At 46.0% G+C, this 67,697-nt stretch overlaps 6 protein-coding genes across 8 annotated transcripts in view; 4 read left to right on the forward strand and 2 right to left on the reverse strand.

Moving 5' to 3' along the window:
- DDX6 (DEAD-box helicase 6) overlaps positions 1-10,906 on the forward strand; it is an 18,118-nt gene extending 7,212 nt beyond the window's left edge. The window contains exons 8-14 of the mRNA XM_059488212.1: positions 473-591; positions 1,073-1,201; positions 1,527-1,643; positions 3,152-3,215; positions 4,090-4,191; positions 4,920-5,103; positions 6,570-10,906. Coding sequence (XP_059344195.1) covers positions 473-591; positions 1,073-1,201; positions 1,527-1,643; positions 3,152-3,215; positions 4,090-4,191; positions 4,920-5,095 — 707 coding nt within the window. The 3' untranslated portion in view covers positions 5,096-5,103; positions 6,570-10,906. The remainder of the gene's footprint in view (positions 1-472; positions 592-1,072; positions 1,202-1,526; positions 1,644-3,151; positions 3,216-4,089; positions 4,192-4,919; positions 5,104-6,569) is intronic.
- Positions 10,907-12,366: 1,460 nt separating this feature from the next.
- On the forward strand, positions 12,367-22,581 carry VPS11 (VPS11 core subunit of CORVET and HOPS complexes). Its single transcript, XM_059488243.1, has 16 exons — positions 12,367-12,535; positions 12,872-13,020; positions 13,212-13,347; positions 14,396-14,559; positions 14,660-14,907; positions 15,308-15,509; positions 15,784-15,935; positions 16,889-17,075; positions 17,492-17,635; positions 18,116-18,304; positions 19,218-19,379; positions 19,853-19,992; positions 20,303-20,505; positions 21,093-21,264; positions 21,379-21,601; positions 22,305-22,581. Exons 1-16 carry the CDS (start codon positions 12,382-12,384, stop codon positions 22,467-22,469), a joined length of 2,790 nt encoding a protein of 929 aa, XP_059344226.1. The 5' UTR covers positions 12,367-12,381; the 3' UTR covers positions 22,470-22,581.
- Positions 22,582-22,739: 158 nt separating this feature from the next.
- On the forward strand, positions 22,740-32,498 carry HMBS (hydroxymethylbilane synthase). The gene is made up of 13 exons (XM_059488387.1): positions 22,740-22,910; positions 24,459-24,531; positions 25,184-25,233; positions 25,327-25,382; positions 26,499-26,576; positions 26,881-26,958; positions 28,421-28,496; positions 29,189-29,302; positions 29,829-29,867; positions 30,732-30,851; positions 31,081-31,134; positions 31,739-31,825; positions 32,040-32,498. Exons 1-13 carry the CDS (start codon positions 22,764-22,766, stop codon positions 32,211-32,213), a joined length of 1,146 nt encoding a protein of 381 aa, XP_059344370.1. The 5' UTR covers positions 22,740-22,763; the 3' UTR covers positions 32,214-32,498.
- An 810-nt stretch (positions 32,499-33,308) lies between these two features.
- On the reverse strand, positions 33,309-33,800 carry LOC132083630 (histone H2A). The gene has a single exon (XM_059488425.1). It carries the CDS (start codon positions 33,708-33,710, stop codon positions 33,309-33,311), a length of 402 nt encoding a protein of 133 aa, XP_059344408.1. The 5' UTR covers positions 33,711-33,800.
- A 1,875-nt stretch (positions 33,801-35,675) lies between these two features.
- DPAGT1 (dolichyl-phosphate N-acetylglucosaminephosphotransferase 1) lies at positions 35,676-41,134 on the reverse strand. 2 transcript variants are annotated; one of them, XM_059488422.1, is made up of 9 exons: positions 40,642-41,128; positions 40,444-40,564; positions 40,145-40,358; positions 39,484-39,630; positions 39,267-39,351; positions 38,628-38,816; positions 37,911-37,998; positions 37,419-37,574; positions 35,676-36,241 (listed from the first exon to the last, which is right to left on the reverse strand). In XM_059488422.1, the coding sequence occupies exons 1-9, from the start codon at positions 40,794-40,796 to the stop codon at positions 36,176-36,178; spliced, it is 1,221 nt and encodes a 406-aa protein (XP_059344405.1). In that variant the 5' UTR covers positions 40,797-41,128; the 3' UTR covers positions 35,676-36,175. The 2 variants fall into 2 exon arrangements, with proteins under 2 accessions (XP_059344405.1, XP_059344407.1); XM_059488424.1 differs by lacking the exon at positions 37,419-37,574 and having other exon boundaries at positions 40,642-41,134.
- A 1,329-nt stretch (positions 41,135-42,463) lies between these two features.
- C2CD2L (C2CD2 like) lies at positions 42,464-60,393 on the forward strand. Of its 2 annotated transcripts, none has more exons than XM_059488420.1 (14): positions 42,464-42,709; positions 43,960-44,055; positions 44,429-44,548; positions 46,428-46,538; positions 47,382-47,498; positions 48,127-48,244; positions 48,408-48,531; positions 49,036-49,100; positions 49,693-49,820; positions 50,123-50,294; positions 51,643-51,741; positions 52,388-52,521; positions 53,044-53,326; positions 54,751-60,393. In XM_059488420.1, exons 1-14 carry the CDS (start codon positions 42,464-42,466, stop codon positions 54,969-54,971), a joined length of 2,034 nt encoding a protein of 677 aa, XP_059344403.1. In that variant the 3' UTR covers positions 54,972-60,393. The 2 variants fall into 2 exon arrangements, with proteins under 2 accessions (XP_059344403.1, XP_059344404.1); XM_059488421.1 differs by having other exon boundaries at positions 47,385-47,498.
- The last annotated feature ends 7,304 nt before the right edge of the window (positions 60,394-67,697 follow it).

Below are 67,697 nucleotides of genomic sequence, written 5' to 3' on the forward strand. Positions count from 1 at the left end.
TCTCAGTTAGTGTCCTTTTGGTGCACAGCAGTGATTCAAACTTGCTTAGAGACATTGTAAGGTCTCCTGCATTTCTGAGTATTTTTGAGAAACTGTTTTGACAGTAGGAATTTTTTGCATGTAAATCTTCTAAGAAAACAGCCTAGGAAGATTTGCCTTTCCTGTCTTTGCTGATGCTGAAGAATAGAGTAAGTCTATTCTGCAACAAAGGAATGCATTTTCTTTGGTTTCTGTTTGAGTCAGCTGTGCTTACCACGTATATAAATGTATATAAAATTGACTTATGAACATCTAATAGCATAAGCATAAGCTTCTGAGTGAAAATATAGTAGTTTGAAAGCTCTTGGATGGCTCTGGTAGGAGCCTTGGTAACTGGTTTTTTTTCCTTCCCCCAAATGTATATCTACCAAAAGGCTAAAATCTTACGCCATTATTTTAACTTGCTGTTTATTACTTCTGTTGTTACAGGCAGATAAGTTGCTGTCTCAAGATTTTGTTCAAATAATGGAAGACATAATCCTCACACTACCTAAAAACAGACAGATTTTGCTCTACTCAGCCACTTTTCCTTTGAGTGTGCAGAAGTTCATGGTGAGTGGAGATGTGTCCCTGTAGGTACGATGATGGTGGTGACATTGTGCAGGAAGGGTGTGAATGAGTGGTGCATAGCTGTTAGTGTTTGGTATTTTAAATACATCTAAACTTCACAGGTTTATCTAAATCAGCCTAGGCCTAAGTCTAGGACAGAAGTTTGAAAGCAGTTTTTGACCTGCAGTTGAATTATTGGGAAGCTAGGTGTATGCCTATAAGGTGCTATTTTCCACTTTGTATATTAGTTACATCATCTGTGTGGATTTGCTTGTGGAGGGTGCTCCTGTTTGGCCTGCTTAGTCACCTTGGATATATAAGTAATTGTGAAAATTTACCCACCCTGTTTTCAGCGTAGCTGAAGAGTGAGTGGCTAAGTAGTACATCCTTGCCTTGGAGGAAGTTATGTGTGGTGTAGAGTGGGAACTGGATACATTGTTTTGCACGTAGATCTGCCTGCTTTATGAATATCTTTATTTTTCAGAATTCCCATTTGCAGAAACCGTATGAGATAAATCTGATGGAGGAGCTGACCTTGAAGGGAGTTACTCAGTACTATGCCTATGTCACTGAGCGTCAGAAAGTGCACTGCCTCAATACACTCTTTTCCAGGGTAAGGAGCAGGGCTGTGTTGGGAACATACCAGAAGCTTTTTCTCTCTTGGGATCATGAATAAGGCTGAGTATTTTAAAAGCAGCCTAATGAAAGTTCTTTGTCAAAATGTGCTATGTATCTAAGGCTAAAAATGCATGCTTCTTGTCCAGCATCTCTGTGTTACAGAACTTTCTTAATTGTTTCCCTTCCTATACAGAAATATATCTGATGTAAATTACCAGCAGCATACTTGCTGTGCTTTCTTTCTACACGGATTTAGACGTGTCTGGGATCCTCTGTTAGTAAAATGCTGCATTTATTGAGAATACTGTTTATATGTTCAGCTCCAGATTAACCAGTCGATCATTTTCTGCAACTCCTCTCAACGGGTTGAATTGCTAGCCAAGAAGATCTCCCAGCTGGGCTATTCCTGCTTTTATATCCATGCTAAAATGAGGCAGGTGAGTATGAAGTCTTTTCCACCCCACCTCAGGCTTTACTGAACAGCTGAACTAAGTCTCATGCTTGCTTTAAATTTGCATGTTCTTCATAAACTGAGACATGTATTGCTTTGCTATAGCTTTGGTTTTAGATACTGTCAACCTTCCCCCATCCCAGCTCTCTTTCTGCACTATTCAGTGTATGTGTCCAGTTGGTATTTTACTACTTCATGTTGGGGTAATTAGTCCCAGTGTAAGCGCAAACTGCAGCCAGAAGGCACAGTTTTTAGTGCTGCTGCCTTGCTTTGGCAGCATGGGGAGCCAGGATAGAGCACACAGTGTAACTAACTCAGATGAAAACGGGCCTGAATTAAATTACAAAAACCACAGTACGTAGCCCATTGAGTGCCCTCTGTGGCTTTGCAAACAGTAATCTTGCACTGTGACTGCAGGGGAATCTGAGAAGTTGAGGCGATGGATTGAATCAAACCTCTTGGTGAAAGCTGTGGCTAGTGTATGGTAACCATACATTTGTGGCTGTGGTGTTGCTGGTAAAAAATTCCATTGCAGCTCTGCTGGTGCGGAGGTTTCTGTTAATTGTACAGTAGCTCCTGTACAATACTTCCTCTAGCTTCACGCTATTAAAAGATGTCAGAAGGCTGAAGTGATGCATGTAGAACAGGCTTACTTTGAAATATTTTTTTAAAATTTTATATGTAAACTAGGATAACTTGCTGCTCATGCAACTGACAGGTAGTGCCAATGTTTGCTGGGGCAGATGCAGAGCAATAATTGGGCAGAAACAGAAGTGGTGGTGTTATTGAGAACAGAGAGATATGGAAGTGGGTTTCTTGATGTTTGATTTTTGTATGCTTTTGATCAGTCAGTAGATGATCTTTTTGGATGAGTGCAGCTAAGTTTCCAGAATGCTTCAGCTTGTTCATTCCCTCTCTAAATTTCACTCAACAGTGATAGTACTTAATCTTAGTGTAGCCCAAAGTGAGGTGTTTGTGAGGGGAGAGTCTTCACAGATAACTGACTCATCCCACCCCTAATTCTGTTAAAGGAAAGTTACTACCAGGAAAAGGAAAGTTACTACCAGCTTCAGTTTTTGAGGGAGTGAGTCAAACATTTGAAATTTGGCAAGGGGGAGCTGGAGAAAGAGAACAGTCAAAATATCAGTTTAACTTCCTTGATGTGATTCCAGGTGATTTTTTCTTTAGATAGTCCTTTTCTTAGATGGTTTTGATGCCACCATAGGAGGTTTTAAAACACAGTAAGTTAATTGCCTTTGTTGAGAAATGGGATCAAAACTCTGTAGAGTTAGTTCTTTAGAATATATGGTAAGAAGTGCTACAAAATTTGTACTGGCATCTTGTTTCAACTCAGCTGTTCTCTAATGACAAGGGGAAGAAATGTATGCGATTTAAGTTGGGTGTTAGTTACTGGAATATACCTAAAAGTAACAGCTGATTGGTTTGTGGGTTTTGGTTTTTTGTTTCTCTTTGTTTATATGTATGTATTTCCAGGAGCACCGCAATCGTGTATTCCATGATTTCCGAAATGGCTTGTGCCGCAATCTCGTTTGCACTGGTGAGAGTTCCTAAACATTTTCCTGTTTCTAAAGTTTATGATAGAAAGTGCATTATCCCAGTATTGTAGATCAGTTAGCTGTAATAAACCAAAACAAGATGTTTTAGTGAGATGTCTCTTTGTCAAGCCTGCATGTTAGCAGGGTGCAGCACTCCTTTAGGCATGAGGAATTTTGTCTTTTGTGCAGGTGCAGCCAACAAATAATTTTACTGCAATAGCGTTTTTATTTTCACGTGTGAGGGTTCCCTGAGTTGTTGGGTCGTAAACTGTATGATACATCAGTACAGCTGTGACTATGGTCATATGACGTTTTGGTGATTCTTTTAAGTGTTTATAGCTCACTTTTTCTAAATTCTTCTGTAGTTTTGACTGGCCTGTGTATGATCTGAGTTCTTTGTTGTATGGCCTATTTATGGCAATATCGGCAGTGTCTGCTATCACTACATGTGTCTGGGCCATCTTAACAAAAATCGCTAGAAGCAGAATAGAAGTAGTTGAGGTGATGGAATGTAGTTCAGGTCTCAAGTTTGTTGTGACACTGGCAGTGCACATTTCTGTGTGAAGAGATGCTTGAGAAGAACTGCTCTGAAATAGTGTAATGTGGAAAAAATAGCTTTGTGGTTATTTTTTCTGTGTAGATGTGCAGATCTGGTGGTTTTGGTTTTTCTTCTTACATTATTCATGTTTACAAGGTATACAGAGCAAGAGGAAGCTGTAACACGATTGTATGTAAACTGCCTTTGATACAAGGAAAGCTTATATTTGGAAACTAGTGCAAAGCAATGTTAATCACTGTTAATCTTTACACCCTAAACGCTGTCAGCATTTGAGCTCATTGAAATTAACTTCCTTTGTGATCTGGATTGTCTTTCAGATCTGTTTACCCGAGGTATTGATATCCAGGCTGTGAATGTGGTGATAAATTTTGATTTCCCAAAGCTGGCAGAAACTTATCTTCATCGCATTGGCAGATCAGGTGAGAGGAAAAACCTGTTTTAGGTACAACGTTGCTGATGACTGTGATGCTTTTTAGCCTTGAATTGGCTTTTGGTTTTTTTATTACTATATTTGAGAATTACCTTAGGTAGCTTTGATTTTTCTGACAAAATTATTTTTGGGTATCATTTCAGATGGCTGTCCTCTCTGAGGATATTATCTGAATAAAGGGCTTTTCTCTTGAAACTGGCCTGAACAATCTAATGGGGGAAAAAAAGAGGCATATCTTGCTTTTATCTCAGGAGACTTACTATTGCCCCTGTTTGCAGTTGGGGAAAATTCTATACTAAAATCTCAGTTTCAGAGTGTCTCAAGCCTAGAGATGTATGTGTCTTTCTTCTACATGTGTTTTGAGATATGTTTCTACTGTCTGGGAATCAGCAGAATAGGCCCTGGAGAAAGGCAAAAAACAAAGGAACTTGGTGTAGTTGAACTTTATAGTTGAGGCTTGTTCAAGAGCTCTGGAAGACTTTTTGGTGGTGATTATCCTGGAGCTTTGGTCAGAGCATTTTGAACCTCCTGAGTTTTACTCCTACAGCACTACAAAACTCCTTACCAAAAACTGATGAGAAAGGTGTAGACACCTGTGGCTGGATTGTTTTTAACATCACAGAATGATACTAACTTCACTGTCTGCAGATTTTTTTTCTGTCAGCCCCTGTGTTAACTCTGTTCAGTTTAGGCGTATGTTTTTGTTTTTTTGTCAAGGTCGCTTTGGTCATCTTGGCCTGGCCATCAACTTAATCACCTATGATGACCGATTCAACCTGAAAAGTATTGAGGAACAGTTGGGAACTGAAATTAAACCCATACCAAGCAACATCGACAAGAGCTTGTATGTGGCAGAATACCACAGTGAACCTGTAGAAGATGAGAAACAGTAAACATGCAGGTATGTAAATGCCTTGCTGAATAGTGATGTGTTGAATGAAGGGATGTTGTTGATGTGTCAGTGTCACCTCAGGGGAAGAGGGAAACTGATGTGATGAAAAAGCTCTGAATGTGAAAACGTGGGTTTGAAATAGAATGTCAGTGCAAGGAATTCCATGGATGTGCTGAAGGTGGGAGGGGAGGGATGAGTATTTTTCAGTTGTTCTAATTGAAATGCTAACCATGTGCTAAGGAGATCAAAAATGGGGAAAAGAGGGAGTGGGGAATGGTTGATGGAGTACTAGTAGTCTAATGAACTCTTTCTGTATTGGTAAGCTGAAATGAGAAATTGATGAGGGGCAGAGAGGAAAGTAGTCCTCAAAAAGGTGAGGAGATAAAATGGATAGCTGTGAGAGCAGAGCATCAACCAAAGAGTAAGCGCCTCACCAGCCAGAAGGACCAGGTTCAAGCAGGGAGTGAAGCTGTAATTCATCTTTGCTGCCACTTGAGGTCGTCTACGTAGTTTCAACAGAAAATGAGGTTTCACTGTTGGAGACTCATCTAAGTGCTCCCTCTCTGATCAGTGTCTCAGGACAAGCTGCTGAGTGAAGTACTTTTATAGGAAGATGACTTGCCCTGGACTGCAGTCAAGCTAAATTGGCTGCAGGATGATGATCTGACCTGAGTTAAGATGTCATGCAAGATCCATCACCATACAGTTTGGGCTGAAAATCATTCTTGTGTGTACTCTTCTCAGAGGTCAGGAATTAGAAAGACAATACCAGTGAAGCTGCTGAAATTCTTTTCAGATGACCAAAGATAAAAAAGTGGCTATAGAAGCAGACTGCTTGACAGCGTTAAAATGAACCTATGGTTCCTTCTTTGAAGTCATCCAAGGATAGCCCTAGATAGTCATACTAAGCTGACTTGAAAGCTTCTGCTTTGATGATTGAACCTTCTCCATGTCTATAAATAAATAGAATACAAAACAGGTAATGAATGTGGAACAGGCTCTTGGATGGTAACAGTTAACGAATGTGGACAGCTTCCTAAGGGGAATGCTGGGACCTTGCCCACGAGCAGTTTGCTGCTTCCTAAAATACAAAAAACCAGGAGGTAGTCATGTTCCACAGGTACAGAAGGGCTTTAGCATCACCTCTTTCTACAAAGCTGAAACTGGTATTGAGCTGTTCAATATGCCCTTTGCCTTTTGAGAGCTGTTGCATAGTTATTGTATGTGATTCATCACTTTGTGTTCTGGTTTTGTATAGAACCGATTTAACTGAGGGTGTTGTGGTTGTTTGTTTTATTGGGTTTTTTCTGCCTTTTTTCTGTTTTTTGATTGTTTGTTTGTGAGGTTTCTTTGGTTGGTTGTTTTGGATTTTTTTCTTTTTTTTTTTTTTGGTTGGTGGGTTTTGGAGGGGTTGTTTTGTTAGTTTGGTTTGATTTTGGTGGTTTTGTTGTTGTTTTGTTTAATTTTTTTTTTAGGCTTTGATTACACATGCCAGAAGGTGAAGCCCTATGATCCAGATCTGTGACACATCGTTTCTTTGGGGATACCCTTCTCTTTGTGGGTTTTTCTTCATCTTTTTATTTCGGAACTATGAAGACTAAAAGAACTCGGCCTTTTTTTCTCTTTACATTTGGCAGCAAGGAAGAAAGAAGATAAAAGGAGGAATGTCTTTTTGTTTTTCCACTTGTTTGCACTGTGTGCTGATTGAACATTAGTTGCACTAACTGCTGGTTTTAAATTTTGTTTTCTTTGGGCGGGAGGGTCAGCAAGGGAAGAAGAGAAACCCTGAAAAGAGAAGAATCTTGATGAACACGAGCTTGTCTGCTATTTCAAATTCTTTAACCATTGACTGAGTGCATTTCAACTTCTCCCTGGTTACTCATCTGTTTTTTAAGCTAAAGAGCTTCTTACTTATTCGTGCAAAGTGCCTTATGCTATGAGACCATTCAGAATATCACCTTTCCAACACAGCCCAAGGAATCAACATCTGTTTTTGGTTTCAGGTCAAAGTTCCACTCTCTTCCCCTTCTCCTCCTTCCCATGTAGTCAAGCCCAGGGCTGGGAGGTGAAATGTATTGGTTACTGGTAATACTCCTTTTTTTTTTTCCAACTTTTAAAATTTTTTTTAATTTTTTTTTTTATTGGAGGAGTTGATATGCATCTACAGTTCACCCAAACTGTAAATATCTGTATTTAAAATGAAACCAACCTAAAATCTGGGCTGATTAGGTGCAGCATCATAGCTCCAGAAGGAAAGAGTAGCCTGTGATCCTTTGCAGGAGCCATAAGAAAAGCCCTGTGCTCTAGCAGAACACTAAAGACTGGTTTCCATGAGTCTTCATTAGTAGTTACAGCACTTGATAGGTAGACTTGTTTCAGAGCCATGGCCCTCTTTCTTCTGGTGCAGTGTGTCCCATAGAAAATCAGATGTGTATATTGTACAAACTTTGTAAATATGATTTTTTTTTTTCTGTTTGGGTTCATATATAACTTTTTCTTCTATGATGAAGGTTGCTGAGGTTAAAGGGATTAGAATGATTATGGGAGCAGCTAAAGATGAGAGGGGCTCAGTTTTCTGCAACACTAAACAATGAGATGTTCTCTGTCCTCTGTGAACTGCAGGCTACCACAAGTGTCCCTTGTCAGGGTGGATTTACTCTGGTGCTAGCAACAGTCCTGTACTGCTCTTATGGAAGAGATCACTTGTGGGGCACCAAGACTTCCAAATCCGTAGCTCAGCCTTTTGGGAGATGCTCTTTGATTTTCCCCTTTAGAAACTTCAGGAACTTGACAAGCTCTGAAGGAGTCCATGACCCGTGTTCCACCGTGGTGTGAGGGAAATCCAGTGGGTGTCGCTGAGCAGTATACACGTAAGGTGTGGATTTGGGTTTGAGAGACCATAAAAAAAACAGTTTGCGTGCATAAACTGATAGTTCTGGAGCTTTGTGGAATTGATTCACTTCCTGCATTTTCTGCCCAGAGTGGCCTCTGTGCAGAACTGTGAGCAGGTAAGGGCAAACCCCTGTTAATGTCAGAAGCTGCAGGAAGCTGCTTGCCAACTGCTCTTGTTTGCCATGAGTTGCTGTCTGTCATTTTACATTGTATATTGCTGAAAAGTGCTTTCTGGTCAAATAGTGTTGCTTTAAATTGTGCCCCTCCCAACATGCTTGATGTTTGGCCTGATCTACAGGCAAAAGGAGTGAGACAAATCAAAAAATTACTCTTTTTAAAATCCCTTTTAGCCTGTTAACCACCACTGTCAGGAGGCACCTGGGTGAATGCAATCCCTTTTGCTCAGTCATTTATTGCATATACACATGCTGCACTCACACCATGCTTGCTTACTTCTGAGGCAGGATTTAATTGTCTTAATTTCTCCCCATTTTGACCCTTTTTTTAAATTGGAGTAAAATAGTTTGGAATTGCAAGGTGGACTAGCCATTCCTTTCCCTGATGATCATAAATAGAAGCCAGGTGCCTCCTGACAACAACTTTACAAGATTGAAAGGTTTTTGTGTTCGGGTTGTTTTTCTTCTTTTTGTCAGCAGTGACTCCTTAATTGTAGCAAATGCTGCACTAGAATACAAACTCAAGAGCTTGGTCTCTGTGAGCCACATAGCTTATATCTGACTGGCAGGTACTAAATGTAAACAGTTTTGGGGTGCTTTTTGGGGGTGGGGGGTGGGAGCTTCTGGGTGGTAACTTTGACCAAAAGTAAAATCTTGCTCCTGTACTGCAGCCAGCTTATGATTTTCCAGACAGAAGAGGGATCATTTTAATGCAACAAAGACATGAAAATGTAAATAAATTTTGTATCTCACCAGGGCATGCACATGTAACAAGAGCAGGATAGCGATGTCAAGTCGGGTGTGTGTGCTCTGCATGGATTTGTGGTAGGTTAGCCTGGTGCCATGCATTGATGGTCCCTCTTGAAGCACAGAACTTTTGAAAGTATTACTTTAAAATTGGCCTCTCATTGAGGAATGGCACTTACCTAAACTATCGGGGGCACCATTTTTAGGTGGCTTCTTGTCAAGGAAGAAGCAGCCTACTTTTGGTGCTAGTAGGCTATCTCAAACAGATGCGATCTTGCAAATGGAAAGATGCTCCAGAAGACTAGGATAATCCTAGTTTTGATTTTTTTGTTTTTGTTTTGTTTTGTTGGTTTGTGTTTTTTTGGTTTTTTTTTTTGTTTTTTTTTTTTTTTTTGTTTTTTTTTTTTTTTTGTTTTTTGTTTTTCCTTCCCCTTTTTGTTTGTTTGGGGCTTTTGTTTGTTTTAGATTATTTTGGTTTGGGATTTTCTTGGTTGTTTAGTTCCCTACCAAAGAGTAAGGAGTGTGTATAAATCTTGGCTTCCTGAGATTTCTTGTGAGCTCCAGAACCTTCAGTGATGAGCCCTAGGTCAAATACTTCCTCTGACAAAATTGATGAGAATGAGGACCTGATGTGTTCTGCATTCCTTTTGTGTTGGAAGTCTGAAAGTGTCACTCTGAGTCTCTGAAATGGAGTTTCACAACTGGATGAGATGGCTGTGAAGAAGGAATCTTCAGCCCCTTGAGAGAACCTATAGGCCTGTCTCTGGGTGTCCACTGTCAGGTGGGCACTGTAACTGCTGGAGGCCTTTTCCCAAAGGGAGGGGGGTGGGTTGGTCTCAAATACATGTTTCAATTTCCAGAATGAGATGGGAGCATCTTTCCTTGCCCTCTGTGACTGTTTTTGTGGGTAAGAACAGGGAAGCTCAACATGAATTCATGTTGTGTTATATGGTGGTATCAAATCATCTCATTCTGATCTTCTGTTTATTTTTATTTGGGATGGGGGGGGGGAGGGTGTCTGCTCCAAGGATTTAAAAATGCTTCAAACACTTTCTTCTTTACAAATGACTGATAGGACACAAATCTGAGCAGATGGCTGTCTTGCCTCAGTTTCTGTAAGAGGTTACAGAGCTGTCATGCCACATCTCTTGAGCTGCTGTTGTGGTGGTTCTTGCCCTGATGCTGAACTTCATAATGCTGCTGTGGCTGCTGGTCATTACTTCCTGAGAACAAAGTGAATTTTGTTCCCAGAGACTCCAGCAGTTCAGCTACCATGGTAGAGGTTGGGCAACTGTAGTCCCTTCAGGGAGTTTTCTGCTTGCTGTGAACTTCTGGTTTTCGAATCACAGTTTATCTTTGTAATCAACCAGGTCTCTGGACCAAAGAGCATGCATCTGAACATCACAAGAAGGCTTTGGCAGATTATCCTGTAGGCTTTGCTCAGTTCATCACTGCATTGCTAAAATGCCTCTGCGTGGAAGCATTGTTAAATTCTGCTGTAGACAAGTTAGGGAGGAGTGGAGGGGGGGTGGGGGGATGGGAGTAGGGATGTCTTTATTAAGATACAGCCTTGCTGTATTTTAACCAGTAATTTTGGGGAAGGGGTGTCAGGAGAAGAAAATAGTCACTGTTCCCCTTATTGAAAGAAACTGGAACTTTTATTTCAAGAAAAAAAAATATTTGCAATTCAAGTGGAGTGTCATAATCCAGTAGACCCTAGACAAGGGGTTGCTATTCTAACTGTAAACCAGCAAACAATATGGTCTAGTCCTTCAAAACAGTCAAGGGAGGGAGGGGAAAATTGGCTTTCTGTTAAATTGGCAATTGGCAAACTCTCCAGTGGAGCTCAGATTTTGTTGAGACTGTGTTTTCTCTGGCTTTGTATGTGTTGCAGCACTGACTTGTGAAGAGCTTCATGAGTTGTGAGTGCAAAAAAGATGAATGGAAAAATCCTGATTTTGTTAATTAAACTCAATAAAAGCTCCCTGGAACTCCCATTTGTTCTGTTTTTTTCATTTAACTCTGCTGAGTGAAAAACATGCTGGTGTCCTTATAGAGACTCATGGTCTGCATTGGATGCAACAACCTTTGGAGAGAAGCCTCAAGAAAAGGAGGCTCACAATAAAATGAGCTATGTCCATGAGAGGACATCCTTTTTCTGCACAGACGTTCCACATGGCAGCTGTTTTTTCCAGGGTTGAATGCTCCACAGTCTTGTCTCCTCAAGACTAGAAGACTCCACATGGCATCTGGTTGCAGTGCCAAGTTAGCTGCTTCTTTGACAATGAGAATTTCTGCAAGGGACCAGAGGACCACTGCAGATCCTGCTGGGGCTGTGTCCTCATGTCTTTCATTGAGTCATCCTGACTTCTGCCTTGCTGGCTGTTTGTGTTGCAGAAGACATTGTGTGTGCTATGGTTCTGGTGGTTGGAAAGAGTCTTTTAAAGATGCTTTAAAAATCACCAGCAAAGGAGTTGGCAAAAGCAGGTTTAATGTAAAAGTGAAAGCAGGGCAAAGTTCAGTGGCAAGGTTCACTCTGCTGTAGCCTAGATTGTTAAAGCACGCAGGGTAAAAGCAGGCTACACCCAATCTAAAACCAAATCACCCCAAATTTATCTGCATGGATGCTGGGGGAGAAGGGCCAGAAAAGTAAGGATAGGAATGGATAAGTGGAGTCACAGGGTTGAATCAACCCCCACCCTGCTCAGCTAGGCCCTGGACTTCACCAGTGGTTTATGCATAAAGGTTTACCAGCAAACCTAACAGCACTTAATTGATAGCTTAAGTTAAACAATTTAACAAATGAGTCCTACGGAATTTACCATAATGGTAACTAAGTATTTCAGATTGCAAACAAGGTCCCACTTTGAGCAGTGCTTGGGGCGCTGGAGCAGTAAATATGCACAGTTGCAATGAAATGAAATACTGTGTAAGTACATAAATGCTGAATGTGTTGTGATTTGCTGGGATTACGTTACACATGTATTCAACTAGTTTACACATGTATTCAAAGGTATAGCTTTATTTTTAATATATGTGCTGTATTGCTTTTGTTAAGCCAAGAAGTTTGATCTGTTATAACACAGATAATTAATCATATTGCTGAGCTCACAGCAAATATCCAGATTTCATTAGTTTTTGTCCACATTTAAAGGTCAAGCCTTTTTGTATATACTATTAATTGTATATACAGTTATTTTGTATATACTATTATTTATTTCCCGTTGGAGAGAGGCAAATTATAAAGATTATATATTCTATACTGTAATGCAAAAATATTACTGTAAAATGACTCGTTTAAGGTTTCTGACACCGTTCTGACTTTTAAATTCCTGGGGTTTTTTTCCAGTATGTCCGTCCAAAATTCGGTCTTTAAATGTCTTGGCACGGCAGCTGCCCCGCCCGCGCGTGCGCCACCCGAGGGGCGGAGACTCAGGTCACGTGAGGGGCGGGGCGCGGGGCCGGCCCCAACATGGCTACCTACCTGCAGTGGCGCCGGTTCGTCTTTTTTGACAGAGAGACGGTGAGGGAGCCCTCGGGGCCGGATGGAGCCGGTGCGAAGCCTTTCGCGCTGCCCCCGGGCATCGCGGTCTGCGACTCGGGCCGGGGAAGCCTCGTGTTCGGAGATATCCTGTGCGGGGCCGGGGCTGTGGCCTGCGCGGCGCTCGGTCTCGCCGAGGCTGCGTGGCAGGCGAGTCCTGGGCGCTGTCTACCGCGGGCCGGAGGGTGCTCCGGCCTTGGGAATGCGGCAGCTTTCCGCTGTCGGCTTTGTTTAAACAAAAACCCCAAAGCGCCGCTGGATGTGTTGGTGCTCCGGGGTTGCTCTGCAGAAGTATTTGCTGTAACTCTACCAGGAGTCCGCAAAAGGCATGCAGATTCTTGTACGATTGGAGGTGTGGGGCTTTTTTTTTTTTTTTTTTTTTTTTTTTTTGGTCCCCTTATGTGCCTTAACTGTGATCTAAATATGGAAGGTCAGATTTGGTTTTTGCCTCGCTCCCTTCAACTCAGCAGTTTCCAAGCTTACAAGCTAAGGGTGACACATCTGTACCAGCTGAAGCAGCACAGTATCCTGGTTTCTATTGGTGAGGATGAGGAGGGTATAAATCCTTTGGTAAGTTAAATGATGAAGAGAGGAAATCGCATTTGTAATACCGTTCTTTCTTAAAGACTATTGTGATCATCTCAGTAGCCCTTTCTTACCCTGAGTAGCTTCTTCATTCTGGGTCCTATAACGTTTTGATGCCAGGTCATGGCCTACTAATACCCCATGTTTTGCTTATGCCAGATCATCGTTGTTTGTAGGTGAAAGTCTGGAACCTGGAGAAACGAGATGGTGGTAACCCTCTTTGCACACGAATTTTTCCAGCAATACCAGGTAACAAGCCCACGGTTGTATCCTGCCTAACTGTCCACGAGAATCTTAATTTCATGGCTATCGGTAAGTAAAGCTGAACTATAATAGCTTAGGGAAAATATTACAGTCCTTACTGAGAGGTAGTGAGCATGAATAGAAGATACAAAAACCACCATAGAAGATCCTGATGATCTTTTTTCTCACTCCATTGTTACATTATCCTCACAGAGATACTGTGTATCTTGTGCTACCCTAGAGCTCAAGAGCTAAATGCGTAAATTTAGCCTAAGTGTATATTTTAAAATAATAACTTTGATACTTAGAAGCATGTGTTTTTAGTTGATGTCCTCTTTTCCCTGCCAGTTGGTAAGGCTACGTATTTATTGAACTTAGTACTAAATTTAGCTTCTGTTGGTACAGGAAAAAATGCAAGTCTTGTGATACCTAATGTTACAGAGATACTTTTTCAAGCTTGTTATACAAACCTTTTTTCAAAGAGAAAAAGCAAATTTCCCTTTTTGGATTTGACTGTTCCTTGCTAAGGTTTCTTGCTTAACTCTTCTGACAGAATAACAGCAGTAATGTTGTGAGATTACAAGTGCTCTCAGCTGACTTGGTCCCTACAGTGAAATCAAAAAAGCTTTCCCTGTGTGTGCGGTGGCTTTCAAGCCTGGAACAACTTACAAGACTGGGGCTGTTGGCAAGCGATGAAAACTGTGTGTTTTACTCTAGAAAAATCTCCCTCTGGTCTTTTTTACAGTGTGTAGGATATTTTGAATAAGCAAGGAACTTGAAATTATAGTTGTAGTTGCAGTATGGGAAGGCCATTTGTAAAACAAAATACAGACAAACAAAATTAATCTGCATGTGAAGTTTGTGTGTGGAAAGCAAGTTAACCCTTGCTGATCAGTGCTATCCTATGTGCAGTTGTGTGGCAGCTCTGAACTGTAACTGGAGCAGTGGGAAGTGATTTGGCAAAGACTGACTTGACATGAGAACCTGTGGCAATTCCATTGCTTTATACCATGCTAGTGAGCATGGTATTGTTGCTGACTGGAGCTTCCCTAACTTATGCTGGATAAAATTTCAGGTGTGTTGTATAAGTAATAGTTTAGTCTGTCTGCTTCACCAGGTTTTGCAGATGGGAGTGTTGTACTTACTAAAGGAGACATCACTCGAGATCGGCATAGTAAGACCCAGATCCTACATGAAGGCAGTTACCCCGTTACCGGCCTCGCTTTTCGACAGTCTGGCAAAACAACACATCTATTTGTGGTGACCACAGAGAATATCCAGGTGAGAAGCTAGTTGAAAAAATGTTATTCTGACTGGCAAATTCTCTTGGTTTCAGAGTCTAGTTCAGAGTGATCTCCAAACCCTCGAGTTTCCTCTGTAGTCTTATATGCTTTCAGTGAAAGACTATCCTCACCTGGAGCTGGACACTCATGGTTGTGGATTGCGCTGTTCATCTCTCAGTGACCCCTCCCAGGATCTCCAGTTCATTGTGGCAGGAAATGAATGTGTGTACCTTTACCAACCAGACGAACGTGGCCCCTGCTTTGCCTTCGAGGGACAAAAGCTGATTGTTCACTGGTATCGGGGGTACCTCATCATTGTCTCCAAGGACCGAAAGACTTCCCCAAAGTAGGGCTCCTTGAAACAGATAAGTTCTTTTTGCTCATGCAGCTTCATGCTTTTTCTCCTTCTCCTTCTTCCCTGTGAAGCTTTGCTCTTGGGGGCAGATTGCCACTCTGTTGGATGTTGAGGTTCATCCCGACCCATATATTGATTAATTTCCATTATGAGAGTAGCACAGTTAAATGTGCTGAATGAGGGGAATTTTTTCCAGTCCTATGAATTTCTCAGTGTAACAGGATGATGGAATTTGTGTATAAATACATGGTGGTTTCCCTCAGGATCCACTTAGTTTAATTGCCCGAATGAACTCTGTTTATCTTGCTTTCTATACATCCCTAGTTTGAAAAGGTATCAAGATTTCAGGTTATGTTCTTCTTGTTTTCTAAAAGTTTATTCCGCTCTCCAGGTCAGAATTTGCTGGGAACGAGGCACAGAATTCAGACAAACAAGTCCTGAATATCTATGACTTGTGCAACAAATTCATTGCATACAGCTCAATCTTTGATGACATAGTGGATGTCTTGGCAGAGTGGGGATCTCTCTATGTACTGACCAGAGATGGGAAGATCCATGTACTTCAGGAGAAGGATACACAAACCAAACTCGAGGCATGTAAATTTGTTTTCTTGTTAGTCTCTGCCTTATGTCTGTAAGATTGTACTGGCTCTGTAGACTGAAAAATTGAACCATTCAGGTAAGTGAATTACATAACAAGTGACCGAATAGCTTTTCAGTATAGCCAGTGTTATAAGACAATTGGTATGTAAAGGCCCAAGCGCACGAATGCACTAAGATGAAGAAACAACTTGTTTTCCACGTGTGTTTGAACTTGTTTGGTGGGGTGGTATTTCTCTTGTACTGCTCTTACCATGTATTTAACAGATGCTGTTCAGAAAGAACTTATTTGAAATGGCCATTAACCTGGCCAAGAGCCACCACTTGGACAGCGATGGTTTGTCAGAGATTTTCCGTCAGTATGGTGATCATCTCTATAACAAGGGAAACCATGATGGAGCCATTCAGCAGTATATTCGGTAGGTGGGGGTCCTATGGAGCTGTGATGTTGTAGTACAGGTAGCAGCATCATAGGCCTTGATTTCTGTTTCAGCACAGGAATTAAAACAGTCCAAAACAAAAAAAAGTATGACTTGAGGTGAAAATTCTACCCATACAGAGAAGGATGTCAGTGAGACTAAAAGTCTTTGAACAAGTTGCTTGAAAATCTCTTTGTACAACTTAGGATAAAGTTCTTCCCTTTGATCATATTTTAACATGAATAATGTAAGCCTACTGGGATGGAGTGGGGCCTAGTGGGGCCTATCATTATAAAAAAGGGATCACTGTGCAAGATAGATGATGGAATTTGACCATGTTTGGCAGTCTTCTTGGAAAGTACTCAAAGAGTTAATTGTCAGTTTTAAAACATCTTGGGTTTTTTAAAACTAGAACTCAGAGCAGTCTTGTTTTGGGGCTTACTGAAAACTTAATGTTCAGTTTTTAAAATGCCACAAAGTGGTAAATTATTGTGGAGCTGATGCTCCGGGGTCCCTGACATCCAGTGAGAGTCAGCACATCTTTTTACCTTGACCTTGCTTTAACTGTCACAGTAACTGTGACTGAACTGCTCTATGTTTAGAGCATGAGCATTTAAAGCTGACTTTGAGTTATGTGACTGAAATGAAGGAAAATGTAGCTTTTGTTCCAGTCTGCTGTGCTCAGAGCCTAATCTGTCTTCTCACTGCCACCTTTAAGGGAAGATTAACTCCTTGTATGCTGTCATGGTTGTCCCGATCAAGGCCTTTGTATCAGTGTGTGTGCAGTTGGGTGGTCTTACACCATAACTAGTTGTTGCTTCTGATGCATAGCTGAATAGTCCCAAGAGGGTTAGTACCTGCTGAAGTTAAGGTTTCTCTGTGTTCTGTTGTTAATTTCTCCGTTTATTTTGATTTCATGAGTATACAATATTTTGTAACTCTTCCCCTCACAGAACTATAGGGAAGCTAGAACCATCTTATGTTATTCGGAAATTCCTGGATGCTCAGCGTATCCACAACCTTACTGCTTATCTACAGATGCTCCATCTGCAGTCCCTGGCCAATGCAGACCACACTACACTTCTGCTGAATTGCTATACCAAACTCAAAGACAGCTCCAAACTGGAAGAGTTCATTAAGGTATTGGGTAGACATGGAATCATGCTACATTTTTATGTCATCATAATAATTAAAAAGGAGTTGTGGTGAAATTGTAAATTTCCTCCTCTATGACTGTTAAGAGAGAGAATAATGAATTTACCACTCAGTACCCTGGTCTTTGCTCCTTTATTTCCAAGCTCTTGCTTACTTTCTCAGTTTGGTTGGTTTGCCATCTGGGTCTGGAGTGGGCTTGCTTCTCTCAGTGCAACTGGCAAGCAAATGAGAAGTGGTTAGACTCCTTCCTTTCTGCATGGGGGATTTTTCTCTTGCATGAGAGGTACAATCTCTTGCATGATTGTCCCTGCTCATGTTTTCCTCCTCTGACATAAATGATTACTGCTTCTGGACTGTTAGAATTTTTCTGAGGGACCATCTCTTTGCTTTCGTTCTTGGAGACGAGTGAGAGTGAGGTCCACTTTGATGTGGAAACGGCTATCAAGGTACTTCGCCAAGCTGGCTACTACTCCCATGCTGTGTACCTGGCAGAGAAGCATGAGCATCATGAATGGTACCTCAAAATCCAGTTAGAGGACATCAAGGTGAGGAGACATAACTGTGCATGTGTTCTTACTGGGGAGAATACCAATTCCCTAGCCTCCTCTTTAGTGAGAATATAATTTCACTGACCTCTTTGCTGAGGATAGCACACTGATGAGAACAGCACCAACAATACTTGTTGCTGTTGGTGTGTTGCCTTTCTGCTTTTGCTTGTGTGTTAGACTAGATGGGGAATTCAGAAGATCTTGTTTTCTTTCTGATGTGGCTTTTTACGGTGCCCTTTAAGAAGAGAACTGTAAGAAGAGTACTTAGTTGGGGATTCATCTAAATGTTTCCCCCAGGCTGTATCCAGTCTTTCTCCCTGAGGAGAAAAATGAACGGGAATGGTGAACTAGGTGATAATTCAGAGCAAATGGGATTTGTGGCATACTCACAGCATGTCTTCAATGCTTTCTGTCCTAAGCTCAAAGTAGAGAGCAGAGGCCAGTGTCCTGTGATTGTTTTGTTGTCTGTCTTCACAGAACTACCAAGAGGCTTTGCACTACATTGGAAAACTGCCCTTTGAACAGGCAGAGAGTAACATGAAGCGATATGGTAAAATCCTGATGCACCATGTTCCTAAGAAGACCACTGAATTGCTGAAGATCCTTTGCACTGATTACCGTCCCTCAGGAGGTAATGAAGGCCCTGGGATGCTAGAAGGAAAAAAGGTAGGGTTTGTGTTGACTGAGAGTTGTTGCTCTCCAGTAGTAACTTTGCAGTGAGTGCTTCTGCATACCTTGTGTTGCCATCCTGATGTTTTAAGTATAATTATACTTAATAAACTCTCAAGAATTATAACTTAATAATAACTTAATAAACTCTGAGAATTATAACTTAATAAACTCTGCTCAGATGAGACCCCACCTGGAATACTGTGTCTAGCTCTGGAACCCTTAGCACAGAAGAGACATGGACCTTTTGGAGTGGGTCCAGAGGAGGGCTATAAAAATGGTCAGAGGGATGGAACACACCTGCTCTGAAGAAAGGCTGAGTGAGCTGGGGTTGCCCAGTCTGGATAAGGGAAGGCTTCAGGGAGACCTCATTGCAGCCTTTCAGTACTCAATTTATAGGAAAGATGAGGAAAAACTTTTTTACAGGGCCTGTTCTGATGCTACAAGAGGTAATAATTTTAAAGTAAAAGAGAGCAGATTTAGACTAGATAGTAGGAAGGAACTTTTTATAAAGAGGTTGGTGAAACAGGTCGCCCAGAGAATTGGTAGATGGCCCCATCCCTGGAAACACTCAGATCAGGTTGGATGTGGACCTGAGCAACTTGGTGAAATGGAAGATGTCTCAGCTCTTTGCAGGGGTATTGGACTAGATGACCTTTAAAGTTCCCTTCACACTGAAACTATTCAATGATTCCATGAGAAGCCCCATTCTGATGTACTGGTAGTCCTAGAGGCAGGGGACCTCTTAAAGTTATTGCTCAGGATTGATCCTTGATGTTGTCAGCATCCTGTATTGTGCTGTATCTGTCCTGTCTGAGACTCTGGAAACAAACATTTCTCATGGAAGGAAGGAAGCACTAGTGTGGCTTAGACTGATGTGGGTGCTTGTCTTTTTCTGACTGTTTTACAGGCTAATTCAGAGGAGTTCATCCCAGTCTTTGCAAACAATTCCCGAGAACTGAAAGCTTTTCTGGAGCACATGACTGAGGTGCAGGCTGACTCTCCACAGGGTGTCTATGACACTTTACTGGAACTTCGACTGCAGAACTGGGCACATGAGCAAGATGAGCAGGTTTGAGCTCCCTCCAGCATTGTGTTTTGAGGGGAAAGATTTGGTGTCTGTGAGTCATATTTGCATTCCTGCAATGCCCTTTCCAGCTGGGCATTGACAACATGAGGCAATACATATGCTGTGCTGGACAAATAGCACAGAAATGGGAAAGCAGCCTTGTATCTGGGAGACTATTCCCTTCAGGACGGCTGAACTTGTTTTGTTTGTATGTCATTTAAGGACAGATTCCAGACAATACAGCCTCTGAGCAGCTGGCTTGCCCACAAAAGTATCTTTACTTGCTTGCCTGGATCTGTGAGGATGTTGGCTGTTTGGGCAAAGAAAATCATGTCCTGCTTGCTTAAAAGGTTTAAAGAGCAAGTGCCAAAACTGACCTGCATGAAAGAGCTCCAAATTGTCAGGTCATAGTGCAAAATAGTGTGTATGTGGGTGTGCCTGGGTTCCTCTTCTTGACCTCTCCCCCTTCTTTGTAGATCAAGGAGAAGTTGCACAATGAAGCCCTCACCCTCCTGAAGAGTGGAAGGTTCAAAACAGTCTTTGATAAGGCCTTGGTCTTATGTCAGATGCACAATTTCAAGGATGGTGTTCTCTACCTCTATGAGCAAGGCAAACTGTGAGTGTTACTCTTGTCTTTAGAGTCTTGTCCTTCCCCTCTTGCCCCCACTGCAGCGATTTCTGAACCATAAATGTCTGTACCATTAACAGTAGTGACCTCTTTAGCATCTCAAGATAGGCATGGTAGATGATTACTCTGCAGAAATACCTCACTGTTGAAGCAAGGCAGTTACATAGAGTGAAAAAAAGACTTGTCTTTGGCTTCTGTGTGAGTCTGGGGATTGCGTGGCTGGGTGAAAAGCTGAGGTCCCTGTAAAACCTCAAAGGGCAAGATGGATTGTTGCAGCTGATGAGTCTTTCTCCCATAGTTTCCAACAGATCATGCACTACCACATGCAGAATGAGCAGTACAAGAAGGTGATTGAGGTGTGCGAGTTGTATGGCGACCAAGAGGCTTGTCTCTGGGAACAGGCTCTTAGCTACTTTGCACGGAAGGAGGAGAACTGCAAAGAGTATATTGCTGCAGTGCTGAAACACATAGAGAACAAGAATCTTATGCCTCCGCTGCTTGGTAATGACATATGACATTCAACCCTCAGCCTCCTCTGCCATAGAACCCCAACCCAAGCAAAAACCAGAAAAACAAACCACGAAAGACTCCAACCCAGACTTGTTTGTAGTGCTTTCTGTAGATCAGACATTAGAAGAATCAATTAAATTGGAGCCTACCATTTGAAGTAATAAGCTCCATAGGGAAAAACAATGTCAGTCACAGCTCCTTAGTTAGGGAGAAAGATCTACAGTGTCAGTGAGATGTCTCATACATGATTTCTGTCTGTCAGTGTGGGGCAGTGCAGGGTGTGCTCCTGTTGAGCCTTGGTGGAGAACTAAAATCCATTCCACTACTGTATCCTTCCTTTGTCCCTTTTGGTCTGAGTTATCCCAACGTGCTCCCAGTCACCCATTTCTGGAAGAGATAAATTGAAAGAGAATCTTTAAGTGAAAGAGAATCTTTAAGTGAGCTCTTCCAATTCCATGAGAATGCCAGCTGTCTTTGCCTGTAAGTGGCCTGTCCCAGGAAAGCAGTCTGCCCTGGCAGTACAAGCATAGCTGCAGTTTTTGTGCTTGTGTTTAAACTAACATCTCAGTTGCTCTCAGTTGTGCAGACGCTGGCTCATAACTCCACAGCCACCCTGTCTGTGATTAAGGATTATCTTGTCAACAAGCTGCAGAAGCAAAGCCGCCAGATAGAGCAGGATGAGCAGAGAATTCAGAAATACCGAGAAGAAACTACGAGGATCCGTCTGGAAATTGAAGAGCTAAAAGCAAGGTGCAGGAATGTGTGCTGTCTTGTCTAGTCCTATTCAAGGACAGAACTGCTGTTTTCTTTTAGTAAGGTGAAGTGTAGTTTGTCTTTCTCACACTTCTCCATCTTGTCACTCAGTCCCAAGATTTTTCAGAAGACCAAGTGTAGCATTTGCACCAGTGCATTGGAGCTCCCTTCAGTCCACTTCCTGTGCGGTCATTCCTTTCACCAGCACTGCTTTGAAAGCTACTCTGAGAGTGATTCAGAATGTCCTACTTGCATGCCAGAAAATCGCAAAGTGATGGACATGATCCGAGCCCAGGAACAGAAGAGAGATCTGCATGACCAGTTTCAGCATCAGGTAGGCTAACTTATATTGTCTATCTTACCAAGTTGAAATAGAGTTTGGATTCATTTATGGACCTGTAAATGGAGGCTGGTAGAATATAGAAGGCTTGAGAATATTTTGTAAAAAAGGTTATGTCAACTGGATAATGAGGCATTAGACCCTAGGGTGACTGCATTGTGTAAAGGGCACGAAGAGTCATTGTTGGCTCTGTGAAAGAGAGAATCTGTCCTCACCTGACCCTCGAGACCTATTGGTCAGTGTGACAGCTGGTCAACAAGTTGTATAGAACTAATTAGGGGGAAAGAAAGAAGAACAGTGTGAATTGGAATGGGGACAGCACCAAAATGTGGCATCTACCTTGTGTTCCCCAAGGAGTAATTAAGTGTTGAGTGTAAGAATGGGACATTAGCTGGAAAATGTTAACACACGTGGGAACTAGAGCAGTTGAGGCATACACCTTCCTGCTTAATTCAGTTGCTCATTACCTCGGTGCATGGCTCAGAAGTGGCATTGAAACAGGAGCTGGAATGGCCAGCATCAGAAAATCTAGCAGGTTCTTCTGCTACACCCAGCCCTTGCGTGGACTGAGCAAAGAGCTGCCCTGTCCAACAGTCCACTAAACCAGAGGCTTCTAAATGCAGAGGGAGAAAGGAAGGAGGCTAGAAGCAAGACGCTCTGAAGGCTTTTGCTGATGCTGCTGCTTTCTGTCTGGCAGCTCAAGTGTTCAAATGATGGCTTCTCAGTCGTTGCTGACTACTTTGGTCGCGGCGTCTTCAATAAGCTCACCCTGATCACGGACTTGCCCTCGGGAAAGACTGCTACAACGATCGAGGCTGGCCTGCAGCGGGAGCTGCTTATCCACACCAAACGCAGTACCTGACTCCAGGCCCTGTCCGCACGCCCTTTCGTGTTGTACGGGGTCCCCCCTGTGTCCTGGGCCCCCTTTATTTGGCTTCCCCCCTTGGCTCCCAATAAAGCAGCGTGGCCGGACAGTGCCGCAGCGCGGCCCTCAGTGACCGGCCCGGCCGGGCGGCGCTCCGGGCGCGCGGGGAGAGGGGCGGGGCCTCTGGGCGGGCGGGGGCGGGGCTGTTCACGTGGTAGGGCTGCGGGGGCGAGGCCGCCGGTCACGTGGGGGGGAGGGGGCGGGGCTGCGCGGCGCCGAGGGCCGGAGGTCATGGCGGAGCCAGGGGCGGCCGCCGTGGGCCTGGGGCGAGCGGAGTCTGGCGGGGGGGCCGACGGAGCGGGCGCCGGCCCGTTGCTGCCGCGGGAAGAGAACGGCGTGGATGGTAGAGCGATCCGCGTGGGCACCCGCCGGAGCCAGGTAGGCAACGGCAGGATTGCGGTGCGGGGAGTGGCCGCCGCCGGGGCACCCTGCGGGCGTCGCGGGGTCTGCGTGCTTCTCGGGGCTGAGGAGCAGCCTCAGCTTCCTGAGTTCCCGCGTTTCCACTCCTGCTGTGGAATTCCGGGAAGAATTCCTTCGGAACCCAGAGACGATCAGCTCTGTTAGCACTGTCGTGGTGCACGGGCCGGGGGCGACGGCGCGGGTCTCTCCCGGATCTGGCTGGGACCAACTTGCAAAGTCTGTGCAGCTCTTGTAGGGAAAACACCCCAATAACTGATGCTTTCAGCCCGCTCAAAGGCCAGGGAAGGGACGTATCCAGAGATAGAGAAGGTATCTGTTGCCAGCGGGCTACAGTAGGGAGGAGCAGCCTCGCAAAGAGATAAGCGACCCTCAGGCCTTTGCACTGAGATAATCTCGTTCCTTTTGGTAGCACGTTCTAGGAAGAATTCCGTGCTGTCACAAAGGCATTTTACGTAGACATCAGGACAAGAGAGATAGCCGTGCATATATACTATCTCGTGTAATAACCTGAGGCTTTTGGGGCACTTTACAAAGGGAAGCAGCTACATACATTCATTGCACTTGTAGGGAACTGCAGTCCTGAGAAGGACGTTAATGACCAAAAGGTCTTGAGCCCTTCGGTGGGAGAAAAGCTGAAACTCATCTGTAGTTGATTGAGTCAGCTGCCGCTTGCATGTGCAGAAACATGATACACTAATGATTGTATTTTACTTGCTCCTGGTTTTCTTGTGCAATGGAATGTTCTTCATGCAGTTTACTGCTTTGAGATTTGTTTCTTGCTGTACATGATGATGTAAGCTGTTAATTTTGTGTGTGTGTGTGTGTTTGTAGAAACTCTAACTAGGTCTTTGTTCTTATAGAGGATAAGTAACTTATATTTGACACTAACTGTGGATTTTTCCGCCAGCTCAGTGAAATCCTACTGGCTTCTCCCAAAGCTTGCAGTATTGGTAAAATTCATACTCTTAGAGAAAGCGGGAGGCTTTAACCCTAACCTCAACCACAGTCCAGTGTGCAATATGACTTGTTCTCTCATTGCGGAGCAACAGAATAATGGTTTTGTATACATTTTCTGCCCACCTGTTGATGAGCGGTCATCATTTAGCAGTTGTGTTCCACACAGGTGAAACCAAGAAGTGAAAGCATGAGAATTGTGATCTGTAGGTTTCTGTTGTAATCACTCTCACTAACTCGATACATTTATTGCAGTGTTTCATCAGTGGTTGCACCACAGTAATGCTGGAGATGGGGAGATGTTGTTGTGGCACTGTAGTCAATAAAATAAGTTCTTCAGTGAAGTGTTCTGGTCATGATAGGAGTTCACACAGTTCAAGGAGTTTGTACCTATGAGCGATTTAACTTGAGGCAACCTATTTCTAATGCTTTTGATTTAGAGAGAATGCACTGGTCATGCATGCCTGGCTGTGGGAGAGTGGCAAAGCCTCCTTAGCTACTGTATGGACAATGTGCTCTTTCTTTAGGACTTTGTTTTCTGCTTCCTTGTAGCTGGCCCGGATTCAGACCGATAGTGTAGTTACGATGCTCCGTGAGCTATACCCTGACCTCCACTTTGAGATTGGTAAGTTCTTTTTTGGATGTTGCCCTGCGGTAGATGGCAAGGAGCAGGAGCCAGCGGGTTATCTTTGTGTGCAAGAGTCAGGAGGAGGAGGTCTGTCTAAATTTATCTGAGAGTGCCATCTGAATTCAGTTCAGTTGTGTGGCTGCTGCTTGTTTCTTCTAGGGGAGATAGCTGGATTTCATAAGTCCTTGATGATTTAAGTGCTGAGTATGCGATGGATATGGTGTTGTGTTGCTACATTTGCAAACTTTGTATTGTTTTGGCTGCGCCCTCCTGAGCATTAGGGGCGTTTTCTGGTCTGGGGCTCAAGGCTTTCAGCAGGAATAACAGGAGCTCAGCCATGCACTGAAGGGAACTGCTTTACATGTGTTCACTGGCACTCCAGAGACAGACCATGGCAGTTTCCACTGGGTCAGCTCTTCCCCAAACCTGCCCTCTTTCACCTTGCTTCTGTTTTTGAGAACAGTGAAAGTCTCAATTTCACTTGTCTTAAGTGCAATATACTTCTAGAAGTGAGCTGCTCTTGTATTGAGCTTGAGTCAGTGTTCACACTGTAGTATGTGACTGCTCGTGGCATTCTGCATGGATATTTTCAGCCTAAGCGCAGTGCTTTTATCAAGCCTCACATTTTACCTGTACTGTCTCTGAGCAGTGGCCATGTCAACAACTGGGGACAAGATCTTGGATACAGCACTTTCCAAGGTAAAGGATTTTCCTTTATTCAAGAACTAATTGTATTTATGTTATATTGGCTGTTGCTTCTTTTGTGATTTATGTTTTTCCATTTATGTGTAGATTGGAGAGAAGAGCCTCTTCACCAAGGAGTTGGAAAATGCACTTGAAAGAAATGAGTAAGGACTTACTGTTTTGTCTTTCTCCTTAGCATTTGGTGCTCTTTGGAAATATTTGGCTTGCTGCATAGGTGATCTACTTTCCTTCAGTCCTGGTACCTCTCAGGCTGAAAAAAGTAATCCTTTGATAAGTCAAAAGGATTTTTCCCCGCCTTTTTTTCTCTCTACCCTGGGCTCAGGCCATGTATTTTGAAGTGGAGCTATTGTGTCACTTGGTCTGCCCCAGTTAGGTTTTCTTCTGTTATTTGTGTATTACATGCTGTAATACACAGGGAGGATGTGATCTCATATGATTAATACTTATGAATACATTTTTTAAAAAATACTTTTCTTACTGGTGATAATGTATTGCAAAACAGATTTATTGTCATCCTATAAATGTTAAAATTTATTAACTTATGCAAGCTAAATGTGCAGGAGAATTTGACATGGGCAAATTGTGCTGTGTTCTGTGCACCTTGTCTCTACAAAAAACCTTGCTTCTGATGCCTGAGCAAAGAGAGACTAGTGCTGGTTTCATGGGTTTGAAGTGTTGGGGGACTTTTGTTGTTATTTAATCTCTTTCTTTTCAATATTCTGAGGAGGGTTTCAGTGGTGCCTTAGTTAAAGCATGTTTAAAAACAAAGGTATTCTTCTGCATCTCTGCCACATAGTTACATCATACTGCATTTTCAGTGAAGTTGGTGAAAAGCTATTGGAGACTCAAGTGTTTACAATTGTGCTCGGTTCCTGTGTGACAAAACAGGTTGCCTGTAGTTTGGCTTGTTGTTACTTAAAGTTTGACACATGATGCCAAGCCACATACTGATGCATTTTGGTACAGTGCGTCTCTGTGTAAACATCTCCAGCGTCTTCCCCTCATTCAGTCGGATTGTTTAGGTGTCTTTTGTCACTGGCTAAGGGGAAAAGAGAGACAGAGAAAGGTGAAGTAGCCTTTTAGGAGTAACACAAAAACTGTATAGTAATCCTGGCTATGGAATCCTGAAATTCTTTTCCCTTCTCCAAATTAATTCCCAGAGTAGGTTCAAACTTTTCTGTAGGTGACCTGAAGGCCACTGGTAGATCCCCACATGAGCTCCACCATATGTTCTCTGATTACTATCATCTGATTTTTAGGGTTGACCTTGTGGTTCACTCCCTGAAGGACCTGCCAACTTCTCTTCCTCCTGGCTTTACGATCGGTGCTGTCTGCAAGTAAGTGTGGACATGAGACTTCATTCTCTTGAGAGTCTTGCATTTTATAGTGTTGGTAAAGGAGAGCAAAGGCAGTGTAGGTCCTGTGGTTGGTCTCCAAACCGGTGGAAGCTCTAGTGGAACTCTAGGGCTGCCCTAGTGTTCCTTAGCTGGCAGGTGTGCTAAAAATTCTTGCTTGTACAGTGATGATGAAGTATTTTGGAGCCAGAGGTAGTTCTTCCAGGAAATGATAGCAGAACGGTTGACCTTACCAGCCTTCCCTTAAATGATGTGTCAGGCATTCTGCACTTGCATTATTTTGCAGAAGGGAAAATCCACTTGACGCTGTTGTCTTTCATCCCAAAAACTGCGGAAAAACACTGAGCCTCCTTCCTGAAAAGAGGTGAGTGGGAGAAGAAGGGGAACACAGGTGTAAAAATAGAAGGGGTCAGTTGGTTGATATTTTCCATTGGCAAGTCAGTCAGCTCATTGCTTTATCCTGCAGTGGTTTTTACACTGCCTTTTGTGAGCATTCCACAGACATTAACTTGGACCCACTTGCTAGAAAAAGTAACACTGTCTCACAGGAGTGAGGTTCATCTCTCAAGCCACCCTTTAGTGGCAATGCTTTCTCAAGTTAGCACCTTTCTTGCCATGATCTCTTGAGTGAATTCCCGCTCCTTGGTATTCCGCTTACTGCTAGGGAATGCATACAAGGCAGACAGGCTGTCTGGTGCAGAATTTTGGCTTTCATGGACCTGAACTGTGCTTCAGTTCTCACTCAGCCTCTTCTGATTTCTTCGTTGTTTTTGGCATCACTTTCTTGTGGTTTCTCCATTTTTAATGACCTGTCTTTCAGTAGAGATTATTGGAATCCTTTGTCTGAGACAGATAAGTGAAATTACTCAGATTAAGGTATCTATTAGAAAGATACTTTTTTATATATGAAAGTGAAAGAAATAAACTAGCCATGACACAAAGACTTGTGTTTCTGTGCATTTGGATAGCAGGAAAATCACATCTGGCTTAGGGTTCAGGTTTCCAGAAGGAAGAAGCAGAAGAGCACATACTGATTTCTTCAGTCTCATGACCAGAGACAGGACTCAAAGAAACTGCATGAAGCTGAATCAGGGGAGGTTTAGGTTGAATATTGAGAAAAGGTTCATCACCCAGAGAATGTTTCAACACTGGGACCACTTCCTCAGGGAAGTGGTCACAGCGCCAAGCCTGACAGAGGTCACAGAGTATTTGGACAACTCTCTTGGGCACATGGTGGGATTCTTGGGGTGTGCTGCACAGGGCTAGGAGTTGGAACTCAGTGATCCTGATGGATTCCTTCCAAATCAGCATATAATATGATTCTATGAAAAGAAGTGAACAGCATATATCTCGAGAAAGGAAATGCCCACACTTGCAGTTTTCTGTGGTTTCCAGTTATATACTAAAAGGTCCTCTGCTTAATGCATTTCTCTCTTTGATGAAGTTCCTCTATTTTAGTCACTTCATCACTTAGTTGTCTGGCTTTGTCTAGTTCATTTTGGGGCAGTGGAGTCTTTTTTCTGTGAAAAATATTGTCTTTCAATGATGTTTCATCAGTCCTTGACAGTGGCTAGGGAGTGCTCATCAGAAGCATATCCTGTAAATTGCCTCCTTGGGAGTTGCTTCAGACGTGCTTTGTGCTAAACTTCACAGAGTGGTTTTCTTTCTTCTAAGGAGATACAAATCATTGACTGGTTTTTTGATCTTCATTTCAACTAAAAAAAAAAAAGGTTACCATTTGTTTCCTTGAATCTTCTCTCCTATATGTGGCTGGAGGTAACTGTTAGGAGTGTTCTGGATTTCAGTGAGTATATTTTTCCCTGCAGTGTGATTGGAACCAGTTCACTTCGGAGAGCAGCTCAGCTCAAGAAGAAGTTCCCTCATTTAGAATTCAGGGATATTGTATCCTTTCCTGGAAAGCCGCGGGAGCTGGGTAAAGCTGCAAACAGGAAAGTACAACTTTGTGTAAAATCCAGATTCGAGGCTGATTTGTGCGACTTGACTTCAAAGAACAAACTCCTTCTTCAAAGGCTGTTCTCCACTACCCTGTTCTGAGGGGGATGTAGCTCTGTAGCCATTCTGTCCTCTGCTTCTCGTGAGGCTGTGAAGAAGCAGCCAGCCTTGATCTAGCTGGGGGTTCAGCATAGAGATGAATTGTATGTTTTGCAGTGTTTGAAAAACTGCATGATGGTGCCTTCCATGTGTTTGTCACAGGCACGTGACCAAATGTTGCTGGGTTTCCAGTAACCCTGGATGCTGTTTGGACCACTCATTCTGTTAAGGATGGCTGACCTGCTAAGAAAAGGCATTGTTACTTCAGTCCTAGGAGCAGAGTTCTTTGCAGTGCAGAAGGAGTTAGGTGCTAATAGTGTATTTCAATGGTGTACGTATCTTTGTAGAATCAGCGCTTGAATTAATATTCCATAATACTTGGCAGAATTCTATTTTAAGAAACAATTGTGCATATTTAACACTTTCAGGATGTACTGACATTCTCATTTGGAGACTGTTGGATTCTGTACAGTCTGTAAAGACTCAGTTGGTTGTAGGACTGTTTTCTGGCTGTTTCTATGCTTGCTTAATCACTTCTACAGAGAGGAAACTTAAATACCCGTTTAAAGAAGCTAGATGAGAAGGAAGACTTCAGTGCCATCATCCTGGCTGCTGCTGGGCTGAAGAGAATGGGCTGGGAAAATCGCATTGGCCAGGTGAGGTGCAGCAAAGCAGAAAATACCATTCTCTGATGAAACACCAACTGTTTGCCTTTCAGACCTTGTGATTGTCCTATCCAAGATAGGCATGCAATCTCCTGACTCCGTTGCCATGTTAGCTTTGATTTGAGGCACTTCTGGAAGGAGTGGTTGGGTTTTTTGGTTGGTTGCTTTTTTTTTCATGCGGAAATTTTTCATGTTCAACTTTGCACGGTTCGGTAACAGTTTGTAATCTAGTTGTCTCATAGCACTTCACAGCACTTGTGTCTAGCAACGCAGCAGTGTGCAAGGTTGAGATTTTAGTGATTAGCTAATTCACAAAGTGTTCTACTTCAGTTGATGGAAAGTGCGTTATCTCACTTTTGTGGTGGAAACACTGAGGCATGGGAAGGGAGAGGTGATATTTCTTTGGTCTGACATGAAATCAGTTCATATTAGAGACAGGAATCTGGCTATCTGGCTCTTGTTTTCTATATTGTGAATAGTGCAACTTGAATTAACTCTTGATTTTACTTTCTTCCAGCTCCTAGGCCCTGAAGATTGTCTGTATGCTGTTGGACAGGTACTTTACAACTTTTGTTTCTTAAAGGGCACTGAAAGCCAGCAGCAATATGATATTAGTTAACTGCGATGAAGACTTCTCGCATCTTGGTTGTCAGAAAAGTACTTTGATCTCTTTTCTTGGCTGTTAAACTGTTTGAGGCACAACTTGATAGGAGACTGGAAGTCTGCTCTTCTACCCAGTGTGTTAGGGGCTGGTTCCTATCAGTAATAGAAAAAACAGTAAATGGGAAAGGTAAATCCATGCGGGATTTGCACATTACTACAGCGGGGCAACACGGCAGATATGGGGCAGGTTCTGGCAGGGTCAGTATGACGCTCCATCAGGATAACTGTGCAAAGCCACTGCAGTGTCTTTGGTCTGTGATGCTCCCTCCTTTGTGCATGATGTCCTGACTCCTGCAGGGTGGAGCTGAAACACCTGTCTTGGAGCACATTCTTAGTGCTCCTGTTTTTGGGTGGGCGGACTGTTCTAGTGCATGCTGGCTGCGTGGCTGAGGTTATGCAGCTAGTATCAACTTGGTAAACTGCAGCTGGTGATCTGTTAGTGATTGTAAGTGACAAATCTGCACATTCAGTCTGAAAAAGTGATTTTGATCATGCATTTGTCAAGTACCTGCAGAGTTCTAGAATGGTTTGAGGTGGCAGCATGATCTTTTAACACTTGCCTGAATAAGTCCTGATCCTCTGTTTATAGCAGCTACTGTAGGATGACCATGCACCCAGCGGAGTGTATCATAATTCATTTCTGTGAGCATTGTTTTTCCCTTAGTGAAAAGGGTCTGAGCCTCTGAGTTCTGTTTCATGATCAATGCTGATGTATGTAGTTGAAGAATTATATTTTGTTGTGTGTTTCTTCTTCTAGGGTGCCTTAGCAGTGGAAGTTCGTGCCAAAGACCAAGAGATACTGAATATGGTATCTGCCCTACAAGATGCAGACACTGTGTTGTGCTGCATTGCTGAGAGAGCCTTTATGAAGCATTTGGTAGGTCTGGCACCATTCCTCTGCCTGCAGCAGTAAATACTGATCTGCTAGTTGACTTGATGCCATAATATGGGAAATCTGTTACACTTCTCTAAAACTGCAGAGTACTTCTGAATCGAAAAGGGCCAGAAGAGTGATGGGCAGGGTTGTGTGCAGCCTAAACTTTTCAGAGGCCTCTGCTTTGAATGTGTTGGGTAGGAGCCTCAGTGTCAGCTGCTTTGTGTTTTAGGAGGGTGGATGTAGCGTCCCTGTTGCTGTCAACACCCTGCTGAAGGATGGCCAGGTGAGGAGTACATTGTATTTTTCATTGATTATTTCTGAAAAGCGTCAAGTGTGTGCACGTTTCTGTATCTTTTCCTGAAGCTAATTTCAGCAGGTAGATACCTTTTATACTATATATATTGGTATACTGTATAGCCAGTTAGGGCAGACAGTCTCCTGACTTGACCCTTCTGTGTTTGTGTCCAAAGCAGGAGTACAACCATGGGTCTGGCTACTGAAGCTGTCTTTCAGAAAATTCCCTTATAATATATACCAGATTCTCCCCTCCACCCCTCTGCTTATTTCCTGCTGTCCTGAGGTCTGAAAGTATTGCTTTTGACCCTACCAAACCTATTTTTATACAGTGGAATGTGATTAAGGAGGTGGGAAACTAGAAAAAAACTTCAGCCTTTTCCTTGAGAAGTCACATTTTCCCTAACAGGGATTACTTTTCTTTATATTTGTATTGTACTGCTATTCACGCTGATCCCACTGCATGACAAAAGCCCTTCCCAATGATGACGGACTTAGCTTTGTATATTGGGTGGGTTTTTTTAAAGAGGGGGTAGTTGGCTGCCTGTTTGTTTGTTAATGTGGTAATAATCCATTCTATATATTTTTCCAAGTTGTATTTGACAGGAGCAGTCTACAGCTTGGATGGATCTGATAGCCTGAAGGAGACCATGCAGACTGGTGTTAGTTATCCCCATCAGGTACATGAATCATGTGGCTTCAAAATTCAAACCTGAAGCTAAATGACAAAAACTGGGCCTTTAGAAATAGATTATATTTGGTCTGGTTTCTTGTAACCTGTAACAGCACACTGTTCTTGAGGCTCTTCAAACAGTTTTACCCTGTTTCATGGGTGTCTTAATTCCTTGCCCACTGTTCTCCTGCTGCCTTACTTTGAGGCGTTTATATTTGCAGAATGAAGACGGACCGAATGACGACGTGCAGCATGTTGGCATCACAGCCAAGAACGTTCCTGGTCGGGCCCAGGAAGCTGCAGAGAACCTGGGTGTTGAACTAGCTAGTTTACTTCTGAGCAAGGGAGCAAAGCATATCCTTAGCGTGGCAAGGCAGCTCAATGATGCCCGCTGAACCTGCGGTGTTGCCAACAGGAGTGCTACAACTCTGCAGCTACATCGTGATCCTCTGGAGGGATTTATTTCAACATTCACACCAGTCTTAACCTGATGTTTGGGTGCAAAAAACCTGAAATATGAAGTTAACTTGAGTAGTTTCTGCTCTTCAGAGTTTTCACCCCTCTCCACATTTCTCTAAACTGTTAAGCATCTCCATGAAGTATTGTCAACAACTTTTGTAGCTAGAGAGCTGAAAGAAAAAATTAAAAATAAAATAAAAGCCTTTAAGTGTTCAGTTCCATTTAGGAGCAAAGTGACCATTGGGTTATAATCGGATACACAACTGTGCTGGTACTAAAATGCTGTACTGTGCTGAGTGCTTTTGGGAGGCATTATTTGGGCCTTTTCACTCACTGGATCACTGAAGGCTCCCATTAGGTTCCTGACACCATGTTCCTTATAGTAAAGTAGCAGAGATGCTACATTCATCCTTGGCCTTAGTGAAGGTAAATTGAGTTATTGGGTAGATGCACCTGATACACTAGGCAATTGGCTAGTATTAGATACTATGTGTATGTATATTAGCTATACTAGCTGGATTGGCTAGTATTAAATGAGGGGGCGGACAGCCATTTTGATTTCCCTTGTATGTTTGTGCACAAGTCATGAGAGCCAGTTAGCTAGACTTGCCGGTGAAGGGGGAGCTGAAGCAGAAGCCCGAATTCCAGATACTGTCGCTTCCTGCGCTTGGCTACTAGGTCAGCACCCTCTGAGCAGGGTTTGATTGTTACAGTGTCTTGCAGAAACACTGTAACGGCACCGTGTTGGGGTGCTGTTTCGTAAATAATGCAGTTTTGTAGTTTTATTTTCTAGGCAACGTCCACTGAATGTACCAGAGGTAGGTAAGAGTTAAAATAACGGGTCCTTACGGAGCAGCTCTCACGCTCAGTTTTTGACTGGTCCCGGGCCGCTTCTCTCCTCCCCGCCCCCCGCTGCCACAGCCGGCCACGCCTCTCGTCCCCTTCCCTCCTCCGCGGATCGCAGCTCTCCCGGTGAGCAATGGGGTGGCCCTGAAAAGGGCCTTTGAGTTGGGCCGGGAGGGCCGGCCTGCCTAGTACTCCTGCGACTGCTGCCCACTGCCCCTCTTGCTGGTCTTCTTGGGCAGCAGAACGGCCTGAATATTGGGCAGGACGCCGCCCTGCGCGATGGTAACGCCGCCCAACAGCTTGTTGAGCTCCTCGTCGTTGCGCACCGCTAGTTGCAGGTGACGGGGGATGATGCGCGTCTTCTTGTTGTCGCGTGCCGCGTTGCCCGCGAGCTCCAGGATCTCAGCGGTCAGGTACTCGAGCACGGCCGCCAGATAGACGGGCGCACCAGCTCCCACCCGCTCCGCGTAGTGCCCGCGCCGCAGCAGTCGGTGAACGCGCCCCACCGGGAACTGCAGCCCAGCCCGGGACGAGCGAGACTTGGCCTTAGCACGGGCCTTACCGCCGCTCTTGCCACGGCCAGACATGGCGTCTCACTCCGCTGCTGAACCGATACGACTGGAAGTAGCGCGCCCAGCATTTTTATAACCTCCCGCCAAGTAGAGTCCAGCTCATTGGACAGCGCCACTGTCCCTAGCTATTGGTGCGTTTGCCGAAAGAAGCTTTTTGCTGACTGGTCGCTTGTGTGATACCAGCGCGTTTGCTCTGAATGTGTTGGGCGGGGTCCGACCAATCAGCGAGCGAGGCGCCAAATTTAAACCACGCCCAGGTTATCGGTGGGGCCCTTTCGCCGGCCCAGCGAGATGCGCGGTGCCGGCCCGCCCACTGCGGGGGGAGACCAATCCCACAGAGCGCTTCGTGCCGCCTGGCCAGGCGCACAGTGCTTTATGAGGGCTGGAGTCAGTCCCTGGGCCTGGCTTTCACCCAGAGCGAGGTAGAGGGGCTCCCCGCGTGCCTACAGACTGAGAGGCATCCCTGTCTGTAGGGCCATTTGCGTTAGGGCGGCACATTGGGGGAAGAGCAGTTAGGGATGTGAAAAAGCCTACCATGAGATCCTTTTCAGGGAATTCTGGGAATGTGTGAGATATGAGTTCCTAATATGGGTATATTAAGAGAAGCACCAAAGGAGAGTGAGGAGTCAAAGTGGATGAGGAGGAAAAAAACCCATGGAAACACTGAAGGAAAAATAAAAGTGAAGGAAGTGGTAATGTTTTAAAATGTTGCTGATCAGTAAGAATTATCTCTGCAGTCTGTGCTGTCTTACTTAACCCATATGTTATGTATGGTTTTTTTCCCCCAGAGTGAGCAGACTATGCTGTGTGCCTCTGGAGGTCTAAGTGCCAGCAACTGATGTTAGGACACAGATCAGAGCAGCCAGTGGTTCCAGCAAATGGAAAGACTTCAGCACATGCAAGGAGGGGCCAGGGCTAGGTGGAATGCAAGCGCGTGTGATCCCTAGCGAAGGAGCCAGACTACAGAGCAAGTAGGAGAATGGGCTTTGGAGCCCACGACCAGGTATGGGAGAGATCAGGGTCAGCAGGATGCTTACTGGAGGTAGGGCTGAGCCAGTTTACTGGGAAAAATGGATTGGCTGCCTGAGAAATACCTATTGGAAGGCCACATTCCTAGATGAGCTAGCAGGGAGATTAATTTCTCTGTTCATACGCCCTGATGCCAGGAAATCCAGCAACTGGTTACTGGACAGACTGTTTAAGGCCAGGTACTGAATGATTTCATGATGTTTGTGTGTATGTGTTAATGAATGTACTGTATTAGCATACTTACAAACTGATTGGCTGGAGAGGAGGAAGAGGATTCAGGCACTCATACCATTCGTACGTGAATGCTGTGTGTTTTCTGTGTTGATCAGTGCTGCTGGACACAGGCATTTTTGCCTTCTGGTAATATATTCCAATGTTACTAGCTGGACTTGGGTGTGGGGAGGTCCGTTGCCCTTGCATCTATTGGTGTACTGGGCCTGGCAATTTCTTCTCTTAGCCACCTCAGCATTCCTGTTTCTGCTGTTGCATTATTTCACTTTCACTACCGCTGCACTTGCAAAGACTATAACCTGGTACTCCAATGCCTGTGCTATGTTTTTCTGTCAGGTAGGTAGCAATTCTGTGTTGAACTATGGTGCTAAATACTGCTCTATAAATAATTGTTTGTATTTGAAGAAAAGGGACTGGCAGTCAGCAGTTATAGTTCCGCATTAATAAAAGGACCTTACTGATGCCCTGTTAAAACAAGGACATAGTGATCCTTACTCTGCTAGTCTGTTTCAGGCATGTCCTCTTCCAGGGAGGAAGGCAGACTATAAAGGTATTCAGAATTAAAAGCTTATCAGCAGGAACATTCCCAGTAGCCATAAAAAAAGAGGGAGTGTCCACTGCAGAAATGATCAGCTGCCTAACAGGGTAGAAAGCTAGAGATGGATCACACAACCTAGTTTCACTGCATGTCAATGTTGTCAAGGCAAACCACTGCAGGGGAAAGGGTACCATGAATTATTTTATTCTTGGAGCACTCTTAGTTTTGAGTACGGGTTATAACATGTCATTCTGTGTCCATGGACCAAAAACAGGATTGGAGAAGCCAGGAATGGAGTCTGGTTTACTTATTCTGCTCACAGAAATTAAAGTTGCTGTTTTCTCTCTTGGTGAACAGTAGTCTTTGTTAGACGTACAGAGATTCCACCTTTCCCACTTTCCCTAAGTGCTGTCATTTGCTTCCCTTCTAAAAGGTATTCCTAGTAACAATGATGTCCGAGTAGTAGTGAATCTTTTCTATCACAGAATTGGACAAAAGCCTTTGGTGCACAAAGAACATCCCGGTTCAAAACTAGCCCACGCAAAGCAGTTGCTTGTGTTTTGACAGGTATTCTGAGGTTCCCAGAGGGTGGGAGCAACATCAGTTGAATCATCAGTTGGTCAAGCAACTGGATAAAATGGACTGCCAGGTAGAACTCTTTCCCTCACTCCTGACAGTCCAGTCAGACATCATAAAACAAGCGCACTAGTTGGTACCGGATCGAAAATGCAATCGTGCTGCCAAGGACCTAGGTAAAAATCAGACACATAACAGAAACATACTGTCAAATGGTTTACAGGCTGTCAGATTCCTCCTTTCCAAATGGATTTACTAAGCTTTCCAGCATGCCTCATTTCATAAAATAGCAACTAAAGACTACTTTTTTTTGGTATAGGAAGTCGCAGAAGTCTATCCAAAGACATTGTTTCTTTCTCTAATGATTTTAGGTATCAGTGGGAGATTTTTCATTGTGCCTGCACACAGTCACATTCTAAGAATATGTGCACGAGATAAGAGTTTGAGAATAACTCCTTCCCCCTTAAGGAATTTTAACATAAATTTTATGTTATTTTAACATAAACCCCATGGTTTGTAATGGAAAATACCTTATGTCAAAGCTGAAATTCAGTACCCTTACAATAAGGTGCTATCAGGACTTCTCTGCTGTGACTGGGATCAAGATAAGTGCTATCTACTTCCTTTCTTCTCCCATCCCCAATGTCATCTGCCTAAGCCCTCAACAGGCTTTCGTTGCAAGCTCTCCCTCTCAAATTGGACTCTGGCTAAGTGTCTCTTTCCTAGTAAGAATCCCTTATCTTAAATCTGAAGATGAAAAGAAGGATTTTATTGTGGCCAGTTAACCAATGCAGGCCTTTCAAAAAGCGGTGTTTTCACTACACTATGCTCGAGAATTCACATGCTGAATAGAGGTAGTGGCAGGATCTGTGAAGCATATCCTTATACTCCAAGTGGCTTCAAAATGCTCCCGCATGCCCCTCAGACTGAGAGACTGCTGAGCCACATGCCATCCTTATGCAAGTCCACTTGCTGGTGACAACTGTGAGACTGTTATTTTGTATTACTGAAAAACAGGAACGTACCAAAAGGCTGTCTTGAGTCAGTGATATGGCAAGGCACTCTGCTGTGCTCACGTTTTTCTTGCAACCAATGATTCGTGCCTTGGGAATCTTCTTAAGCTAACCTTCTGACTTTTTTTATAAGCTCTCAATTGAACAGGGAGGTGTGTGTGGATTTCTTCCCCCCTTGAAGTGTGTAAACCTCTTATTCTCCTCAAGCTCCACAGCTCAACTGCACTTTGTGTGAAGAGCACAATATTTTACTTTCCCCTTAAAGCTCTTGATACTGACTTGGATCTGTTTCTGTTGCAGAGTAAACCTTTCTACTGGCGGAACCCTTTGTCTGACCTGAATGAGTAGCAACAGAAGAGTGAGATTTCGCTCGTGGGTGGGTCCGATCAGCTTTATGACAAAATTAATAAGTGTCATATTATTGCATTCAGTGTATTCGCCATCTTCATCTGTTCCACTCCTCACATCTACTACGTGCAAGATCTTGACTACCTGAGGAAAGAAATATTGGACGCTATTTCACCAGGTATGTTTGGTGTTCACTGGCTAATCTTGCTCAAGACCCCTTTTGCTGCACCAGCCCTGAAATCCTGGTTGTGGTCTTACCAAAAAGGGAGGACAGACTTATGATGGTCCTGGGGTACTTCTATGTGTGGTTATTCTGAAAGACTGATTTTTAACACAATCAAGTGACTGGGAGGGATGGTAACAGACTTTCTTCAGTAACTATTGAACTCTGAAGTTCTGCATTTTCTCCCACCCTGTTTCTCTTTCACTTGATGACTGCCTCAAAATGCACCTGAATTTTGAATGTTGTCCACAAATTACCTTCAGAATGCTTGTTCCCAGGGCAGAGAGGCTCTTAGTTTTGAATTTGGAGTAGCTCATCTCCAACCTGCCTGTACTAGGATTAAGCCTAAAAGAAACATTTAAAATTAGTCCAGATGCAACAAGGAGATAGATCACTTTGTAAGCAGACTTCGATCCACAGCTGAGAAAGAAATCCAGTGGTGGAAGAAACAGGAATAACCTGTTAAATAATACTTAAAATAATACTTAAAACCAGCTGCTAGTATCTAGCCCCTCAAGTGGGGCAGAGAAGACTCCTTCCCATTGCACCCCCAATATATGCTGTGTAGTTTAAAGAATAAAACAGAAGAATCTAACATCTGCAGAGAGAACTGCTGATGTGGCATAGTGCTATATAGAATGCTTGTTACTGTGAAATCTTAGCAGATCCCACTACCGCAGTATTAAAAGCAGCCTGTGTCAATTTCTCTCGATCTTGTAGGTTGGAATCATCATGTTCTAACCTTGTTAAAAATCATTCTGTATCTGAGGGGTGGGCTGGTCAGAGAAGTGCACTTCTTTGAAAAACCTCTACTGTATGATCTGACTGTAGCTAGCAGAGTGAGCTGCTGTCTTTTAAAGAAAAAGCATACTTGGACAGCTTTTAAAAAGAGCACCTTCCACCACCTTTCTCAGCTGGTGTTGGAGGTAAAAGACACAACCTGTAGTACCACTATAGGTCACTTGGTACATTACCTCGGTAGCCGGTGACGGGGACAAGGAATGACGTGGAAGAGTTGAGGCAATGAATAGAGGAAGTTGAGTACTTGTGGGATGAAAAAAAGCAGCATTGTTTTGCTGAAGTGTCCCAAGATCCCCACCACAGCAAAGGTCATGCCAGCAAAGTAGCAGAAGGTATCCCCAACAAACACTCGAGATGGGTACCTGTAATCCATGGAGCAGAAAAGCAAAGGTCTGACATGACTGCTATTGCCTCAAAAACGACTATTTATAACCACTGATTGTGTGCCCACATTGCAGGTCAGGGGACAATGGAGATCTGCAGCAGATCTACGCAGTAAAAACAATTGTAGGTATTTATTCTAAAAATTGCAGGAGTGGGACCCACCACCTGACTTGCGGAGAATATTGTATGAAAAGCCAGCCAGTGAGGCACAGGAGACAGTGTATTCTGCATGTCTGGGTGAGCTGGTGTGACCACAATTGTTTTAATACAAAACAATCCATGCTTTGTGTTCTTGGATCTGGCAAGAAACCTCTCTACACTCCAGTGTTCCACACCTGGAGGTGGTTAAGTGGTTTTGTTCATTCAAAAAGGGAGAAACTAGAGGGAAAGGATGCTTCCAAACAAATTCTGAATGTCTGTCCTCTTACCAGTTGTAGTAAAATAGGCCCAGTGTGGTAAAAAAAAAGGGAATCATGAAGTAGAGAGAAAAAATGTGATCATCTTGATAATCCCCTATAGAAAAAAGAAAAACATGTGTTTGTGATAAGACAAGACTGGTTCATTTTTAGTAATACCAGCTACTGAAATCTAAAATTCAATCACCCTTTGCTTTTTGTGCCCACAAAGGTTTGTTATTTTCCTTACCGTTTAGCTCTACAATATTGAATATGATAATGGAAGCAGCTATCACCAGCGACTGTCCTGCTTCAATTCCATTAATTCCAGCAAGAATGTTGATGGCATTAGTGCAGAACACTGCTAGCATACCCATGTACACGTAGTAGAGGATACCTGCAGAGCAGAGCAAGCCAAATGCATCAGTATTTGGAGGCAAAGCAGGCCCTAGACCAATTCACTGAAGCTCTCACTTCTTGCTTTATACAACAACCTATTACCTAACAATCTCAGTGAGTTTTGATAGTGGTAGCTTACAAATAAGATTGCTTCCTCTCTTACAAGCTGGCTGTCATGTGTACATGTACTGTGACAAACTGCCGTGACATGGTGGCCAGCTGTAGTGCTGTTTCTGTCTTTCTAACATCCTGATGTTATCAGCCATGTGCTGTGTGCCCCACTACTCAGCTGTATTGCCAGGATCATGGGAAAATGACTGGCGTCTGTCTATGCACACCTGAATGTGCACTGGGTTTCTGGATGTTCTTTCCAGCCTAATGTTTAGTGGGTGGACTGCCACTCTCTTACTGATTACTTAAGCAAATTCTTAGTCTGCTCCCTCTGCAGTAAGAAGTGCTCAATGTGATCCCTTGCCACATGGATGACAGCTTCTGGTGATTCATAAACTTACCCAGGTCCAAGTGCATGCCCAGCAGCACCCGGAAGGGCTTAGGCACCACAATGGTCGTGTTCCCAAAGTTGGTGAAGTAAACCATGAGCAGTGGGAGGGAAGCCATGGTAGGAAGAAGCAACTTGTGGCGCCAGCGCAGGTTCAGAACATCATCTGCAAAGCCCAGGAAAATCATGCAGCAGATGGCAAGGAGCGAACCGATGAGCTCCACGAACTGCAGGACAGAGAACAGGACCCCGGTCACCGGTGGCCACTCCCTGCCCCTGCCTGCCACGCTTGCAGCACTAGACGAACCTCACCTCGTCGTGAGGAAAGGCCGCGCACTGCTCCTCCACAAAACATCTCAGGAAGGGCACGGGGATGAAGCAGAAGAGGATGATCAGGAACACGGCACCGCTGATCACGCCCTGTGCTTCGGGGCTGGAAGGTAGAGCGGGGGGAGTCAGCCGTGCCTGGGCCGCCCCCGCGGGGCAGCTCTCTGGGGCAGCGCTACTCACACGGGCCGCCTTGAGGTCTTGTTGAGGTCCTCCCCGAAGAGCCGCGCGGCGAGGAAGTGGTCCGTGAAGGCCGGAATCAGCGTGAGCGTGGCCGCGAAGCCCAGCAGCGACCCGCCGAGGTTGATTAGGAGGGGCACAGTGGGCCAGGCCGCCATGGCCGCGGCGGGCGCTGCCCCTGCCAAGGGCGCGGAGCGAGGCCGGGCGGGGGCGCTGCCCACCGCCTTCCCGGCCGGGCGTTACGCGGGCGGCGCCGGATGCGCGGGGCCATCGCGGCCTATCGGGGGCGGGGGCGCCATCTTTGGCCCTGGCATGAGTCTCCTGCCGGCACGGAGCTCTGCTAGCAGGACGGCCGGGATCGGTAGCGGTTTCCGCCGCGCTGAGGGTGTATGGAGGGGTTTGTCCCCGGTGCTAAGGTTCGCGGTGCTTCTCCTCCTCCGCGAGGTTCCTCCGAAACTCTGCGCCGGGAGCAGCACTCGCCCAGGGACGGCCCACGGACTCCGCCCCGCAATGCCCACAACCGCTATGGCCACCCTGCCCCCCCCCCCCCCCCCCCGTTCTTTATTGGTACGTCACTTCCTCCCATGCGGGATGCGAGTGAGTCCCAGAGGAGGGCGGGCGGCCGGGACCGCGGCCGCGCTGAATGAGCGACGGCTCCGCCGCCTGCCAGCCGGAACCGCCTTTTGCCCAGGTCTGGGGATCCGCGCTTGCGGGCGAGTCCCGGCCAGCGCAGTCACCGCCGGCAGGCGGGGTGGCGAGGCGTGTTACCCGGGTGCCGAATGCGCGAGATCAGAAAAGTGAGCGGCCGTTGGGTTCGTTTCCCCACGTGTTTCCTCAGATGTCGGGAAAATTCAGTAAAATACCTTACTGGAGATTTTTGATTGTCAGGAAATCTGTAACTGGTGATGGGCCCTCGGGGCATTTTTGGGGGGTGGGGAGGGGAAGGCAGGATAGGCTCAGTGTCCATTCACTGTTCTGTTCAGGTGTCAGTCGATGAGCGGAGGGGGAGACGCAGCAGAAAGTCCGGTAGCAGTAAGAAGAACTTTTACGTGGCCTGCAGCTGTATGGCAACATGAAATGGTTTCTGATGGCTTTGTGGCCACCTAAGGAGCTGCTGCTGTGTTGAGAGGCCACCTCTGCTCTGCTGTCTGTTGCACATAGACAAAAGTGATTTTGTAAACTTTATAACAACTTTGAGGCGGGCACACGGTACCGCCGGGGACGAAAGCACAGCACAGAGGTGCAGGGGAGCATATCTGGCCAGAGGCCGCTGCTACTTTGGGTTAGGCTGTCGGGAGGTGATTAAAACTCGTGTTACTTGCCCACCACGGCGAGAGTGGCACAATCGCGAGCAGACGAACGGAAAGGATCTGCTGTGTCCTGCGTGCCTGGTGGGAACGGGGCAGTGACTCCCATCAGAAAAAAAGCGTGACGTGAAGGAGAAAAGCGTCGTTAATCGAAGCTCGGAAAGCCGGTGGGGACTTGGGCTTTCAGGTTGCGGCTGTGCTCCTATTTCATTCCCCCAGAAGAGAAGACCCGCGGCAGCAGCCGTGAGGTTTCCGGGCCGTTCAGACCGGGTACCACGGCCTGCACGCAGGCCCGGGGCGGAGCAGCGGGCAGGGTGTGCGCCACGGCTCGGGCGGCGCCGCCGGGCCGCGGGGGGCGCGCGCGCTCCGCCGCGCCGGAAGGAAAGAGGCGGCGGCGGGTGCGCGTGCGGTGCCGCGGGGCTGCGGCGGGGCCACGTGCACCCGGTGCCGCGAGCGGGGCAACGCCGCGGCCCGCCCGCCATGCCCGCCGCGCTGCCGTGAGCCCCGCGCTCTGTGCCATGGGGCCAGACCTGGGCTGGGCCGCGCTAGTGCTGCTCTTTGCCGCCTCGCTGCTCACCGTGGCGGCCTGGCTGCTCCAGTACTGGCGGTCCACGGCCCTGCGAGCACTACGGCGTCGCGGAGCGGCGGGGGAGGAGGCCGGGGCCCGGGCGCTGCTCGCGGCCCTTCTCGCCCTGAGGTCCCTACGGGAGCAGTGGCAGCGAGCTTGGGTGCGAGCTCTCAACAGCCAGGCGCGCCGGCACGGGGTACGGCAGGGCACGAGCCGGGGAGCGCGGGGAGCGGCAGCGAGGTGAGGCGGGCCGACCCGCCTGCTCTTTGTTCGCGGGTGCCGGGACAGCCGTTGCCCTCACGGCGCTCCGGCCGGAGGAGCCAGTAGGCACCTTGCGGACGGCTCAGTTCGGCCTGCGTGGGAGCAGTGCGAGCACGGAAAGGGCGGAGCGCGTTACCACGCATCGTTTAACGCGGGTTGGGGCAATACTGTAGTCACTCTGATTTTCCGCAGCAATCTCTTCGAAATTTTCTGGTATTTATTTTCTTTATTCTCCCGGTATTGCCATTGTATTATCTGCAGTTTTGAAGTTCGTGAAGGAGAGTACGCCTTGATGATTCCATATGGAAATAATTCCATTATAGCTTGTGTTGCCTGCAAGGCAGGGACTTAATACCTGCAGAAACTGTGGTCCAAAGAAGTCCAAAGTCTATTGCAATATCCCCCTTTTTTTTTTTTTAATCGTATAAGTGGGAAAGGGTTTCCTTTCTGTTAAGTTGTGTAGGCAGTTAAAGTCCTGAAAAACATAATGCAAACTTGTTTTTGAGTTTTCCAGCAAGATAGGAAAAGTATCTCCCTTTTTGAATGAGTGACAAATTCTAGGCTGGATTCAACGTGAAGTGCCTTCCCCCAATGGGCATAGTGCTCCTTCTGTAGAAACTCACCCTCTGCTTCCATGCCCCTCTTATCACAATGCAATAGTCAAGAGTGTCACCAGTTTCCCATATCTGATATGCTGTGCTTTTCTGTCATGTGTTGAATTACTCACATTATCACAAAATGACCTGAATGTATACGTTCTAGAATTTAGGACTCCTGTAAAGAGAAGATTAGCCAGTGGCTGAATTGGCATGGAGGCCCCAGAAGGCCCCACTTCAGTTCCTGCTGCAGCTGCTCCTTGTGTGGAGTAGCATTGCCTCAGTGAGTTGCTGGGTCTAAAAGCTGTTTTCTGAAGTGAGGTCTGGGAGTTATCCTGGAGGACTTTGCTTGTGTGAGATTCTGGATGAGATTTGGGCTTTCCTGGAGGTGCTTCCTATCTGTGAATTCAAGCTTCAGCTGGACACCTTGTTTCCTTTCTCTGTATAGACAAGTCGAGGTGGGTAGAATTATAGTGTGCGATAGTTCTGGATGCTGGCTGGAGTGTCTCTGGGACCCCACATCATTCATCCTCTTTGGAACTATCAGGTTGGCTCTGACTACTGAGAACTAACAGTTTTCTCTTTGCAGAGTTCAGTGCAGATCACATTTGAAGAGGGTCCTCAGTTACCACAAGCTGCCAATATAAATTGTGTGACATGCAAGGGACAGTCAGACCATAGCATGGTAAGGCTTTGCTGTTCTAAACTGTGCAGTTTGGTGTGATGGTGTGTTCTGCAGACACTGCTGAAGCCTTTCTGATGGAGATGGTGGAACCAGGGAAGTTTTGTGTGAGGTCTCTTTGGAGGAATTTGGAGGCCTGTCTCCTGTTTGGAGGCTCTGGAGCTTGCACAAGTAAGCTCTGTGAGAGAAGATATGTTGGTGGAGCCGGGATGTGTGAAGGCTGAACCCAAACATCAGGGTTCTACTGTGGAGAGCAGAGGAGTGCTCTTGTCACAGCACAGGGTGTGAAGTTGCAGGTTTGCAGCTTTGAACTTGGTGAGAACAACCCAGCAGCCTCTTGCCGGAATATAAACTCATCTTTTCCTTTTCTTTTTAGGTGCTGTGGTGCCATCTGTCAGCTGAAGCTGTGAAATTCCCTGTCTCTGTTACTCAGCAGTCCCCAGTTGCTGTTTCTGTGGACACGTATCATGTCACTTTGGCTGTGCTGCAGGCACAGGTAAGGATTACAAAAAGTTAAACATTGACCTCCCTCCTCCATCTAGTCCCACGCTGATCGAGGAAGGAGGACCTGATTCAAAGTGCAAATAAAGGCCTCATTGTGCTGTCACTAACATTTGGTGAGGTAGCAAATATTCCCCATCTGCATGCCGAGTCTTGTTTTCTGAGTCTTCATATGCAGATTTTGGCTATGAAACATAGCTGTAAGAAATTTCAGAGAGTTTTGAGACATGGCTTCATTCTATATAGTGCTTTCAAGTGGGTATTTAAGAAGTGAGAAGTTCAGAGAATTCAATTCCCCTTGTGGCATAGTGGGAGGGGAAAGACTATGTAAAAGTATGGTGTCCTGGTAGTGGGTGAGAAAAAGAAATCTATGGTGAGGAGTAGTTTGCTTGTCAGTTCCCCTCATTACATTCACAAGAGCACAGTGCAGCTTTTTCTGTGTGTTGGATATCGGAGATGCTTATTCCAGCAAAGAAGCTCTGAAATCACAATGGGTGGTAACTCCATAGTTACTTTCTGGCTGGATTTGATTCTTTGGAATATGGTTTTCCATCATGATGAAGGACATGATGCTGGAGATGGTATCTTGCTTGGAGGTAGTGTGCTCATATGTGCACAAAAAAAAAAAAAAGAAAAGATAGACATGGCAAAATTAGAAGTAACTCAGTGGTAGCAGAAGCTAATTCCATGCTGTTGCAGACAGTTTCAAGCTTGTTCTTGAACCTTTTTGCTCTCAGAAGCTTTATTACAATTTTCAGCATACTTTTATCAGGTTATTCCAGTTTGATTTTGTACCACTGTTCTGTGGTCATCTCCAGAAATCCAGAGCTCCAGAGAGCTCCTCTCTCTCTCTTTAGCATGTAGTGTGCCTGCTGCCAGTCTAGTTATGGGCAGCAACTGCAATTGCTTTTAATTTCTGAAAAGTCCCCTTTTTCACATCTCATCCAATTGCTCCCCTACTCATTGGCATTTTCTAGGTCTCTTTGTCTGCACCTGGTGAAGTTTTGGGTTGATTGTTCGTGTAAAGGAGTTGCATATAGTATTCTAATTCAGGTCTTGCTGCTGCTGTTTTATGAAATGCAGGTTAGATTACCACATGCCTGCCTGTTTTTTGGAATACTTCAAGTACTGTGTTCCCAATTGTGCCCTGTGCCCTGTCCATTCTGGCACACCTCTTGTTGGTTACTTATGTGGCCACTGTGTCTCATATATGTTGCTTTTGTCTGATGACCTTCTGTGTTGTCAGTAAATGTCAACCTGGTAATTGAGAACTGTACTGAATTCTATTACCCAGTTTTTAGTAGAGCTGTCAGGTCAGTTCCATTCGTGTGTGGTTCTGCCTCTGTCTGTCACATTAGTGATGCTTTTATGGGTACGTGGGTGTGCAAATTCTTAACTTCAGCTAAACTACAGGATATTGTATATTCTAGTTTATTGTTGCAGACTGTTGGTGACCCAGGTGGGTCTTCAACCTGAGGATCATCTTGTAGAGATGTGTTGCTAACTTATAAATGGTTGCGTTTACATTTGGCAATGCCTAAGTGATGTGACTCAGTAAATATCCTATGTGTTGGTGCCCAGTTGGGCACTTGTGGATTGTACTCTGCAGGCTTTTTCTTCAGTGAAAGAAAAAATGGATCATTTTTCCCTCTGGTGGTGCCTGGGCATCCAGTTGCAGTGTGGGAGCCAGATATCGCCATGGAGCTTCTACAGCTGCTTCATCCTGTAGGCCTGGGAGCACTTGCTTTCCTATGTTCTGTTTTTTACTGTTGCCCTGGTGTGAGGGCCTTTCAATTGCTGAATTTGGAATGGGGCAAAAATCACCTAATGTAAGCAGAAACTGTTTCCAACTATGGATATTTGTTCTGGGCCAGGTGGAGATCCACTTGGAGGAGATACAGAATGAGGGTCTCCTGGTGTCATGGACATTCAAAGACAGACCAGACTTGGACCTTTTTGTTCTTCCACGACTTGGGCTTCCTGAGGTGAGTGGCTAACAATGAGAGGCTGACTGTGAGTGGAGGAAGGAGCAGAAACAGCTAGAAGCTGGGCTGCTGTGGAGGAGAAGGGTTGGCAGCTCACTGCCATGGCCCTTTAGGGCAGTGGAGAGGATTCTTTCACCCTGGAATCGGTACTAGCTCAACTGTGTCAAAGCGGCATCCTCAAGAGGGCTGAAGTAGCACCAATATCTGTTGAAGGCTTTCTGTCTATGTTGGTTCCTCCTGCTGTTGTCACATGTAGAGCTGCAAAACGAGCTGGGTTGCCGCTCTTTCTTTGTGTGAGGTGTTTGTTTGTTGTTGCTGTTGTGTTGGTTAAGTTTGATTGGGTTTTTTTGAAGGGATTAATTAAAAGTAGGAGATTAATGTGGGGAATCCCTGGGTTAGAGGTTTAATGAACAGAATGTGGGTGTGCTTGCACTTCTGTGATCCAGATAGGTTGGTTGATTTGTTGTTCTATTGACACCGTTGTTACTTTATACTGAGTAGTTCTAGGAATTCGACTGTTTTCCCAAAAGTGTGGTGGCATCATCTCCTGAGGTGGTAAGCATGTGACAAACTATAAAATCTGTATTGTAAAAATTTACACCAGCTAAACTACAGAAGTAGAGACTTAGTTTGTCTCATTTAGAAAGCTTGCATTTGCCTGCAGCTGCTACACAGAAGCTTTAAGCTCTGAGGAGAGCTAGTATGGAATATGGGAAGAGTGTTTGGGAGGTTATTACTGGGAGAATGACTGTGTAGTATATTAGAGGCGTGAGAGGCAGGTGGAGCTGTAAATGTGTCCATTTTTTAATGACATTCCTGCATTTCCCCTTGATTTACGGAGAGAAGGATGAAGGGAGAGCAGATTTGTCCACTATAAAGGATCTGGTCGAGGATACCATTGTCAGCACGAAGCCAGCCGTGATGGTGAATTTGGTGGCCTGTACCGCTGGAGCCAGTGCAGTAAGTCACTCTTCTTGTGTCATTCTTGTGCCCCAAACACAGGCACAACCCTAACCCAAGACACTTCTGAGGGCTGAGGCTCAGGCAGGATCCAGGGCTTGAGTTTCACTTCTGGGTGACAGCCGAGTCCTGGCCTGCACTATCATAGGGGTTTGGGTACTGCAGTGTGGTGCTTAGGGATAATTAGAAATTGCTCCCAAGGGCAACTCCTTCCACCTTTTTTCTTGAATGCTGGTTGTTGATCACATCCTTGTGGAGCTGGACTGCCTGAGATACATCTCTTTTTGGCGGTTGGTCTTGCTCTGAACACGAGGGCTCTCTCTAAGGCAGCATTTGCAGACATGGAATGTCCCATGGTTTGTCATCATCAGTTGACTGTCCAGTAGGCAGCAAGCTTGTTCTTGCCTGTCGCCTTCTCTGTCTGCCTTAAACTTCCCATCTGAAATAACATTAGGGCCCACTGGAGGTCAATGGCCTGGGAAACCTGCAGCATCCCTTGATGGCCTTGCGGGTATTCCCCTGTGTTGGTGTGAGGATCTACTTAATAGATACAAGGACGATGCCTCTTGATGCTGTCTCCTGGTGAGTGAATGATAAAGGTAATGGTCTCGCTCTCATCATTCCTCAGGTACCCAGCAATAAGTTGACTCGAGAGTGCCCGTCCAGAGTAGCAGCAGCCCCTCTGGGTTCTAAGCTGTTGCTCCGGAATCTTCGAGTGCTGAACTTGGGCTGCCAGGGAAAGGGAGGTAAGCATGAAAACATTTCTGATCCACGGGGGCAAGCGTGCAGGTGGTGAGATTGGAGCAAGTGGATGTTTTGGGTGGGTTTGAATGGAAAAGAGGAGTGTGTGTGTGACGAACCACTGCCTCTTGTTGATGAGTGCACGTGTGCCCTCTGTCTCTCTTGCAGGAGTTGGGGAGATACGCTGTGTGGCAGAGCTAGACAGCCCCCCGCAGCAGAAGTGGACGAGGCCAGTGATAAGTGGCAGTGTCGGTGCTGACGGAGAGATGGAGTGGAACGACGAGTTCTTTCTGTAAGTGTTTGTTCTCTTTCTGGCTGGAGCAGTGTAGGCAGACCGGCACGATGTCTGGGTATCATTACCAGGCTGCAGTAAGTGATGTGCACGGTGCAGAGATGAAGTCTGTGCCACAGGGCAATGTCTGTTTATGCTGCCCCTGTGCCGGACTGCTGATTGGGGCATTTGGCCCCAGCTTGCATACATCTTTCTCACTTCCCTGGGTGGGCAGAAGTGCTAAATGTAGGTGCAGCAGGTGCAATAGGATGTAGCATAAACAGCCTTTCAGAGGCACTGCCCTCTCAACTTCCACTGTCAACCTACACAGCTCTGCAGGGCACGCAAACCAGAATTCTCCTTTTTGTCATTTGGTACTCTAGTCATGTCCTCCATGGTAGTGCATGCTACTGAAACTTTAGAAAGGGTGAGATTTGAGGGAGGGAAGATACAGAATGAGGTTGTTTGCTCCGTGGCCACTTAAAAAAAGATTGCCTAACACCAGCCCCTCTTCGGTTTCAACAGGGAGTTGGGACCTAGAAGCAAAGAACTGAAACTACAGGTGCTGAGGAGCAGCGATGGAGGGGGAAGTGAGTACGAACAACCCTAAGATGGGTTTTAAGACTGGGAGGCAAAAATGCCTAAGGGACTCTCTGTGCTTTAAGCTCATGGTAGTTCTCTGTTGGTATGTGTGATGAGTTCTGCAAAGGATTTTTCATATTTAGCTTTATGTGAGCTTCTGTGACTCTGTGAAGTAACTCATTTTGTTCTTCTGCCAAAATGGTCTGGGTCTGACCTTGAATCAGGAGGTTCCTGTGGCCTGCCTGTCTGCATTCTGAAGCAGGCAGAAGCATGCAGGATTTTGCCTCTTGTATTAGGAGAGCTTTGCATAAGGCTCTTAACTGTTCTTTTGTACTCAGTTGGGGACTTAACTACAGCATCTATTTTTGACGGAGGCCACACAGCGGTCGTCTTTTTAAGGGAGTTGAATCCTGAATTGTTAAAGAGGAGCGGAGGAGCATTGCTTGCCCCTTCTGCCTCTCGAACTTGGGAGTTAATGGAGTTGTGGCAATGTGCTGTGTTGACCTATTGTGCTGCTTCCCAAAAGCGGGGATTATCTTGGAGATGTCTGAGGTGCTGAGGTCATGTGAAGTGTTTTATTTTTGCTCTTCCTTCTTGCAGATGTGCTGCTGGCATATGCCACACTTTTGATAGATTCTTTGGACAAGCAGCCATCTGGGAGACAGGTCTGCTCACTGGCCCCGGGAGCTGGACAGTCACTGACAGCTGAAGCTACCATTACATTGGAGGTGAGCTCATGATCCCACAAGCTGTGCATACATGCATGCTCTGGAAGAGTTCATAATGTGAGCCTCTAGCTGGAGACACGCGTGTTTGGGCCCGAGCTCGGCACAGAGGGCTAGCAGACCCTTGTGCCATGGAGGGGTGGATGTCACCTGCCCCTTGGTCCCTGAGCCTCTCGCTGTTGAACTTATACTGTACTGGGAATGGCTCCTCGGTACCCAGAGCTGCAGCTTTTGTTGCCCAAACATGCCTGCCTTTCCATCTGGGAAGAAGAGTGCCTCTCTGATCAGTGCTTTACTGCTTTTAGCTGCTGTTCCAGGAGTCTCCTGCATCTCTGAATGCTCCACATGCCACATCTCTGAGAACCAGCATCACCCCCACTAAGAAGGTGGAGATGGACCGGACCATCATGCCTGACGGCACCATTGTGACTACTGTCACCACAATTCAGTCCCGGCCCAAGGCAGACTGCAAACTGGGTGAGGCTGCACGGCAGCAGGCTTATTGTACAGGTGGCTCCTATGGCAGCACAGACTTAGCTGCAATATTCCCATGGCTGCTCATGAAGGCAGTAGCAAAACTGTTTAGCCATCACACCTGGATATGGCAGGCTCACGCTTGATGTATTGCTTTTGGTGTGTGGGTCAGAACACAGGCATCCATGCTATTCCCCTGGAACCTTCGTTGGAAACTCTTGTGTAGCCCTAGGGTAGAGAATTGCAGTTGTGTGTCTGGAGGAGGTGAGGGAGGGATGAGCCTTTCACACACCCTTTTGGTGGTGGGATGTCTAATGCATATGCTACCAAATAACCCGTGCGTGATGTCAGGCTAAGTGTTTAGCCATGCTTTCTCTAGTTTCTTCACTGCTAAAAAAGTTAGGCTGAACATACCGATTGTGGAGCCAAAAGCATGTTGATCTGGCTTCCTAGGGGTTGTTGCTGCTTGTGGTCTGGCATCCTGGTGAATGTGGTGCTGGATATTCCAAGAGGCGGGGCTGGGAAATTACATGAATGAAGTATTGCTGTGCGTCAGCTTCACAGGACTTGCAGCCCAGAAGGGCAACCACATCCTGGGCTACATCAAAGGAGGTGTGGCCAGCAGGCCGAGAGAGCTGATTCTCCCCCTCTGCTCTGCTCTTGTGAGACTCTGCCTTGAGTACTGTGTCCAGCCTTGCGGTCCCCCAGCACATGAAAGATATGGACCTGTTGGAGTGAGTCCAGAGGAGGACCGCTAAGTCGGTCACATACCTGGAACACCTCCCTGTGAAGAAAGGCGGAGAGAGTTTGAAGCTGTTTAGGCCAGAGAGGAGAAGGCTCTGGGGAAACATTACAGCAAGCAGCCTTCCAGTACCTAAAAGGGGGCTTGTAGGAAGGCTGAAGAGTGTTTTTTTTACAAGGGCATGCAGTGATAAGGCAAGGGGAATGGCTTTAAGCTGAAGGAGGGTAGATTTATATTAGCCATTAGGAAGAAATTTTTCCCTCTGAGGGTGCTGAGTTACTGGCACAGGTTGCCCAGGAAAGCTGTAGCTGCCCTGTCTCTGGAAGTGTTCAAGAGCAGGCTGAATGGGGCTTGGAGCAACCTGGTCTAATGGCAGTCTGGTTGGAACTAAGTGGTTTTCAGGTCCCTTCGAACCCAAAACATTCAGTGATGCTGATTTTTTTCCCAGTGGGCTTCTTACTGCCACAAAGCCTTACAGAGCTGCCTTGCAGGCTCTCCAAATGCTCGCTTGAGGCTTTTGGGGGTTGTGTAGGGGGCACAATATGATAACGTAGTAGTGTAAGCTTCATCTTCATTTACTGGTATCTCGGTGTTTCTTTTGCTGTGAAGATTCACCATCGAGGTCGCCTTCCAAAGTGGAAGTGACTGAAAAGACAACAGTGCTCTTGGAGACTGGCCGTCCTCACGGCCACTTGCCCAGCAGTAGCCGTAAGTGCTTGGAAATTTGAGGCTCTTACTGAAATAACTGTGTTCCTTAGCCTGTTTTATAAAGCGGCAGTCTGAGTGCGGTTCCCTGAACTTGCTTGCATTTTCTGCTTCAGAGAATGTCCAAGTGCCTGAGTGAAGGTGGGGGCAGAAGGCTGGTGGTGGTGGTGTGTGGGCAGGTAAAAGACATTCCCCTTTGACCATCCAGTCAGGGACTATGAGTGTTTCCTTGCTTGACGAGAACTTTCCAGGCTATCCGGACCCAAACAACTTTGGTCACCCTGCACTTGGGGCTCTGATTGTGTCTAGAACGGAGCACTGCAGCTCTTTTGACAGTTTGCTGCCAAAGCAAACTATTGGGAGTCTTTGGAAGTCTTTGTTGAGTGGTGCGGGGAAGGGGACGTGTATTTTAATTATATGCCTGGTGGGAAATGAAACTTTTCAGGTACCTGAAAAAGCCAAGGGCTACCTCTACAGAGCTTCCTTCATTTTGTTTATTTGGACAAGTCTATAATAGACTTTGGGTGGGGGAACTTACATGCATTCGTGTGCATGTAAGTTGCCTATTGCAAGCATTGCAGTCAGAAAGTGACGTTTTGCCTCTGCTGAAGGTTGGTACTCCAAGCATTGGTATTTTTCTTGTGCTCAGGGGATAGCCATTTGCCCAATGGCTTGGATCCGGTGGCTGAGACGGCAATCAGGCAGCTAACTGAGACGAATAACAAGACCACCAAGAAGACACCGACAAAACGTAGTACACTGATCATCTCAGGAGTGTCCAAGGTCTCTGGTAGTTAGGAGCTGCATTTCCAGTCTGGGTGGTTGCTTGTAGGGATGTGTGTATGAAACTAACCTGTCCTGTAGGGACTGGTGTGGGAAGCATGGATGACTGGCTCATCAGAAACCTTTAGCTGCTTCCCAGTGAGCATTAAAAGGTTCCTTGCCAATAGGAGTTCACAACCTTTAGCTGCTTCCCAGTGAGCATTAAAGGGCAGCTGCCAGTGGGAGTTCACAATGGGCAGCTGCAGAAAGGGATGTGGTTGCCGTAACTGGTTTTGAACCTTGTGGAGAATATAAGGAGTTCTCCCTGAACTTTGCTGCGGGAGTAAAGGATGTGCAGCAGAATGCCTTGTAATCACATTCCAGTATATTTCAGCCAAAGAGTGGCAATTGTCCATTGGTGCCATCTGGCACTGATGATCTGAACTGGGCCACCCACATGTAGGTATAGATGGAAGTAGGCAGATGAGTGGAATTCTTTTGATCCTGTGTTCATGTCTGTCTGCCCCTCTAACCTCCCTTCAGGTACCTATTGCTCAAGACGAAATGGCACTTTCTCTGGGTTATGCTGCATCCCTGGAGGCCACAGCGTATGGGGACTCTGAGGCAGACAGCACAGCTGACCAGATGCACGATTTTACTGAATTGTCGCGGCCACTGGAAGCGTTGCCATTGGGTCAAAGGGACAGTCAGGAGCTGGATGAGACAACGCGATCAGATGTCTCTGAAAGACCATCCGTGGAAGATGTTGAGTCTGAAACTGGCTCCACAGGAGCCCTTGAGACAAGGAGCTTGAAAGATCACAAAGGTAAGCATGAACTGTTAGGTAGGGTAGCTAACATGACCCATAGCATTAGCTGTACATGAGGACAGAGTGACATCCAGGTTCCACACCCGAGCATGGGGTCTGCAGCCACCTTTTAGCATAGCAAAGAGCAGCTTCTGATTGAGCTGGGAAGAGCCTGCCTTTGTCTTGTGGTTTTTCCACTGAAGTGATTTGAACTGCCTTCATTTGCAGGTGTCTGATTCCTGTAGCCTTTCAAGTTTCTGTGCTCTCTTAGATGGGAACCCTGCACATCCTGTGTATTATAGAAAACCCCTTTTCTCTCCCTGGTCTCCAGGTCCACAAATCAGGCACATGCCCGTAAATAACGATTCATCCTCTGAATTTGGCCACCTGTGGTGTGGACATGGAGGCCGCCCAGCAATGTAGATTGTACAGGCCTTGATTGCCCTCCTTCTTTCCCTGTTAGTATCAAAGCAGCTAGTGCCTCTGACCTGTCGTAATGTAAGATGTTCACACAAACTCACTTCTTTTAAATGATGGAGTGGGCTGCCTCAACCTAGCTGCTGTCCTGGCCTTTCCACACATTTGTCAGGTGGATGGTGCACCTTGGATTTTTCTGCTACAAACTTTTGTAAAGAAATGCAAATCAAAGTCTTGATTACTCAGACTATTAGAGTGGGACAAATTTTGGGGAGTTGTACCCTGTTACAACTAGGTATGATTTGGGCTGCGGAGGCCCCTTTTTTGAATGTCAGTGGGTAGAAGGGTGTGTGACCCAGATTCCCAAGAGAGCTGGTGGGGGGGGAACAGAGGGAAAATGGAAAGCAAACCCCATCTGTAGGAAATACCATTGTAGTGTTATATGGCCTGCAGGTTTTGTATCTTGTCTTTCTGATCCATTTGAGGTTGAAAGCAATTGGCATCTCCACCTTCTCCTGCTTGTGGGAGTCATAAGGAGCCGTTGGCATTATTTGCCTCTAGACTGGGCACGTCATGAAAATGCAGGCAGTTGTTCCGGGCGCAGGGGACAATGTTAATCCCTGTGCCCTTGAGACAGGCTGATCTGAGAGGCTTTTTCCATCTTGTATGTTCCTCTCAGGGTCTTCAGGTTCAGATGATCTCTCTTGTTTTCCATTCATGTGAGTCTTGGTTGTCATTTGAAATGCTGCACGCTTCCACTGAGAGGAGGATATTGTGTAAAAGGAATTTTATGCAGAGGGGAGATGGGATGGAATGTTTAGTGAGGCAGCTTGTTGGTGTTGCAGTCTATCGTCAGCTGAGACTTTGCCTTGGGAAGCTGGGATTAGCCAACCTGCTGCGTACTTCTGCCTCTCAGTGTGGAAGAGGACTGCTGTATAGCTGAGAATGGCTGGGTGTGTTACTGTCCCTGAAACTTGCCAGTCCAAGACACTATCATGGTTTCTGTCTCCTTCCTGTCCCTGCAGTTAGCTTTCTTCGGAGCGGTACCAAGCTCATCTTCCGGAGAAGGAGCAAGCAGAAGGAAGCAGGCCTGAGCCAGTCACACGATGACTTGTCCAATGTCACTGCCAACTCCACCACCAGAAAGAAAACTGGTAGCTTCTCTCACCGCCTCATCAAACGCTTCTCCTTCAAGTCTAAATCCAAACCCAAAGGTAGTGACAACACAACAGCTGGTGAAAACTGAAGGAGGGAGAAGCCCATTGGAAAGATTTCTCAGAGATTGTTTTCTAGTCTCTTGTCTTCCCACTCCATGGTATCTGTGACTTGAAGTCCAGTTCTTTCCAACCTTGGCTGAGGGAAGACACCCCAGTGCTTTATGCCGTTTGGGGAGCGGAGGTGGCAAACCCAGGACTTAGGTTGTTTGGCTGCCTTGGCTTAGCCTTCTCTGCTTGTTGCACCCTACTGTGCTCTCCCAGAAAATCCAGGTGGCATGCTAATCCCCCTGGGGGTTCCAGGAACTGCAGAAATGACTCTGTGTGTGTCATCAGGTGCCTCATGGAAACGGGGGGCAGGTCTGTCAAGTGGCAACCTTCAGAGTTAAAATCAAGAAACTACTGGGTTAGCTGTAGGACCAAGAAGTGTGACATGTAGCCTCATTCAGTCTTCTAGTGGCAGAGAATGACGCAGTCACTGATGATCTAAACACTATTATTGCTTGTGCTTGGTGCAGAGGCTGTAACTTGAGGTGTGCTGCAGGGTGATGTGTTCCTGAGCTGTGAGTTCGCAGAAGACAGCTGTCAGCTGTCGAAGTTGTGGTCCTCCACCTGGCTCTGCCATTGGAACAGTGTCTGGTTCAGACAGCTCTGAGGAACCCCTGTTTTCTGTGCTCTGTTGGTGAAGGAAGAAGTCTCTAAGAAGAAGGAGGTTTTAACTACTGTACAAGTTTTCACGGAAGCCTGAGCCTTCGCAAGAATGCCCGGTCAGTGCTGTCGGTTCTGCCACCCTGTGCAGCCACCCCGTGACACAACACTCCTTCCACATCTGTGTTCTTGAATAGGGAAGGGCCTGTACTGAGTGCACACACCAGCTATTCCCTTGCTCTTGGGGGTGGTTGGGGATGTTCCCAAAGGGCTGCCAGGCTGTCTTCCAGACCTGCCGAGTGTCCAGTCTCGTGCTGTCATGGTTCTCATGCCAAGGACTGGCACCATGCTGGGGATGGATGGCAAGGAATAAGGCAAGCAATGTAGTGAAGGGCAGTCTAATGGGGAGACTGAAGGGGCTTGCACATGGCAGAAAGAGGCAAGAGTTTATATATTGTCACTGATAGGTTTCCTTTAGTAGAGGGAATCTTTCTGGATTGTATTTGGTATTTCCTTTCTTCTCACAAACACGGACCCCTCTGTTCAAACAGAGGACATTTCTGCAGCAGGTACTTGCAGAGAGGGAGAAGTGGGCAGGGGCAGACATAAAATCCCTGTGCAGGAGGACACTGTCCTTCTGGGGAAACAGTTGTCCGGTCTCCTGGTCCATACACATTTTATCTATAATATCCCCAGAAGTTCCCTTCAGATAGCACATAACAATGCTCTTTGGAGAAACACTCATGTCCTGTCAACGTGCCTGGTTTGAGAGAAACCTCCTGCTATCCTGTGGGTTGTTGAGCTAAGGAGGTAGGACTGAGGGGAGGAAATACCTCACGGAAGAGGTATTTCCCAGGCCTGACTGTATTCTCTAGTTGTGCTCTTCCATCAGAGTATCTCCTGTGGTAGTGTCTGCTGTCCTTCCTTGTACAGGATGCTGCCAGCTGAAACAGCAGTTCTCTTGATGGCACAGGTAAAATGTGTTTCTTGGAAGGACAAACCCTAGCTTGCTGATACTGCTCCCGTGTACCATTTCCAAGGACCAGATTGTGTTTGGTGTCCTGCTGCAAAAGGATTTACAGGTGGCTGTTTCTTCCGAATTTGTACAGGTGGGGAAGGCCAGAGTTACCGAGGGTTGTAACTGAAAGTGCCTGTGTGTGCTAGCAGGAGGGACTCTTGGCTGTTTTTCCTGCTGATTCCTCACGTGATTGGGCATGTATGAATCTGAAAAATCATATTGGTTCAGCTGGCTGACCAGGAACCTCTACATCTGTTTTGGTCTGGGAGTCTTTGTTGTCCACAAACTCTGTCGGGTCTTTTATCCTTTGTTTCTTTGTTCCTTGTCCGCATGCACTGTGGCTTTGTTTGCACTTCCATGCACTATGGATGCCAGAGAACTCGCTGTTTCTCGCCGAGAATGATTTTCCTTGATGTCAGTGACTGGTTTGCGCTACAGTGCCGTTAGAACTTGACCATCTGTAGCTTGCCTATAGCAATCCAACCACAGATTTCACATCACACCTTCTTTTGCTGGGTTGGTGCGGTGCTGTCACATGCAGTCTGACACACCCTTGTTCTCAAAGTCTCGGAGTTTGGTTTCAATTTGGTACTCTCTCTCGCACCATCCCCTCTATGACTTGTAGCTATGACATACTTTATGTTCCATTTTTGGATTTTATTTATTCATTAGGACACCATCTCAAGGTACAAAACCATGAAGATTTGAGTCCAGACAGCACCACTTCTCTGGCACGAGACTGTGAAGCCTTGCACTAGAAATGCTGGTTTGAGCAGAAGAGCCTGTGGCATTTCAATTGTGGGTTAGTCAAGGACCTACCATGAGTCTCATTTGATAGTCCTGTGTTCTTTTCTTTAAACTGTAAGAGCTTGAGCTGTCTTGGTGTGGAGTGGCTGGAGGTGAACACCATTCACCGTTCTTCGGAATCAGGGATCTGAGGCTCATGGACACAAGGAAGACTCTGAGGGCTAGCCAATGTTATCCTTGTCACTGTAGACTGGAGGCAGAAAAGGCAAGGTTTCTGTCTGACAAACGCATACCTAGATTCTTGGTCTGGCTTGTAGGAGGAGGTGATAGGAAAGGGAGTTAAACAGAAGCTCAAGTTACTCACTGGCCTTGGAGACCCTTTCTAGCTATGTTAAATGGGCAGTTCCTGTCATAAATCTGTGGCTTTCCTGTTTTGTTCCTGGTTTGTTGGCTCCAGGCTATGCCCGCCAGTGACTTGCAGCGGAGATACGGTTTTTGATTTTGAACTTGATGTGGCAGAAGACATCTGCACTGTGTTTGGCCAAGTGAATGGTATGTGGGAAGCATGCCAGTAGGGGCATATCTTCCCTTGAATTTTTAGCAGTGTTTTTTACCACTGGCAGTGAATTGTGCTGCAAATCAGTATCTGGTTAAACGGCTTGCAAAGGAAAGGGATGTTGTCGAGTGCTGGCAGAGCACATCTTCAAATATTAGGTCCTACATCTGGTTGTGTTTCCTAGAAGAGATGTATTTTCTGACATTTTGTTGCTTCTCCAAGTTATACAGCATAGGAGTGCTATTGTAACCTTTTGTCTTCTTTTGAATATTCTCTATAAGTCCAGACTGGTTTTCAGGGTGTTTGTCAAAAGTACTGTTTGAAGAACAGAGGGATAGCAGGGTATGGGTCTGCTGTGTGCATCGAAAATTTTTTGGTTCTGATACTCTCCTCATTAAACGTGTTGATCTTTCCTCTTCTTATCTGAGCAAGGCTTTCTTTCTGGCCCACAAAGATGTTTTCATCCCCCAGGCAGTAGGTGCCGTTTTTTTTAATCCTGACTTTAAGAGCACAGGTTCCTGGTTCCTCAAAGGCATGAATGGTAATGAATTCGCCTCGTGGTGGAGGTGTGGTTATTGGTGTGAGAAACAATCTGTCTATCCTAATTTTCTCAGATGAAAAGAGAACGTCACACGGGGTTCTCCAGAAGCTGCAAAGATGAAGTCCCCAGGAATTTCCCCCCACAGAATAGCTGCTTTAAGAAACCTCTTTTGTATTTAATGTATTCTGTGTTTCTGGCTTTAGGACAGAAGAAATGCTATTTGAAATCTACTTTCCCAGTTTAACTTCTTCCAGATACCTGTGCCCTTGCCTTGGTGCTGCTGTGGGCTCTGTGGCATTTCATAATGCTTGGGACCACAGAGTAACCCCATGAATGGCACAGGCCACCATCAAAATTTTTAAGCTCGAGTGATCTGCAGTTGGCAGATTGTTGTCTCAGGGTAGGCTCGCTTTTTGCACCTTGTGAAATTGGTCCACCAAATATATGGTGGAAGAGGAACAGCAGAGCAGTGGGCTTGAATGCGTGGAGGCTTCAACCTGCATATGAGGGCCTGCTTTCCAGATGCTGTGTTTTCCTACTGGCTGCACAAGCAGAACACTGACTTGTACATGAAGCCAAAGTAGGCATTTTGTTGAGATCATTTTGGGTTTTTGTTTGTGTTGGTTTGCTTGGAGGGTTTTTTGGTTTGTTAGGGGTTTCATGTTTGTTTGTGGATTTTGTTTGTTAGTTTCCTATTTTGGCTGAACAGATTTACTAGAATTTACCTGTGTATTTTTACTTCTCTGAAGAAAATAGAGTTACACTAGCTGAAAGCTGTAATCATGCTTGTAAGTATATTTCTGTCTAGATAAATCTTCTCCCTGTGCTTAGGGGAAGGGTTTAGGAGTCTCATCATCCACAAAGACCTCGGTGTTGGCCCACGAGAGATATTCTCTTGAGTCAGTGGAAAACAGACGCAGGAAAAATGAAGGGAACCTCAAAACCTCAGTGTTCTGAGGGTGCCATAGGATTTAACATGATTGATGTCTGAGGCCAGAGGAATTGGGTGCATGGATGTGTATTTGCACGTGCTTATAATAAGAGCATACTCTAATTATAGAGTATGCGGTGCAAAGTGACTGGGGACGACAATGCCAATAGATGGGACAGGAGAGTGGCCTTACCAGCTTCTGTGGCATTCATACTCATTTATGGCACGGACTTATTCAGGAGCAGACCTGAGCAAGCAAGTCCAATTCCTGGCCCTGCAAGCACCCTCATGCAGCTTATGCAGTTGAGGGTGGGGTTTTAGGCAGCTTGATTGAAATGGGAAAGAGCAAGGGGAGACTACTTACGTGGAGAGCAAGTTCAGTGAAGGGGAATGTAATGAAAGCTTCTTCCAACCACAGGCAAGTGCTGTTTTTAGATTAGAACTGGGCGTATGGCAAATGTTCTTGTTAAAGCAATGATGTAGTTTCTCTTGCGATATTGTTTGCTGAACCTACAGAGAAGTCATTTCTGAGTAGCCCTGGAGATGCTTGAGTGTTTGGAGGGTTGTAGTTTGTGGTCTTTTTGCATTGTTCTCTCCATCCCAACTCCCCTACTGCAAAGTCACGGTGAGTCTCGGGGTAGAGTAACAGTCCCAGCATTGGTCAAACTTGTGGCAAAGGTGTGCTTGTGATCTCACAGCTCCTTCTACAGGCATGACTGCTCCACATCACCTTTCATTGCTTTGTAAGGTACTGGACCAAATACCCACACGGAATTTGAATTGACACCCTTCCTTGTGTGTGCTCTTTTGTACTTTGATGCTTTCTGTCTGGGTGGATTATTTTGACCCCACATTGTTCAGGTGGGAAAGAATTGGAACTGTGTAGCTAATAATGAAAATAAAACTACATATGACTAAATGAAGTTCTTGCACCTTTGTAAATCTCAAAGGAGAATTCTATTGCTGTGTAATGGCTGAATCTGTTAACTTATTAAACCACATGAAAATCAAAACCTGAGTCTGATTTCATACTTGGTGTAGTGCTGTGAATTTCCCTCCAACCTGTCCCTGAGTGGCCGGCTGGCTCCCGAAATTCCGCATTGTGCAGGATGCCTCCCAGATCCAAGCTGGCACCAGTGCCAACTCGGGCTGGTTTGACAGCGCCAAGTGGCTCCTGCAGTCTGCCATCAGGAACCTGATCTGGTGAGTTTTGTTTGCCAGGGAAAAAGGCTGTTGGTGTTCAGGTACCTGTGATGCTAAGTGGGTGGCCATCTGCTGGGGTTCTGAAATCCAGGTTGCCCCCCTGCCCCATCTCTCACTTCCTCTGCCGCCCACCGGTGACTCCCTACAGCAGCATGTGGGAGGCCTGACACGGTCTTTGGGATGACACACAGACATTGCAGGCTGAGGGGCAAATATGGGGGGGGGGGAGGTGTTGACAGGTGGAGAGCTGACACTGAGGGTTAGGGGTGCAAAGGACACAGGGTACCAGGTAGGGTTGGGGTACAGGTGGGACTGCCCCAGGACCCTCCCAGCAGGTGCAGGCAGTTACCCCAATTAGAAGGTAGAAATGATGTTTGGAGGCCACAGAGTTACAGGTAGGAGTTGAACAGTTTTTTAGGGTTTTTTTCAGGGATTTTTAAGGATATTTTAGGGGATTTTTTTTCAGGAGTTTTTTAGGAATTCTCTGGGAATGTTTTAGGATACCTTTAGGGCTTTTTTCAGGGCTTTTAAAAGAACTTTTTCGGATGTTTTAAGGGCTGTCTTAGTACTAATTGGAATTGTTAGGGGTGTTTTTGGGTATCCTTGGGGCTTTTTTAGGACTAAAAAGTTTTTAGGGCTTTTTGAGGAGTATTGAGGGTATATGGAGGACTTTTTTAGGACTAGGGTATTTCTAAGGTTTTGGGGGGAATTTTTTAGGGTTTTTTTAGTCTTACCAGGGCATTTTAAAGATTTAAGGTGTATTCTTAAAGCTCTTTTAGGATTATTTAAGGATTTTTTTAAAGGTTCATTGGGGATTTTTAGGGGTGTTTTACGGGCTTTTTAAAAGTAGGGTATTTTGAGTGTATTCTGAGGCTATTTTTAGGGTTCTGTGGGGTGTTTAGGATACTTTGAAAACTAGGGCTCTTTTAGGGAATTGATAGGGTTTTTTTAGGGTCCTGTCAAGCATGACAGGCTGGGGGCAGCTCGAGGGGTACTGTGGGGGCTTGAGGGTGGCAGAGGCTGGGAGCTGAGGGAGGAGCAGGGAGAGGGCACAGTGAGTGACACACAGAGATGCTGAGGGTGGCAGGGGCAGCTGGAGGGTGACACCGAGAAGCTGGGGGCCGAGGGGCAAAGTAGAGGGGTTAAGGGTGACACACAGGAGCTGAGGCACAGCTGAGAGGGGGCTTGAGGGGCATGGGGGGGGCTTGAGGGTGACAGACAGCCTGAAGGCTGGGGGGCAAAACGAAAAGGGCCGGCGTAGGTGTTCGGGGGTCTGTGGTACGGAGTGGCCAGCTGGCTCCTGAAATTCCGCAAGAGGCAAGGATGCCTCCCAGACCCAAGCTGGCACCAGTGCCAACTCGGGCTGGTTTGATAGTGCCAAGTGGCTCCTGCAATCTGCCATCAAGAAGCAGGACGGGTGAGTTTTGTTTGCCAGGGAAAAGGGCCCAGGTCGCTGTTCGGGGGCCTGTGGCCTGGAGTGGCCTGCTGCCTGCTGAAATTTTACTTTGCAAAATATGCCTCCCAGAGCCAAGCTGGCACCTGTGCCAACTCAAGGTACTTTGACAAGTGCTTCCTTCATACTGCCATCAGGAACCGGGGCCAGTTAGTTTTGTTTGCCAGGGAAAAGGGCCAGCACTGGTGTTCAGGGGCCTGTGGCCCAGAGCGGCTGGGTGCATGCTGAAAATCGTGCATTGTGCCAGATGTCTCCCAGACCCAAACTGCCACCACCGCAAAGTCAGGCTGCTTTGTGAGTCTTAAGTGCCTCCTGCAAACCTTCCCCAGCTGTCCCTCGTTGTTAAGGGTTTTGATTGAGGGAAAAATTTCTATTTTTTCATTGCTGGAAGGATTTAAATTGAGGAGAACCCTTCATTTCACAATATTTTTGGAGAATAAATTAAAGGGGAGAATTGGTTTATTTGCCATTTTATCAGTTACAGTGGAGCTAACTGCCCTGGTTTCTCATTTTTCAAGGGTCACTTGAAGGAAGCTCTGTCTTTTTCAGCATTTTAAAGATTAAAATACTCATTTCCAGGCACTTCTTTCTGTGCCTTTAGACCAGCTATCTCAGAGAAGGGTGAGCCTGGCATGTACTTAACCCGTACACTGCCCAGGAAGTTTTTTTTCTTATTTTTGTTCATAATGTAGACAAGCCTAATTAGGAGTCCCAAGGAGACTTAGACTATTTACATCATTGGTATTCCTCTCCAACCTACTTAGTCACACTTGATGTTCTACTTAGTAATCACCAAGGAATAATTATGTCAGTTAACAGCAAATTACCCAATTTATCTACCTATGCTACGTAAACACAAAGCTTTACGTCTTACCAGTTGTCTGCTCTTCTGCTCCAAGTAGTTGTTGCAAAAAAGAAAGCACTGTTATATTTCTGAAGAGTTTTCTTCTATAACAAGCCCTTTACTGCACTTGAAGCTGAGTCAGAGGAGCCAAACAGCTGCAGCTGCTCTGAGGGCTTGGTGGGATTCGCCCCTCCCTTTTCCAGGGTGCCATGGGAACGAGAGGCGGGGCACCATCAGGGGTCTATTAACCCCAACCTTGGCTGAGGGGCTTCATTCCCTCTCTGGGATGTGCTGGGGTAAGAGCTCTCCTCTCATTTCAGTGGAGAGGCTCTATCAGCTGATCTCAGCTTGTTTTCAGCACGTGTTTCTGGGTATCTCAAGCATCAGAGGCTTGGAAGATACTGTGAAGAAAGCAGTATAGAATACAGGGGAGTATTTAAATTCATGACTTTGGGTTTTCTGTTTAGGGGTGGTAAAGCAGATTTGTAATTTCTGGTTTTGTTCTAATTTTGTCCTGTGGTTTTTTTTTTTTTTTTTCCTTGGGAGGAGTGCAGCTTCCAGAGATTCTAGGCTGTGTTAATTACAACACTTTTTTCAGCAGATTTGTCATGTCACAAGAGGCATATGCCCAGTGTCAAGGATGATGTTTGAGAGAGAGGCTTCAGGTGAGTTGAGGATTCTGATTGGGAGAGGGAGAGTGAGTAGGTATCCAGTTTAGGAGTTCTTGGGAGGGGGTTTGGAGGCAGCAGGGTGAGAAAGGGTCTTTATTTGTTTATTTGAGGCCTCCCCCACACAAGGCTTCACAGAAGCCTAGCAGAGGCATTGCCATGGCTTACAGCACACAAGGTGATCCACTGCACTCACAGGAGTGCCATTTAACTTTGCCTTTCTCTAACCCAGGTGCCACTCCTAATGAAGGCCACAGTCTTGGAATCAGGATGAAGCTGGAGCCTGAAGGAGCCAGGCACACTCAGGAGAGGGCAAGTAGCTGCCTTGGTGGGATTTGGCCCACATAACTCTGGACTCACACTTTGGTTTTGGTTTTCTTTATTGCAGCTGACCGAGAGGCTCACAGGCCATCACGAGGCCTTCCGAGGCAGACTCATTTCAGGTGCAACGTGGATTCCCATCACCGGTCATCCAAAAGATAAGTCGGGGGCCTTGGCCTGGAGATGAGAGAATAGTGGGTTGGGAGTTCTTGGGGCAGATTTGAAAACTGGCAGCAGGAAAAGCAATCTTCTCCAAGGGCCTCTTAGGACAGCTAAAGGGAGAGGCTCTACTTTTGATGGCAGCTTTCAGGCGGGCAGTGCAGAACAGCTCCGGTCTGTGTTGTGTTGTCCAGTGTTCTGTGTTCCCTAGTGTGTCTTTGGGGTCCCTTTTGCCTTCTCCCCTCGAGACCCTCACCACAAGCATGCTGTGTCGTGTTTCATGTCCCCCTGTTTGCCATGTTCTGTGTCACGGGTGTGTGCACACATTTGTTCCGGAGCTGTTCTGCCCTGCCACATGGCGTGCTGCAATAGGACAAGCCATGGGGCGCTGGAATTTGTAATGTGGGCTGTACTTGGGCTCTAGATGCTGTTCCTAGATTGACATAAGGTGTTTGCAGCTTGTGAGTTATCCTTGTGGTGTTGGACATATGTTCTAACTTTCTTTCAGGTGCAGCTGCATTCCATGTGTGGCAGAGGGTCAGGGTTAGAAGGTGCCGGGCCTCCTTTGGAGCGCGGTGAGTAGCTGAGTGGTGGGGATTTGGCCGATGCGATGCCAAGATCAGGCACTGATGTTTGGTTCTCTTTAATCTAGCTGTCTGAGAGACACCAGCCCGGTGCCAGCAGGACCTTCCCAGGTGATGAGGTGGCCTTTGTTTGCACCTGACAGGGACCAGCATCCCCAGATGTATGAGAGATAAGTAGAGGGCTGTGACCCACAGAGGGGATGAAAGCAGGGTGCTTGTTTGGGAATTCCTGGGAGGGGTTTTTGAGTCCAGTTTGGAAGGGGGGGTGTTCATTAAATGGCTCGTTAGGCCCCATGAAAGCCAAGTCTCACTTTTGATCACAGTGCTGAGGTGTGCAGGGCAGAGCAGTCCTGGTGTGTCTCGTGTCACTTGTCTGTTGTGCCTTGTGTGTTGTTTGTGTATCTCCTGTCTTTTACCTTAGGCCTTTGAGGGCCCTGTCAGTACCCCTGGCATCATCGTTAGCATCTGTGATCTCTGCATTCCCTGGTCTGGCACCCGGGCCACAGAACTTTTGACTCGGGAGCTCAGACAGGCATCAGGCTCTCTTCTCTCTTTGGAAGCATCCAGTCAGACGTCTTTTCAGGTCTTGTTCTGAGCTGTATGGACAGCTGTGCCCCACCTGGATCCATTATGGTGGATTAGGACTTGTAATAGTACGAGGTTAGGTGCAGCATTCTGACCGTAGGATTTCTAGGCATCCACCTTTGCTGTCCTTGGAATTAATCATTCAGTTATCGTCTTCTTCCTCCAGGGTTCTCTGAGCTTCATCAGCTCACCATCGGTCTCAGCTGGGTCATCTCCTTTTGCATTCTCTCAGTCCTTGCAGCCATTTTCCTTGCCAAGAGATTTCTGTCTGTGTCTTGTGCCCATTGTTTGTCACGTCCTGTCCTGTGTCACGGGTGTCAGCACACATTTGGGATGGGGCTGCTCTGCCCTGCTGCATAGCCTGGTGCGATAGGAGAAGTCTTGGAGACTTGGAATGTGTAATGTGGGGTGTAGTTGGACTCTAGATGGGATTTGTAGATGGACACAGGATATCTGGAGCTCATCAGTTATCCTGCAACAGTGTGACTCTTGTCCTAACTTTTTTTTCAGATTCAGATGGCTTAAATCTGTGCCAGAGGGCCCCATGCCAGGTGAGGGGATTTCCCCGAGCAGGTGAGGCCCCATTTGTCTCTGCAGCAGTAGTCTATGTGGTGACTGTGTTACAGCTCTGTTCTTTGTCTTTCTTTTTAGGAAGTAACTCTGGATACCAGCAGCCAAGGTGAGCAGTGGAGAGAAGTGGTTGTTATTGCTCAGCTCTCAAGAACAACAATTTCTCAGCAAATTGATCATGTCACAAGAGGGATCTGCCCAGTGTCAAGGATGATGTTTGAGATTGAGGCTTCGGGTGAGTTGAGGATTGTGACTGGGAGAGGGAGGGTGAGCAGATATCCAGTTAGGAGTTCTTGGGAGGGGTTTTGCAGGCAGCAGGGTGAGAAAGGGTCTTTATTTATTTATTTGAGGACCCCCGACACAAGGTTGTTCAGAAGCCTAGCAGAGGCATTGCCATGTCTTAGAGCACACAAGGTGATCCACTGCACTCAGAGGAATGCCATTTAACTTTGCCTTTCTCTAACCCAGGTGCCACTCCTAATGAAGGCCACAGTCTTGGAATCAGGATGAAGCTGGAGCCTGAAGGAGCCAGGCACACTCAGGAGAGGGCAAGTAGCTGCCTTGGTGGGATTTGGCCCACATAACTCTGGACTCACACTTTGGTTTTGGTTTTCTTTATTGCAGCTGACCGAGAGGCTCACAGGCCATCACGAGGCCTTCCGAGGCAGACTCATTTCAGGTGCAACGTGGATTCCCATCACCGGTCATCCAAAAGATAAGTCGGGGGCCTTGGCCTGGAGATGAGAGAATAGTGGGTTGGGAGTTCTTGGGGCAGATTTGAAAACTGGCAGCAGGAAAAGCAATCTTCTCCAAGGGCCTCTTAGGACAGCTAAAGGGAGAGGCTCTACTTTTGATGGCAGCTTTCAGGCGGGCAGTGCAGAACAGCTCCGGTCTGTGTTGTGTTGTCCAGTGTTCTGTGTTCCCTAGTGTGTCTTTGGGGTCCCTTTTGCCTTCTCCCCTCGAGACCCTCACCACAAGCATGCTGTGTCGTGTTTCATGTCCCCCTGTTTGCCACGTTCTGTGTCACGGGTGTGTGCACACATTTGTTCCGGAGCTGTTCTGCCCTGCCACGTGGCGTGCTGCAATAGGACAAGCCATGGGGCGCTGGAATTTGTAATGTGGGCTGTACTTGGGCTCTAGATGCTGTTCCTAGATTGACATAAGGTGTTTGCAGCTTGTGAGTTATCCTTGTGGTGTTGGACATATGTTCTAACTTTCTTTCAGGTGCAGCTGCATTCCATGTGTGGCAGAGGGTCAGGGTTAGAAGGTGCCGGGCCTCCTTTGGAGCGCGGTGAGTAGCTGAGTGGTGGGGATTTGGCCGATGCGATGCCAAGATCAGGCACTGATGTTTGGTTCTCTTTAATCTAGCTGTCTGAGAGACACCAGCCCGGTGCCAGCAGGACCTTCCCAGGTGATGAGGTGGCCTTTGTTTGCACCTGACAGGGACCAGCATCCCCAGATGTATGAGAGATAAGTAGAGGGCTGTGACCCACAGAGGGGATGAAAGCAGGGTGCTTGTTTGGGAATTCCTGGGAGGGGTTTTTGAGTCCAGTTTGGAAGGGGGGGTGTTCATTAAATGGCTCGTTAGGCCCCATGAAAGCCAAGTCTCACTTTTGATCACAGTGCTGAGGTGTGCAGGGCAGAGCAGTCCTGGTGTGTCTCGTGTCACTTGTCTGTTGTGCCTTGTGTGTTGTTTGTGTATCTCCTGTCTTTTACCTTAGGCCTTTGAGGGCCCTGTCAGTACCCCTGGCATCATCGTTAGCATCTGTGATCTCTGCATTCCCTGGTCTGGCACCCGGGCCACAGAACTTTTGACTCGGGAGCTCAGACAGGCATCAGGCTCTCTTCTCTCTTTGGAAGCATCCAGTCAGACGTCTTTTCAGGTCTTGTTCTGAGCTGTATGGACAGCTGTGCCCCACCTGGATCCATT

Source organism: Ammospiza nelsoni, chromosome 24, assembly GCF_027579445.1.
Source record: "Ammospiza nelsoni isolate bAmmNel1 chromosome 24, bAmmNel1.pri, whole genome shotgun sequence".
Classification (NCBI taxonomy): domain Eukaryota; kingdom Metazoa; phylum Chordata; class Aves; order Passeriformes; family Passerellidae; genus Ammospiza; species Ammospiza nelsoni.

Excerpts from the sequence above, each read along its gene's own strand:
- LOC132083630 (XM_059488425.1), bottom strand. The coding sequence starts at position 33,710 with ATGTCTGGCCGTGGCAAGAGCGGCGGTAAGGCCCGTGCTAAGGCCAAG.
- VPS11 (XM_059488243.1), top strand. The coding sequence starts at position 12,382 with ATGGCTACCTACCTGCAGTGGCGCCGGTTCGTCTTTTTTGACAGAGAG. Across the intron at positions 15,510-15,783 it reads ATACACAAACCAAACTCGAG|ATGCTGTTCAGAAAGAACTT; the intron begins GCATGTAAATTT and ends TGTATTTAACAG. Across the intron at positions 18,305-19,217 it reads GGATGCTAGAAGGAAAAAAG|GCTAATTCAGAGGAGTTCAT; the intron begins GTAGGGTTTGTG and ends ACTGTTTTACAG.
- HMBS (XM_059488387.1), top strand. The coding sequence starts at position 22,764 with ATGGCGGAGCCAGGGGCGGCCGCCGTGGGCCTGGGGCGAGCGGAGTCT. Across the intron at positions 24,532-25,183 it reads TGACCTCCACTTTGAGATTG|TGGCCATGTCAACAACTGGG; the intron begins GTAAGTTCTTTT and ends GTCTCTGAGCAG. Across the intron at positions 29,868-30,731 it reads GTCTGTATGCTGTTGGACAG|GGTGCCTTAGCAGTGGAAGT; the intron begins GTACTTTACAAC and ends TTCTTCTTCTAG.
- DPAGT1 (XM_059488422.1), bottom strand. The coding sequence starts at position 40,796 with ATGGCGGCCTGGCCCACTGTGCCCCTCCTAATCAACCTCGGCGGGTCG. Across the intron at positions 37,999-38,627 it reads CCCCGTCACCGGCTACCGAG|GCTTAATCCTAGTACAGGCA; the intron begins GTAATGTACCAA and ends TGTTTCTTTTAG. Across the intron at positions 37,575-37,910 it reads TGGGAACAAGCATTCTGAAG|GTAGTCAAGATCTTGCACGT; the intron begins GTAATTTGTGGA and ends TTCTTTCCTCAG.
- C2CD2L (XM_059488420.1), top strand. The coding sequence starts at position 42,464 with ATGGGGCCAGACCTGGGCTGGGCCGCGCTAGTGCTGCTCTTTGCCGCC. Across the intron at positions 44,549-46,427 it reads TGGCTGTGCTGCAGGCACAG|GTGGAGATCCACTTGGAGGA; the intron begins GTAAGGATTACA and ends GTTCTGGGCCAG. Across the intron at positions 49,821-50,122 it reads AAGCTACCATTACATTGGAG|CTGCTGTTCCAGGAGTCTCC; the intron begins GTGAGCTCATGA and ends TACTGCTTTTAG.